This window comes from Castor canadensis, chromosome X, assembly GCF_047511655.1.
Source record: "Castor canadensis chromosome X, mCasCan1.hap1v2, whole genome shotgun sequence".
NCBI classification, from domain to species: Eukaryota; Metazoa; Chordata; class Mammalia; order Rodentia; family Castoridae; genus Castor; species Castor canadensis.
In genome coordinates, this window is record NC_133405.1 from 65319860 (window position 1) to 65391948 (window position 72089).

The window sequence follows — 72089 nt, forward strand, 5'->3', positions numbered from 1 at the left end:
CAAAGGTATTTGATTCAGATCTTAAACTTTATAATTTATTACCAGTTATTTGTTTCAGCCAAAAATATTATTGTGGGATAAGAGGATAAACTGTGAAATGTGGAAAGACAACATATAAATAACAACAAGTTAGATAATGAAAGAAATGATGCTAGTAAATGCTCAGTTTACATCCATGTCCCAATATCTAAAGGAACATTGGTACCTATTGGGATCCACTAAAATAGCTAGTCAGTTTCCGAGACTGTAGATTTCTATTAAGATGAATTTGTACTACTCTAATCTGTATCATAGTTAGGGATGGCCTAATTTTCTCCATTTTGATGTAAGAGGAAGTCATTCTATAAGGTTGATTCTGCTGACACATGCACTTTTCTCTTTTTTCTCTTTAGTTTTTGGAATATGACCATGATTCTTGGAGTAGTTTAACCATTTAGTGACCATAAAATGAGAAAACAGTTGCTAAGGATGGATAAATGGAAAGATAGAAGCAGCCAGCAACCATATTGACATTGTAGAGTTTACCATTTTATTTGGGGTGTACTTAAGTGCAGACTTCAAATTATCAAGATATCAAGACTAAAATATCATAATTTTTTTATTATTCATTTATTCACATGTACATACATTGTTTGGGCCATTTCTCCCCCTACCCCCTGCCTCCTCCATTTCCCCCCCAACCCCCTCACTTCCAGGCAGAAACTGTTCTGCCCTTATTGGTAATTTTGTTGAAGAGAAAACATAAGCATGTTCTCTCTCATATGTGGACATTAGATCCAGGGCAAACACAACAAGGGGATTGGACTTTGATCACATGATAAAGCGAGAGCACACAAGGGAGGTGTGAGGACAGGTAAGACACCTAAAAAACTAGATAGCATTTGTTGCCTTCAACACAGAGAAACTAAAGCAGATACTTTAAAGCAACTGAGGCCAATAGGAAAAGGGGACCAGAAACTAGAGAAAAGGTTAGTTCAAGAAGAATTAACTTAGAAGGTAACACACATGCACAGGAAATCAATGAGAATCAACTCCCTGTATAGCTATCCTTATCTCAGCTAGCAAAAACCCTTGGTCCTTCCTATTATTGCTTATACTCTTTCTCCAACAAAATTAGAGATAAGGGCAAAATAGTTTCTGCTGGGTAACGAGGGGGTGGGGGGGAGAGGGAGGGGGTGGATGGTAAGGGAGGGGGAGAGGGAAGGGGGAAGAAATGACCCAAATATTGTATGCATATATGAATAAAATAAAAATCTTTTTAAAAAAAGAGAAAGCATAGGCAATAATAAGAAAGACAAAGTGTTTTTGCTAGTTGAGATAAGGATAGCTATACAGAGAGATTCCTAGCATTGCTTCCCTACACAAATATGTTACATCCCAAGTTGATTCATCTCTAACTTTCCTTTTCACTAGTTCCTGATCCCCTTCTTATCTTGACCTCTGTCACTTTAAGTTTTCTCTATTAGTTCCTCTGCAATGGGGACAGAAAATACATTCATGTTTTGGGTTTCTTACCTATCCCCATAGCTCCCGTATGTGCTCTCCCCTTATCATGTGACCCAAGTCCAACCACATTGCTGCACTTGCCCTAGATCTAAAGTCCACATATGAGGGACAACATATGATTTTTGGTCTTCTGAGCTTGGCTAACCTCGCTCAGAATGATGTTCTCCAGTTCCATCCATTTACTTGCAAATGATGAGATTTCATTCTTCTTCATGGCTGAGTAAAATTCCACGGTGTATAAATACCAAGTTTTCTTAATCCATTGGTCAGTAGTAGAGCTTCTTAGCTGTTTCCATAACTTGGCTGTTGTGAATAAAGCTGCAATAAACATGGGTGTGCAAGTGCCTCTGGAGTAACCCGTGTCACATTGTTTTGGGTATATCCCCAGGAGTGGGATTGCTGGATCATATGGCAGATCTATGCTTAGATTTTTAAGAAGCCTACAAATTTTTTTCCAGAGTGGTTGCACTAGCTTGCATTCCCACCAGCAGTGTACAAGGGTTCCTTTTTCCCCACATCCTCGCCAACACCTGTGTTAGTGGTGTTTTTTATGATGGCTTTTATAACAGGGGTGAGGTGGAATCTTAGTGTGGTTTTGATTTGCATTTCCTTTATGGCTAGAGATAATATCATAATGTTTTTGAACAGACTCTAAAGTCAGGTGGCCTGGCTTTGAAAAATGTCTCTGCTTTTGACTTTTGTAAGACCTTGGACAAATTCCTGATATCCACTGTTCATCTTTCTTCTGGGAACAAAAATTGCTAAGTCCACTAGAACACAGAAAGTGCTTAATAACTCTTAGGTATTGTTCTCACTAAGTCTGAATTTTCACTGTATCTATTATTTGTAATTAATTGTAACTTTAAAATCATAAACTCACCATTAAGTGTTTTTCCATCAGACCCTAAGACTGGAAAAAAATCTTTCTTTGTGAAATCAATATTTTTTAAATTGTTGAATCCTTGATACCATTCCTTTAAGGCAGCATGATATATAATATATCCCAAAGTGTGTTGTGAAAAATAATGCACCTTTAATGAATTTGATAATGACAATAATAAGAACTATGACCTACACAATTCCCTAGGATTGTATATATACTGTTCTTTCAAACTAACTTATCTCTATTAAAAGCATGAAGGTTTAAAGAACAGAAACTGTGTTCATTGGTTTCATCTGCCGCTGTAAGTATATATCACCAACCAAATGCCTTAAATAAAAAAAATTGTTTTCTTACATTTCTAGTAGCTGAGATATCAAAGATTAAGGTTTTGGCGATTACAGTTTCTGGTGAAGTATCTCTTTCTGGCTTATAGATGTCTACCTTGTTACTATATGTCCTTATGTGACCCATTTTTAGTGCATGGTTATGGAGCAAGAAGGAAAGAGAGAGTTTAGCACAGAATATTCTGAAGTGTCTCTTAAAAGACCATCAGATTTTAATGACTCACCCTTATGACTTCTGTTTACCTTAAGTATTTCCATACAGGTTTAATCTATAAAAACAACACACTGAGATATATGGCTTCAATATATGAATTGAAGAGAAAACACATCTTCAGTGTATGGACTAACTCTCTTATCCAAGTTGACTCTAGTAGTCCAGTACTAGAACCAAAATCCACATGCCTATTTGTCTAATTTTTCAAGAGTATGTTTTTAATCAATAAATATTGTAGCCCTCCTTTGAAATTTTACAATGTCTATGAATATGTTAAAGACTCTGAAATGTCTTCTAAAAAGTCACTGAAACAATATCTAAAGAAATATTTTACAAATTTACATAATTGTGGGGGAAGGGTGTTCCATTCATTAAAAATGTGAGGAAATATTTTTGTCTTTGGGCATATTATATAGGGACAAAGATAAACATCTCTACTTTAGTGTGGCTTACTACATTATATTAGAGGGAGACAGAGCACAAACAAATCATAAATGTAAAAATAAGTTGAAGAAATTAACACAATTTTATAGTAAGAGATTAGGCAATGCTTCTCTGCAAAAATAAGATTTTAATTAAAACCACATTAAGATTCAACCTCACTTCTGTTAGAATGGTTATCATCAAGAACACAAACAATAGGAAATGTTGGCAAGAATGTGGGGAAAAGTGAACCCTTATACACTGTTGGGGAGAATGCAAATTAGTACAACCACTATGGAAAACAGTATGGAGGCTCCTCAAGGAACTTAAAATAGGACTACCATGTGAACAGGCAATACCACAGCTAGGCATATATCTGAAGGAATGTATAATAAGGACACTTGCACACCCATGTTTATTGCAGCACTATTCACAATATCAAACTTTGATAACAGACCATATGCCCTTTAACTGTTGAATGGATTAAGAAAATGTGGTATTTATATACAATGAGATTTTATTTGGCCATAAAGAGGAATAAAATTTTGTCATTTGCAAGAAAATGGATGGAACTGGAGAACATCACTTTTTTGCAAGAGGGGTTCCTGGAGTTTGAACTCAAGGCTCCGCACTAGCTAGGCAGGTGCTCTACCATTTAAACCACCACTCTGCCATTCCAAAGAACATCATTTTAAGGGAAGTTATCCAGGTTCAAAAAGCCAAAGACCACATGTTCTCTCTTATACTCAGATTATAGGCCTTGTATGTACGATACAAGTGGTATCGTACGTACATATAATTATACATATAGATATACATATATTTATGCCCAAAAGTGGGACTGGTAGTGGAGACTAAGGTCAGAAGGAAAGAAGGAAAGAAGATATTGAACAATAATGAAATACATCATATCTGTGTAAGAACAAGTCATAAAGAAACACACTGAAAACTGTTGAACAACACAGGATGGGGGAAAGGGGTGAGGAAGTACAGTGGAGTGGGATTATATCGACTCAAACACAGCACATTTACTGGTAAAATACCAAGGCAAATATTTCACTGAACAACAAATGGAAACCTAAACAATGAAGGACAAAAATGTAAAACAGGTCATGATAAGGAGAGGGCACTAATGGAAGGTGGAGGTTGAATGATGAAAGTAAAGACAGTGAATATGGTTGATGTATTTTCTATATAAGAATGAATATGTAATATTCAAGCCTGCTGAAATTACTGTAAGAACAGGACTAAGGTAAAAAACGAGAATAATGCAGGGGATGGTGCAATTCAGGGTATAGTACACCCACACGTATATGTAAATGTCACAATGAAACTATGTATAACCATCGCAAACAAACAAGGATAGGAAGGTAAAACAAGTCATGTATGGTACTAATGAGAGAGGTTAGAGTATAAGGAAACGATGAAGGCAGGTGAATATGGTGGAAGTACTATGTATTCATGTATGATAATGGTACAATGAGATCTGTTGAAACTGTTCTAAGATGGAATGGATAAATCTAACTAAAACATACTGTAAGCACTTTTGTAAATGTCACAATGTACCCCTGGTACATCTATAATATGCTAAGAATGAAGTAATAAAAAAAGAAGAAGATATCAGCCATTAGAAAATCTGAAAGAAGAATATTCCAAGCAGAAAGATGATTAAATATAAAAGATCTGAAGTTGTATTAAATCTGAATTTTTAGAGGAAAAGAAAGAAGATGACTATAGTTGCATGCCAGGCTCTGCTTAAATCACTGGATATGTGTCAGTGGCCAAGAGATAGACTGTGAGCACTTTTAAAACTTAGTAAAGCATGATTCTCAGATGTGGATCAAAGACACAGTTCCTGAGATGGACTGTCAGCTCCACAATTTTGAGCAGAATATCCACTCTGTAATTACACTATGAGAAATGTTACATTAATAGTTAAAAGTTAAACCACATAAAACAATTCATGGATTAAAGAGAAGCATCACAGTAGAAACTACAAAAAGAGTCAGAACTGACAAATGACAAGTACATTCCATATCATAACTCACATCAAAATTCATGTGAACTAAACTAGTATTTATAGGAAAAATTTACCTAAATCTGTTTAAAAATACCAATAACTACACTTATTTCACATGTTGTCTTGAGAATAAAATAAGATAGTAATTTTTTTTGTCACAAAAGCAGTTCTCATATCAAATATAGATTTCAGATTTCCTCATGTTACAATGCAGATAACCTTGTTGATTTATTTTCCTAAACTAAGCTGGTCTTTTATGATTCCATTATTGATATCCCAAGAGCAACACAAATCAAGGAGTCCTGCAACTTCTATAGTAATCTCATCCATATGACATATGACTTATTTTACCAAATATAATAATATTCTAGTTGAGAATGACATTGTCAATCTTGAATCTTCATACACTGCTTAGCGTTGTGTAGGTTAAAACAAAATGTGTGTGTGTGTGTGTGTGTGTGTGTGTGTTTCACTAGTGCCTTCAATAAGAATAGTGATCTTGTCTTAAATCTTAAAGGCAGGATATTTTGTTTCTCAAGTCTTAGATTCTAGGTAAGTTTTAAGATGATAGACATTCATTTCTTAAATCTTGCTGTTTCATTTTTTTATATCTATTTTTTTCTTCTTGGCTTTCAATAATTAAGAGCTGCTATGTGACACATCAGTGAAATGAAGTGAAGAGTTCTTAAAGTCTTATCCTCCATAAAAGCAAAGAAAAAGCTGGAAAAAATCTGCCAGAATCAAAAGTTTCAGATTTTGACAACTAACTGAGCTTGGAGCAACTCCAGAAGTTCTCTTTTATCAAAAATCACTGCATTTAAGTGTTTTATCTTATGCTAATCCCATTCCCCACTTTCATTCTCAGTGGTTAACTAGAAAATAATAGCCTGCTTTTCCAATACCAGTACCTGGAAGGAAGAGAAAACATTAAATTTACCAAGTTTGTTAGCTAGCTTTTCATTACTGTGACAAATACCTGAGAGAAACAATTTAAAAAGATAAAATATTTACTTTGGCTCACAGTTTCAGAAGTTTTAGTACATGTTTGACTGCTCCATTACTTCAAGGCCTGTGGCAAAGCAGAAACATGGTGGAGAAAAGCTGGTTACCCCCCATATGGTATCCAGGAAGCAGAGGGAAAGAGAGGAAGGATCCAGAACAGTGCCGTACTAATTCTAACCAGGTCTCATTTGCTAATAGCCCATTCAGTATGAGCTTATCAATAGATTATCCTGTTAATGAAGTGAGTGTCCTCATATAATACCACCAGTTGGGAACTGGTGAAAAAAAAAATGAAACTTTCAGCAAATGAGTCTTTTGGGGGAAAATTCACATACAAATAATAACACAAACACTTATTATGATTATTCAATCTGATGAGTCCCTAGAAGACCTTCTTAAAAAGCTTGTCTAACCTTGTCTAATTTGGAAATGACCAACCATAAAACTGTTAATTTGGGGATGTTTTTTGAAACCATTTATAGTACATTATAGTTTTGTGGCAAATGGTAGACTAACAAAATAGCTTAGGAGGGAGGATTGAATGCTATCTCATTGATGTCAAGAAAACAGACAAGGATGTCCACTCTCCACATTGTACTTAAGGTTCTAACCACTGCTGTTATATAATAAAAAGAAGAAAATAATATTAAGATTGGAAAAGAAGACCAACATTATTTGCACATAATATAACCCTACATAACGAAAATATTATGAAATTTACTAAAACAGTAATTGAATTAATATGAATTCAGAAAAGTTTCAAGTATAAAAATCAATTTTACTCTATGTAATAACAATGAATTTTTTTAAATTACATTTTAAAAAGCATGTGAAAAGAAAAAGGATTTAACAAGTATAAAATTTGCACATTGAAATCTACAAAACATGGTCAAGAGAATTTTTTAAAGACCCACGACAATACAAAGACATTATATATTCATGGGTTGGAACATTTAATAGTATGAAAATATTACTTAATACTTTCAAAACTGATCAAGATATTCAGTACAATCTTTTTCAAAATGTCAATTGTCTTCTTGCCAGAAATGCAAATATTCTTTCTAACACTCATGTGGAAATGCAAAGAGCCCTGAAAAACAAGAACAATTATGAAAAAGAACAACATTTAATGACTTACATGTGCCCATTTCAAAACTCATGAAGTTGCAGAAATCAAAGCTAGTGTTTTACTGGTATAAGCGTACACACCCACATGCACACACAAATTATAATTGAAGTTTTCATACTCTCCACAAATAAACTCCTACCTTTAAGGCCAATTTATTTCCTCCAAGGGTGTCAAGACCATTCATTGGTATGTATAATAGTGTTTCCAATGAAGTGTTCAAAAGACAACTGGGTACTCACATGCAAAGAATGGCTTTGGACCACTATCTCACACTATATTAAAAAGTTGACTCAGAATGAAAAGAATATCTATTTGTAAGACCTAAAATTATTATTGAAAACTCTTTTTTTATTTAATGTGGATTGAACACATGGCTTTGTGCATGAGAGGCCAGTGCACTATCACTTTAGCCATTCCCCCAGCTATAAAATGTATGGAGGAAAATTAAAATGCAAATATTGATTACTTTTGATTAGGCAACCAATTCTTAAATATTACAAGCAAGAAAATAGAAAAGTTGGACTTTGTCAAAACTAAAAATCTTTTTGTACATAAGAACACACTCTAGAAATTAGTACAACAAAAAATAACCCATAGAATTGGAAAAATATTTTCAAATCATATATCTGATATGTGTTTAATATCCATAATATATAAAGAGCTACTACAACTCAAGAACACAAAGACAGTGGGGGCACTGTTGGTTCATGTCTGTAATTCCATTTACACAGGATGCAGAGATCAAGAGGTTCATGTTTCAAACTAAACCTGGACAAATAGTTGTGAGAACCTGTCTCAAAAATACCCAACACAGAAAAAAGGCTGGTGGGTTGGCTCAGGTGGAAGAGTGCCTACTTGGCAAGAGTGAAGCCCTGAGTTCAAACCCCAGAACCAACAAAAAAGAACAAAAACCCAAACAAATCAGTTATAAAATGTGCAAACAATTTTAATGGTTATTATTCAAAGGAGACATACAAATGGACAATGAGCATAGGAAAAGATACTCGAAATACTTGTTCATTTGGGAAATGCAAATTGAAACCAAAATAAGATACCATTTTGTAGCCAAAAGTATTGCTATAATTTAAAAAAATTATAAAATAAGAGTTAGACAAGATATGGCGAAACTAGAACTGTAAAATACCAAATTGTAAACTGCTGCATCTAATATGGAAAATATTTTTTAGTTCTTCAAAAAGTCAAAGACAGATGTACCAAAATTACTTAGCAATTCCATTCCTAGACATAAACCCAAGAGAAATGAAAACATGTGTCTAAGAATAGACTTGTATATGAATGTTCATAGTAGCATTATTCACAAGTAGAAATTACTAAAATGTTCATAATGTGATGAATGAATAAAAATATGGTAGAACAATATCATTGAATATATTTCATCCATCAAAAGTAATGCAGAATTGATATTTGCTACAGAGTGGATGAACTTTGAATACTTATTATGCTAAGTGAAATAAGCCAGATAAAAAAGCCACGTGTTGTGAGATTCCATTTATATGAAATGTCCATAACAGACATATCCACAGAATCATCCTGTCTTCCAAAGGATGAGTATAGGGGGAATTGAGAATTGTAGGATTTCTTTTTAGAAGTAGACATATTCTAGGATTAGATAGTGTTGGGAGTTCCAAACATTGTAAATATACTAAAAACCACTGGGTTGAATACTTCAAACATAGTTAAAATTGTTAATTTTATGTTATGGGAATTGTATTTTGATATTGTAGAAATAGCTTCTATCTGTCTCAGTCTCTTCTGTGTAGGAGGAAATTATACCAAAATTAAACTGGAATTGTCTCTGATGTAATAAAAAATGCTTTTTGAAAATCTGTAACTTAATGATATAGATCTCATTTACTTCACAGAAACAAATAGTTGAGTTACATGACTACAAATATATAACATACTTTTGATTCTATATTCTGATCTTCTTGCAAACATAGTAAATAAAAATAAAGCAATGATGATATAGATGATATAAAATGTCATTTTGTTTTGTCTTCAGATTCTTAATATCTTTTATAAATAGAGTTCATATTTACTTCATGGTAAATTTCTAATTTTCCTAATAAACTAGTGGTAAGATAAATGAAATATATTCAAATGTATTACATTCAAGGGCAGCCCTGTTCCCTAATATAGTTAACATTTATTCTAAAAGTATGGTTTAATATGGTCATTTTGATGCATTCAAAATATGACTTCCTTTAATCTTAGTATAGATTTAATATCATTGCCAAATAAAAAGGACATTTTAAGGAAAAGAAATATAGTTTCTCTTATGAAAAGAAAAATCCACAGTCCCTCAACTATATTACTGCCTTAGTCATAAATCTAAAAAATATTTGCTATAGGTTGGACAAAATAAGGAACAATCAGGAAAAAAAAACTCATGTGAGGGTAAGAAGTTTTAAACTCTCTCTTTATACATTGAAAATTATATAAAGTTAAATAAGTTACACACAAGATTTCAAATACCATATGTTCTTACTACTATGTGGAATCTAAAGAAGTTGATTTCACAGAAGAAGAGATGATGTAGATTAGTGATTAGTAAAGGATAGGAAGGGTAAGGGAAGCAGAAATAGAAGGAGAGTAGATAACAAGTATCAAAATACAGTGAGAAAGAATATATATTTTGGTGTTCTATAGCAAAGGAAAATGACTTCAGTTTACAACATCCTATTTTATGGTGTATAAAGAACTAAAAGTAAGGAGTTCAAAGGCCAAAACAAAAAAAAGATAAGGAGATGGAAATAGTGATTTGGTTGCTTATTACACATTGTATGCATGTGTTGAATTACCATACTGTACCCTATAAGTGGGTACAATTATTACATGTCAGGATTGACCTGGACAGCAGTGATGACTAATAATCCCTCATGTGTTGAGCCTGGGAATTCTCTTTCTCCCAATTCTCAGTTTCTCCTTCTTTTTTCCCAAATAGATCAAGATGAGTGGCCTCCTTCTTTGTCCTAGACAGCAGTGGGCTTCCTTCTTCAGCCAAGTCTGGGAGAGATCCCTACATGCCCCATTCAAAACCTAATCCTTAGAACGTCCTCAGGAGCTCCTGTGTCCCTTCTGCAGCCCCCATTTCAGTTGAGTACACCAAAAAGAGCTACTCTCTAACTTGGGCTTAACTGTTTATGTTAGGCATCTAGTTGATCTTGTTAAGCAGGTTCCCATAGTCTACCCTCAGGGGAGAAAAGAGTGCTTTACCTTAGAGCTACCTAAGGAGACAGAGACCTCAACAGTCTTCTCCATTTTAGTCCCTCACCACAGCAAAAAAAAAAAATGCCTTCAGATGCTCCCTCTTTTTATCATAGAAAATATATGTGTCTCACAGGATATATAAGGGACAAAAAGTCTACCTCATCAAAAGTCCCCATCCATGTTTCCACAACGGTCCTCCTTCTGGCCATGCAAGCCCTCTTGGTTATGTTGGAGCTGCTCACTTATAGAGTTATTTTTAAATTGCAAGCCTTCAGCTTGTAGAGGAGAACCAGATACCTGGGTTGCAAGGTAAACAGGCAAAATAAGATGAACAGGCAAAAAATTGATCAGGGTCATTCCAGCCAGGGAACTGCAGCCAGATGTACCTAAAAGCCTTCCCAACAATGCAGTGGCAGGAGAGCACAGGAGAGAGGATTGCTATCTCCCACACAGAGGATCTCTTCTCCTGGGGATGCCTGGGTAAAAGGAGAAAACCCCTCTTAAGATGATCAATTTTGCCTTGCTTTCCTTTTTAGATGGGGAATCAAGCTTCCAGGATCCTGGAATGATCCCCCTTTGCCTGCTTACTAAAACATTGAAAAGACCTAGATCCATTGTTTTCAATGGAAGCAACTCAAGTTTTACTGCACCCAGGCCTGGCCACAATATCCTCTGGGAAATGGGGAAAAATGGCCATAAGGAGGGAGCATTCATAATAAAACTATTCTTCAATTAGATATGTTCTGCAAAAAGGAGGGAAACTGGACTGAAGTCCCATATAGTCAACTTTTTTTTCCTGAGAGACCATTCAGAATGGCTGAGCAAATGCAGGCTAAATAACCAGATCATGGCCACCCTTTACAAAAAGCCCCCAAACTCACTTGAGGAACCAGAACCTGAGAAACCATTTGATGCTCAAGGGCCCACAACAATGTCAAAGGGGGGCCTCCCCTGTGACAGAAATCAAATCTTACTTCTCTTGAGAAACAGCAAGTACTAGATCAGGCAACCTCAGCTATAGATGATTATCACTTAGAAAAATGTAACCCTACAGGCCTAACTCAGACCAGGCCCTTACTGGAGGAGAAGGGGGAGGGGGAAGAAAGACAGAGACACCTAAAAGGGAATACCAATTTTCAATTCTCACAGGAGATCAGGCAGAGCTTAGATATGATCCTAAGTGGAACCTGAAAAGGACAATGATGAATGGACCTCTAACCACTTCATCCACTGCATTCTTGAGGGCCTAAGGAGAACCAAGATAAAACCCCTTAATTACTCCCAAGTCATGGCTGTACAGCAAGGACCCTTAGAAACCCCAGAAGCTTTCCTACAGATACAGAGAGTTAAAGATGCTTTACAAAAGCACACCCACATTGTACTGGAGTCACAGGAGGAGATCATCCTAAAAGATATATTTCTAACAGAGCTGAAGGTATTCATAGAAAGCTCAGAAACTGGTGTCTGAAGGGAGCAGAGATCTAGACAAATTGGTCTGTGTGGCCACATCTGTATACTATAATAAGGACTTTAAAAAAGAACCTGGAGAGGGGGAAAAAAAAAAGGATAAACAGCAAGAGGCTCTCATTGCAGCATTCAGGGAGGTTTCCTCAGGGCAGAGTCCAAACCCAAGGACATGTTTCCAGTGTAGACAGGCAGGACTTTTTAAGACAGAGTGCCCCTGGAGGAAGCCACCTCTGGGATCCTGCCCCAACTACTGGGGAAATCATTGGAAGGCACACTGTCCTCGGTTCCCAGGGGAACCAAGGCCAGAGCCTCCTACCCAATGATGGGTCCCATAGCCCCCCGTCAGGGCTCCTGTGACCACCATAAAAACAGAGGAGCCCCAGGTGATACTTACTATTGAATAGCACAAGGTTAGTCTCCTTATGGATAATGGAGCCACCATTTCTGATATTCCTTTCTCTCCCAGACCCAGGTCTTCCAAGAAAATTACTGTTCGGGGCATATCAGGCCAGACCCTAGAGCATTATTTCACTCAGCTTCTAGCCTGCTCCAGGGGAGATTTCCACTTCTGTCACTCTTTTTTAAATATCTCAGAAAACCCTACTCCTCTGCTAGGGTGAGACCTTCTATCTAAACAGGAAGTATAGCTACTTTTACCACCAGGAGAGAACTTTTGCTTGCCCCTAATAAAGGAATAAGTAGACCCCATCGTGTGGATGAATGGAAATACCATGGGCATGCACCAACAGTGGTCCAGTCCTAATTCATTTCGAAGACCCCTCTTGGTTTCCCTATCAAAAACAATATCCTTTAAGACCAGAAGTTAAGAAGGGACTAATTTCCATAATCAAAGACTTAAAGAGACAGGGACTGCTAATAGAATGCTCCAGCCCATATAATACTCCTATTCTTGGTGTCAGGAAGGGACCTAACAAATGGAGGCTAATGCAAGATCTCCACCTGATGAATGAAACAGTAGTGTGTCTCCACCCTGTAGTTCAAAATCCCTATACTCTTTTAGCCCAAATACCCCAGGTACTGCTTACTACTCTGTCCTGGACTTAAAGGACAACTTCTTTTGAATTCCCTGTATCTTTGCTTTGAGGACCCCACAACAAAGGCTGGACAGGTCACCTGAACTGTCCTCCCACATGGATTTAGAGACAGTCCCTATCTCTTTGTGTTGGCTCTAACCCAGGACTTGGCAGAGTGGAACTATCCACAAACTACTCTGCTACAATGTGTAGATGACCCCCTCCTCTGTGGATGACTGAGGCTGTCATTTTGAGAGCCACTGAATCCTTACTAAACTTCTTACCAGACACATGTTATAAAATCTCTAAAGGAAAAGACTAATTGTTTCAATCTAAGGTAACATATTTAGATCTTGTCCTGGAGAAAGAAATGAGGCCTCTAGGAGAAGATAGAATCTGTATGATACTGATGTTTCTTCTACCTAAGACTCTAAAACAATTGGAGGCTTTTGGTAAGTGACAGGATACTGTAGAATTTGGATCCCAGGATATGCAGACCTAGCCAGGTCCTTATATCAATACTTAAGGAAGCACTAAAGGATCCCCAGGATTTATTAAATGGGATGACAAGTCAAAAATGCATACTATCAGTTAAAGAAAAGCCCTTATGATAGATCCAGCCCTGGGTCTCCCAGTACAGGACAAGTTTCAACTATATGTCTATGAAAATGGAGACTTAACCCTGGGAGTAGTGACTCAGCTCTGGGGCATCACTTCCTAGCCAGTGAGCTACTTACAAAAAGAATTAGATCAGATAGTCAGGAGATGGCCAGGATATCTTCGAGCAGTTGCTGCAGTTAGCCTTCAAGTGCCTGAAGCTCAAAAACTTGTCTTAGCCAGCCCCTGAACGTTTACACCCCACACAACCTAGGGGAAATTTTAAACTCAAAAGAGAGGTTACTCTAATAGTTTTAAGGACAATGGAAATGATTGCAGCCCTAGCTGGAATAAGATATAGGGTGGTTGCCAATTATGTAACTACAAAAAAAAATCTAACCAAAGTAGTAGAGGGCACCTTAAACCAGGTAGGCCTTGCCATTAAAGACATAAAAAGGTCTTTGTCATCCCTTGCCTGTATGGTCATGAACCACCACCTAGCCCTAGATTTTCTCTTGGTTAAACAAGGAAAGGTATGTGCCATTGCCAATGCTTCCTGTTGCTCATAAGTAAACACTTCAGACATTGTAAAGGAATACACATTATACATTCTCCAACAGTCTAAATAGTTCTGAGAACAGTCCCTTAAAACTCAGATATCCACAAAAGGTATAGGACCAAATAAAATCATGGCTCCCCTCCAGGACATGGTTTCTACACTTCCTGGGGTCTATAGATGCCGTTATTTTCTTACTTGTGTTTGGGCCCTGCATTTTAAACTTACTTGTCAAGTTTGTTTCCTCTTGCCTAGAATCCACCAAACTACAGATGCCCCTGATGGAGATGAAAATGAACTATTATCACAGTCCCCTCAAGAACCTCTTTTGTGGTCAGCTCTGATGTTGTGGGCTCCTTCATCACTCCTGTCAGCAGGAAGAAGTCACTGAAGAGACTTTGTCATCCCTATTCCTAACAGCATTTAGTGCGATCATTGAGAGGGAGGACTTGAAGGGTTGACTGCAGGAGGTCTATGTGTTCCCAAAAGGTGATAATTTGCCAGGGAGACACTTATCTTTCCCAGGAAATGTCTGTTTGCACCAGAGATACACTTCCACCCTCAGGCAATGAAAAAGTATAGAAAAACCAATTTCCAACCTAACCCATGGGACCACCAGATTCCAGGTCCTGCTGCATGCCCCCATACAGCTTTTCCCTTCACTTCTCTACAAATAAAATCTTTTTGACCTTTGCTGCTTGAGTTCAACTTTGCTTTCTATTTAAGAGTGGACCAAGGAGCCTCAACACCCGAAACTTCCTGTGTATCATCTACATATTACAGTGTGAAGTTGTGGGCAAAAAGCTCAGGATTTTGTGCCTCTGAGGGAAGAGCCAGCAGCACGTGTGCACAATAGGCCATGGACTTATAGTTAGCTTGCAAACTGAAACAGTGGAGTAACAAGTACATTTTCTAAAAAGATAATAATAACAACCAACAAGATTGATGTCTCAAGTGTTTGAATACAGAAACAGAGATATATGAGTTATCATAAACATAGGAAACCTTATGACTGAGAGCTGTGGCATGGATGTTGATAAGAAATCATATCCTAGACTGCTGACGTTAAGTAACAGAATGGCTTGGGAAACACAGCAGGGTTAATGCTGACCTGCATGCAGTCCCTGTAGCCCCAAAATAATGGACTCAATCATTGAGAGTTAATGACATACACTGCATACACTATCCAGTATTTTAGGATTAATCTTTTTTTAAGTAGACCCCAATAAAAGCTTAATGTCTCATCATCCCATCCAGAGGGTGTACTTTCTTTTTTGGCAATTGTAGGGCTTGAATTCAGGGCCTACGCCTTGAGCCATTCTATCAGCCTTTTTTGTGATGGATTTTTTTGAGATAGGGTCTCACAAGCTATTAGCCTGGGCTGGCTTTGAACCATGATCCTCCTGATCTCTGCGTCCTGAGTAGCTAGGAATAAGGCATGAGCCACCAGTGCCTGGCCAGATGGTGCACTTTTGTTTTGCTTTTGGTAAATTTTGTGCCCGCACCAAAGTACCTGACAGTTATCTTGATAAAACAATAACCCATTTTTAGACATACATTATACCTTTAATTTTGACCTCAAATTTTAGTCTCAGAAAAATTTTAGGCAAACTTTAAACTATAGTCAACTCAATCACACACATATAAACACATCAGGTTTAAGACCTTAATTTGTATCTTGAAACAACCTTCACAAAATCCCAAATTTAGGTGACATTGTTTTTAATAAAATACCCTTGGTAGCCTTATACCATAAAATAATAATTCCATCTCATTTTCCCTACTCCTTTCTCTCTCTCTAAAACACTTCTATGAAAAATGCAAGTGACAAAATAAGAATAAATAAACTCACATTAAGATATTTATGACTGGCCAAATAACTTATAGGCTTGTTATAGACTAAATGTTGTGCCCCACTACTCCCCCACTCTCCCAGTCCATATGCTGAAGTTTAATCCAAAATGTGGTAGTATATGAAGGTGGACGGGCCTGTAAGAAAAGATTAGGTCATGAAGATAGGGCTTTCATGAAAAGACCCCCTTCATTAAGAATAATTGTACTTTGAAAGAGACTCAAAAAACCTCGTACATCAATTCCACCATGTATGGGCACAGAAAAGAAGCTATGAACAGGGAACACCAAATCTACTGGTGCTTTGATCTGATATGTTTAAGCCTCCAGACTTGTGAGAAGTTAATTTCCATGGTTATTGAATCTCAGTATAAAGCATTCTGTTACAATAGCCCAAACAAAGTAATATACTATCAAACCATAATTTCATGTTAAACAAGAGATTCTTAGACCTATAAATTATTATCTAATCATGACAATTTAAAATGACACAGAGCTTCTAAAAGTAAGGTGATAGTTCTGATACACTCAAAATCAAATGATTTAAAGTGTTATTTCTCCCTCTTAACTATCTTATTCCACAGGTACAGAAATTATAAAAATATTTACTATAGGAAATGAACAAATACTTTCTTTTACCCATACATGATGTGGTTCTTTAGAATATTAAAAAATAGCAGAATATAAAGTTTTATTACCCAAACCTATAAACATTTATAATGTGAGCCATAACTATTTGATTTCATATTTTGTAGTAAATTATTATATTTTTAATTTGTAATTTAAAATGCTGAAATATGGAATGAAAATATTTCTAAAATAAACTAATGAAAAAACAAATTGCAGGTTATAAGCAAGATGGTGAAAGGTGACATCACCCAGTATCTCTCCTCATGGACACACTGTATTAACAGCTGTTCTCACACCAAACTCCCTGCAGAATATCAAAGGAAGTCAATGATTGAGGCACAGTACATTTGATTCCATTAACATCACACAGTTTGCCAGCACACACCTGTGAGTGTGGATGAGAGTATTCAGCACAGACCCATACTCTGAAGTCAGTAAGGAGAGAGCAGAGGCAGGGAGGCTGCATGCAGCAGGGATCTCTTTTTACATTCATGTGGGCCCTACAGTATGAATTCATAAGACTATACCAACCACATCACAGAAATCCCCATGAAACAAATGAGGAACAGCATAGCCCAGCCACTAGTCACATTTCCATCTAGAAAATCTTGTGACTGTGGACTTAATTGACATGACCAGGGAGCATGACAACAAACACAGGACACATCACAGTACAGTAGCATCAGACCTGGGAACTAAATGGTGCTTGATTAGAGAACAAAGGACTGAGTTGATGGAGGCCTAGGAGAAGAATGCCAAACATTAAATGGGGAAATTTGAGGGATTGGCAAGTTGAGAGAAAAGATGCCACAAGCTTTCAGAGGAGATTGCAATCAGAACTCTAAATCTACCTTCTTGTGTTGGGGAAACAGTCCAAAGCTTTGAGTAGCCACCCTGTTACTGAGCTAAGTCTCCAAACACAGATGTCCTCACTGGAATAACCGGCTCAGACTAAAGAAAAAGAAAAACAACTGTGTTGGAGAACAATGAAAAAATGCTATTTGTTTTGTTTGTCATTGTCTTTAAATATGTTTTTTGTGTATTTGTTTCAGATATTTTTGTTCTTTCTCATTTTCACTTTAGTTATGCTTTTCCTCCCTATGTTTTCTGTAGTTATTATATATGAGCTACAACATCCAACTTTCACCATCAACTTATCACTAAGCTATCTTGTTTGATGCATAGTGTTAGTTTTATGTCTATTGATTCCTGACAGATGGCAGTTTGAGTGGGCCACATCAGGCTGGGACAGTCAGGAATTTGTCCCCTGTTAATGCTGTGAATCCTACACTTGATGGTCTGATAACAGGGCAGTGGATGCTGCTGTTGCTCAGTGTTGGGTGCCCCTCTTTTTATATGGTCCAGGCAAAGTGGCTGCATCATTTCTTGATATGGTGTGTTTGATAAGCTCACAGTCTTGGTTTCTCTGATATGGTTTTGGTATTCCCACATATCCATTTGTTCCTAATTTAATTTAATAAGTTCATGTGTGCTAAATTTTGTTTGGGATAGATAAGTTACTTATCAGTGTATGTCTCATAGTTTGTGTTGGAAACATAGTGGTTGTTTTCTTACACAAGTAAAATGCAAAATAATTTTACCTCAACATTTCTACTCAAAATGGAAGAAACTTCTGCTTCGTAAATTGGAGTAACTGAGAGCAAAGTATAGATGGAAACTTAGAGCAGGACACAGCCTGATCATCTCTCCATATCTCTCTCACACACATCTCTCTCTTGCTCTCTCTTTCTTTCTTACACAAACACACACACACACACACACACACATCTTGAAAACCAATATCTTGTAATGAGCAGAAAGTGAATGGTGGAACAAAGAGAAATATATCATCATTGTGAAGATATTGGGAAAAGTCTAGAAAGGATTAATCAAGTTAGAGGTGATGAAGTGATGAGGGAATTGGAGAAAAAACAAAAGTCACCACAGCCAAAGAAAAAGTAAGTGACAGTCAATAGTATGTAAAGAAGTAGAATTAAGTCAATCCCTGGCAAAATGACATTTGGCTTTGCCTTTTAAAAAAAATAACCTGCCAAAATAAAAAAACATTCAATAAACTCTCAACTTGTCTCTCTTCAGTGGCTTCCAACAAAACTGCATTTTTAGCAATCATCTATCACTTTCAGATTCCTTCGCCAGTTAAATTCCCCTCCAACATGCACACCCAATTGCTCAAATTAGTATGCTTCCAGAATTATTTTTAATTTCTGCCAATGGGCTCTTATCCTTTATTTGTACTCTATACATTGCTGGAATGGTCTACTAAATCTGTTTGCCTAGGTACCATAAGAGAGCTTCTGCTACTGGTATATTTCCTATCTCAGGGAGTTTGCCTTGCTTTTCATATACTTGAGTGAATATTAACATTTCAATTATTTTTAATGATTATCTTTGGGATGGTGTGTTTTATCTGTATATGCTTTAGAAAGGAAAGGGAGTGGTACACATAGAAACTCATGTGTGAATAATATCATAACAAATGTCATATACATCAGAGCATGCAAACAGATTGGACTGAAAAATCACACACTGATGTTAACAACAATGAAGTGAATGGTGAAAACACATGCAACAAAACTATGTATGCATCAAATTGAGTACTTTATACACCCACTTTTAAAACTGTACATGGTATACCCTCTTTCATCTGACATTAGTAATGTAATGCTCTAGTAAATATATTTTCTGATTGGTGATTCTAATATGTGACAAGTACAGTGTGTAGCACAGATTAAGTACTCAATACATAGCTCCTGAATAAATTACCTATATAAATTCATCAATATTTATATAAATAAGATAAGAAGTAAATATCTGTACTATCAAAAGTATACTGAGTGAGCTTCCTTTGCTTTGTTTTCTTTCACCAATATCAATGTCCACCAGAATGATCATATTGTATAAACAAAGATTTTCAACATTTAATTAACATTCCTGAAAAAATACTGATCAGTATAATAGATTGTGGGAGCCAACAGGTGTATCGAATAAGCTGTGGGTTTGAGTTTGGCAGAGCCCCATACCACAGAAGGGAGCAAGCATAGTTATGCCCAATAAATTACACACTTGAGTTGGCACAGCCTCAGCTGCAGAAGTGGGCAAGATGCAGAACAGCTGTTTTTTCCTTTAATGTTTACATTCAGAGAGAAGCTGTCACAGGTTCCTCATGTTCCCAAGGATTACAATGTCATGCCCCCACACCCAAGAAATGGTTCTCCACCTCGTGTTGCTGCTATATATAATAAACTCACTGGAGGTGGAGGGGGCTGGTGTTTCTCCAGCTGACCACCCAGACTACCTGGCCCCAGCTTTATGCATGTTTGGTCTTCTGTCTGTTGTCTTTTTCTGCATCTCCCATTGCCTTCAGTTAGGTTTCTAGAACAAGCTCATGCAGGACACGAGGGGTAGTGCCTGAATGGGGACCTGAAAGTGAGGTGACACAGAAGAGGTGGCATGCTGAACAGAGACCTGAGAGTGATGTGAGGCCTGGACAGGAGCTAACTATGGGGGAACTTGAAGCCTGAGATGAGGAGACACTCTCTGAGAAGAGTGAGTATAAGAGATAATAAGAAACAAGGTGTGGGGGGAGAGTGAATTGAATACAGCCAGGTATTCATGGCACAGGGTGAGTCTAAGGACTGAGAACTCTAGGCTTTAAAAAAGCTATGTTAAGAATTATAAGATAGAAGAATTAAGCATTATACAATAGAATATTAAGCATTATATGGTAGAAGAATTATAAGGCAGGATTATACAGTAGAAAATGGCAGAAAAACTCTAAGGTTATAAGGTAGAGAATGGTAGAAGAATTAAGCGTCGTATGGTAGAATTAAAAGTAGAAATTGTATAATAGAATACAGTAGAAAATTTTTAAGGTATGAATTATATGATACATTATGGTAGAAGACTTATGGTAGAGTGGTAGAAGACTTAAGGTAGACAGGTAGAAGTAAGAAGTAAAGGATTTTCCTCATTGGTAGCCAAGCCAGGGTGTGGGACTCACCCCTTAAAGCAGTCATACAGGAATGTGAGAGGCAATAACAAGATGCCATGGGTGGTGGAAGGACTGAACCATCAGCCCCACCTTATAAGTAAAGCTCAGTCTGGAGATTCTGATTTAGTGTCAGATGAGAGTCAGGAGGATGTTCGGGCCCATCAAGAACTGGGAACTATACATTTGGGGATCCTTTCACAGGCCAAGAATTTTCCCATTCTTGCTAAGAGTCCCCTGCAGGCTGCCTTGCAGGCAGCTCATAGTCCCGGAGAGGATACAAATGGTTTTAAATTTTACCCTGTGCTTGACAGACCTGACCCTAATGACCCTAGCATGCAGCAGAGATTTCATGGCCAGGCCATTGACTGGTGACAATGGGCCCAATACTTGATATCCCGAGTACTGTTGGAGGGGAGGAATGGGATTTGCAGAGTGCGACCCCACTTCCAGGAACAAGGGCCTGAGAGGGATTGAGTCATGGTGGGCACCAGTGGAGCCATAGTGTCGGACCCACCTTGTAAATGAGGTCAGCCCCGGGCAGGCCTGGCCACATTCCTGCACCAGTGCCACATTCCTGCACCAGTGCTTCAGGTGCACTCTGGCAAATGCCGGTGCTAACCTGCCTCTATCTCTGTTTTGTGAACCATTTGCACTTACACCCTAATCCCCCCAGCCCACTTGCCGATGGTAATGCCTGGGCAGATAACCTAGTCTCACGACTTGCTTTGGGCTTACCCATGAAAACTGCCACACCCATAGAAGCTGCCCCACTATGTCATGCTGTGTACCATCAAAATGTTTCAGCCTTATGTAGGCAATTTATATCTATGCCTCTGCACACACTGGTGAGGCCACTAAGCTCATTGTTTGGCTGTGTGGGGGCTAGGGAATGTTTGTGTTTTTCCTGAAGATGCAGAACACTGAGTATGGCTACCATCACACTTTGTCAAGCCTCATGGATGCCCTGGTACCAAAGATGAGGAGGCTGAGACTGAAAGACTCACCCTGGGACAGGGAGCTGATGAGGCTGAGTCCTCCACTGACCAGAGGGTGGCCAAGGAAATGGCTGCTGGTGAGACAGATGCAGGACAGTGTACCACCCATCTGGGGTCAAATTAAGGAATTAATGGACATGGTGACGATGGCAACTGGTAGCCTGAGATTGGCTGGGAAACCCACAGTCACATTGCTGGAGGCATTGGTCATAATTACAGTACAAGTGGGTGTTGTCTAGGGTGATGCATACTGGACATTCATGCCCAACCCGCCAATGGTGCATCCTATCACCCTATATCTACCTTTACCAATGATACTGTGCATATGGGAGGTCATTCCTCAGGATTTTTGGTGCCTCAATATAGTGACTATAACTTTACAGGTAAAGCTCATCCTATGGGTACATGTGAATGAAGCAAATGATACAGTAGACTTATGGCAATTGAGACAACAAATACTGGTCATGCAAAAAGCTTATGATAATGTTGTTTCTCCAGCTACTATTACAAAAACTATCCTAGATGAATTCAAGTGTTTCAACCCATTTAAGTTGCTAAAGTAGTCTTTCTGGTATTGTTCATCTGTTATTTTTCTTTTTTTGTCAAATGCCACACAGTGCTAAGACCAACTTCTTGGATTAAAGGGATAGGTTTCATCATGAACATTTAAGAAATTAAAAAAGGGGGAGATGTTGGGAGCAGATAGGTGTATCAAATAAGCTGTGAGTTTGAGTTTGGCACAGCCCCAAACTGCTGAAGGGAGCAAGCATAGTTATGCCCAATAAATTGCCCACTTGAATTGGCACATCCTCAGCTGCAAATGTGGGCAAGATTCAGTACTGCTTTTTTTTCCCAAGATGTTTATGTTCAGAAAGAAGCTGTCACAAGTTTCTCCTGTTCATGAGGATTACAATGTCATGCCCCTTCCCTGAAGAATCGCCTTTCCACCTTGTGTTACCACTGTATATAATAAACTCACTGGAAGTTGAGGGGGCTGGTGTGTCTCCATCCGAGCACCCAGTCTACATGGCCCCAGTTTTATGCATGTTTGGTCTTCTGTCTGTTGTCTTTTCTTCATCTCCCATCGCCATCAGTTAGGTTTCTAGGACAAGCTCATGTGGGACACGAGAATATATCAAGTGCTTTTCTATTCTACTGTCATTTGTAGGGAGAGGGAAAGGAGTTAGGGACATGCCATAGTTCATCACGTTCACTAAAGATTACATAGTGTTTTATGAAAGCACAAATATCTTTTCTCCAGTTGTAAATAAGAACATGATCAACACCTTCAATGGAAGAGTTTGAAAACAGTTTAAACCTTGGCTATTAGATTCAGAAAGAAAAGGTTCACATGATTTCTCTCCTATGTGGAGGATAGATCCATTACAAACACAAGCATTATCATATCATCATACAAATATATACAGAACATGTTTACAAAAGTGAGACTGTCAGAGGAGACTAAGGTAGGAGAAATGAAGGCAAAATGATTGATTGGATAATAATGAAATACATCACACCTTTATAGGAATAAGACACAATGAAACAGACTGAAAAGTATTGAACAACACAGTATGGGGGAAGCGATTAAGGAAGTATTGTAGAGGGAGATTATACTGAGTTCAGCACAATATATTAAAAGGTAAAATATCAAGGCAAAATTCCCACTAAACAATGAACAGACACCTAAACAATGAAGGACAGGAATATAAAACTGGTCACATTTAGAAGAGGGCACTAATGAGACAAGGAGAGTAAAAAACAAGGTAAAGAAAGTGAATATGATTGATTACTTTCTATATGAGTATGAGTATGGAACACTGAAATCTTTTGAAGTGATTTTAAGATGAGTAATGGGAAGAAGAAATAATAATGGAGGGGATGAACCAATTTGGGATATAATAAATGTTTATATGGAAATGTCACAGTGAAACCTTCTGCATACCTACCATAAACTATCAAAACCAATTTTTTAAAAGGTGGGCAGGAAGATAAAACATGTACTGTCCTGGGGAGATACCAGTGGAAGGTGGGAGGACATGAGGAAACAGTCAAAGAGGATGAATATTATGGAAGTGTTAGGGTGAACAAAAGGGAAGCCATGTTAGAATTGGACTGCCTCCCACTTGAAGGTGACATACTATAAATTCTCAATCCAGCCCTAAAGAAAAATAAACACCAGGTTTAGCCATTTGCTAGATATTCCTTACCTGATGTAGAAGAAATGGTCCACCCTTAAGCCATTATCTCAGGATGGTCAGAGGCCCATTGAGAATTTTCCTGCTCAGTGATCTTTCTGGGACTTTTTCACCCTCTTTTATCTACCCCAGTCTGTAAGTGACTGGGGACTCCAGCTCTCTTGCTGTGTTTCCCCTCTTCAGGACCACTTCACCACAATAAACCCAGTGCTGGCATTGAGCTGTCTTCCCACCTATCCATTCTGCACCTCTTTTATTATAACAAATGGTGCTGAATCACAGAAAGGAATGTGTAGGTTTGACTCCCGGCTCTCCACTCTTGCAACCTGGAAAGCAATGGGCAGCAAGAGCTCTTTCCAGGTTCACTCTCAGATCCTGAGTGGAGGCTGGAGTCATTTTCTCCTGTCCCCTGCTGCCTCTCACCCTCTTTTCACTGCTTGGTTTCTCACACCATTTCCTTCCTTTCTTTTCTTTATTGGCTCCAAAAGGGACCATCTCCTCTTCTCTGGACTTCCATCCAACACCTGCTTTCAAAATTTGGTGAGTTTTCCCCTCCATTTGGGCTTCTCTCTATATCTTTATGTGGACCACAGCAAAGCCCCAACCAGCAAGAGACTTCCTCTGTCTACCAACTGGATGGACAGAAAACTTGCTGTTTTCTGGGGATGCTTAGAAATGCCCAGGTGCATGCACATATCTCAGGCTATGGATTGGCAATGGGGTGCTCCTTCCCTCTGATACTTCTGCCTTATGAGGTAGGACCATTGTGGGGATTACTTACTCCCTTTTGATTTCAAACCCTAGGTCTCATGGCAATTGTCATGATTTCAGACCCTGGATCTCATAGGAATGTCTCCATTTGCCCAAACAAGGCACTTTCTATTTCATATGCTGGATCTCACAGAAATCACCTACTGTGAATTTTTCTACTGTAGCACAATTTGGCAACAATATAAACTCAATAATGATAACCACAGACCCGAACAGGGCAGTTTTGATTTCCAAAGTCAGTGCAATCTCGAAAATTTTCTCCAACACTATTGCCGATGATCTGACATCTCTTACATATATGCTATTGCTCATCTCTGCCCAAAATCATTCAAAACTTTGTCTCCCTTACCCTCCAAAGCTGTGTCACCTCCCTTAACCAATTCTTCTCACAGTCTTTCGCAGATCTTGACCCAGTGGAGGAGGCTCTTTTTCACCCAGCCCCCAACCTGCTCCTCATACCCCAGCCAAGAGCCCTTATGCCCTTCCACTTCACCCCCAAGCCCTGCCATCTCTCCTGTCACCTTCCTCACACACGATCCCTTTTCCTGTATCTCTTTTACCCTCTTCCACTTCAGACCCAGCCACTGTCTTCTCCCTTTGTGAGTCAAAGGGAGTGGAGTGCCTCATCCAAATTCCTGTGTCTAGACTTTAAATATTGTGCAGACCCCTGAGACTCCAGTGCCCCTGCTGGGATGGGATTTATTACTTCAACTAAAGGCTCAAATTTTACTCCCCCTGGGGGAATATCCCTGTTGACCCTTCTTCAAGAATATGTAGATCCCACAATGTGGACTGATGGAATGGCTGTAGGGTGAATAAAGATGGCCCTCCTTATTCAAATAAGACTTAAAGATCCCTCACAGTTTCCACATCAAACACAGTATCCCCTAAAGCCTGAGGGATGACAAGGCCTCTTACCTATCATAAATTCCTTTAAAAAAACATGGGCTACTAATCAATGACTCCAGTCTCTACAATTCTCCTAAATGGAGACTTGTTCAAGATCCTGGTTCATTAAAGAAGCAGTCATTCCCCTCTACCCAATTGTTCCCAATCCTTATACTATACAGTCTCAAATACCCTCAAAAGCCCCATATTACTCTGTACTAGGATTTAAAGGATACTTTCTTTTGCACTCTTCTATATCCTGATAATCAGCCTCTGTTTGCCTTTTAAAGACCCCTTTTTGGTTGAGGATTGTTGACTGTGTCTCTCTCCAAGCCTCCCACAGGTATTGGCTACCCCATGAACTCAATTGAGGCCTCACCAGGTAATAAATTAGAGCCTCCCCTGGCAAGACCCAATATTACCAATATAAAACTAAACCATCCTACTACCCAATGCCTCCAAAGTTTACAGGGGTCAATTCCAGTGGGTAAAGTCTCCAGGAGCCTTTGTGTCAATATCACAGAGTCAACAAAAAACATTCAGTGCTTGTTTTCTCCTGGAGTTTATTTTATTTTGTGACACTGCTGCCTATACCTGTCTACCTCTCTGCTGAAAAGAATTTGCACTAAGACTCTTCTAAACCCCCAAATTGATGTCCCTGGTAACCAGTATCTTCCTATTCATCTAGCAGCCTACACTCGATCAAAGAGAGCCCTTTGAATCATTCCCCTGTTAATAGCCATGGGGATCACTGCTGGAATAGGTACTGGCATCTGGGGCATCTCTTCATCAGTCCATACTTATCAAAAGATTTCATGAGAATTTTCTAATAACATAGAACAGGTCACACAGTCCTTAGAGACTTTACAAGACCAAGTAGATTCACTCACATCAGTAGTGCTTCAAAATAATCATGCACTTGACATTTTCACTGCTGAAAAGGGTAGAACATTCTTTTTCCTAAACAAGGAATTTTGCTTTTATACTAAAAAATCTGGGATGGGGAGAGACACGGCCTGACAGTTAAGAGAACCCATTACAAAAAGGAAAAAAGAGCTAGCTAATTCTTGGTCCTTTTGGAACAACATATGGAGCTGGGTGCCTGGGGCATTACCTCTGATTGTCCCCCATTTTATGTTCCTTCTAATACTCCTATTTGGGCCTCATATAATAAATGTTCTCTCCAGGTTCATATCTCAACAGGTCCAACAGACCAAATTCCAGCTCTTAGTCAAGGAATACTCACCTCTGCATAAACATAAGCCCTCTATCCAGTTCTATCAGGGTCCTCTGGAGACTACATGGGTCAACCTCTGAGACAAGTACTACCACACCTACCCTCCATTTCCTCATTATCAGCAAGAATCAACTAGACGAGTCATCACCCTTCTCCCCAACAGCAGTTGAGTACTTATCTCAGAGGGGGGACTTGTTGGATCTGGAAACCTAAGAGATAGATATGTAAGCCAGTATCCCATTCCCCATGGAGAGCACTATGAGCCCTGCACTCTGAGGAGGAGATACATAGTGTCATAAATCTGCCACGGGGCTGATAGATAGGATGATCTCAAGGTTGTTTCTCCCCCTTAAGGGGCAAACAGACCAGTTCATTGAAGAGAGCCCTGACACGCGAATCCATGACCAATGGAAAGAAAACACCTAATCCTTACCCTAACCCAGAGTTAAAGTGCCCATAAAAAGCTCCAGCCTTCACCTTAGCACGGAGCCACCAGTTTCTGGGCTCCGCTGCATGGTTCTAGCTGCAGCTTTTTCTTTTTCTAATAAATCTACCTGTGTGTCCACTATCCATGTCTCAAGAGTTTATTCCTAAGCCCAATGCAGACAAGAACCCCTGCAGCAGACCCCATGGACCCCACAGCCCTAGATTTTTGCAGAGTTTGGTCCATGTGTTCCTAATTGTAATGAGGAGCACTTAGTGTTTCTGTTTTAATACTGTCAGTTATAATTATTTCCCTAAAATGTTGTCAGCAATGGAAATAACTAGATGTTCTGACAATTCCTAAAGTACTTTTCTGTATTTTAACCATGGCTATTATAAGTCTTGTAATTTGCAGTCTGATCCTTCTTTGTAGCATTTGCAATCAATACCCCTAAAATTACTCTAACGAGTACTTATTTCTCAATTGCATCAACCTTTTAGATGCAACCTTTTAGCCAACTTTTGTTGGCTTTTATATTCTCCTTGTAAATTTTTAAGTGCTTTCTATTGACATTCTGCAGCAGTTTTAAATATTTGGGATATCATCTGTAGTCCAGACAGAACTAAAAATGAAAGTCACATAAGCCCAGTTTTAAATCTCTGTTGTTGCTTATAATTTGGCAAAATGGTTCTTAATTGGCACTGATTCCCACCTGACCTGCCTGAGGCTTCCCCTCCAAGGTGGGATCTGAAAAAACTTCTTGGAAAAGCTATTCCAGGCAATGAGGGACTATCATTAACCAGAAGGTTAATTGACAAAATCTTGAAAGGAGAATGTTCAGAGAGTTTGGAAACAAGAGGGGAAAGCTGTCACAATACAGATGGAGTCACCTGTGGTAGATCCCACTAACATTGCTAAAGCCAAGCACTTTGACAGAGGTGATCTTATTCATGGCTACTAGTCATCCAAGCCCTGTGAGAGAAAGCAAACTCATATTTTTGGCAAGGCTTTCTATTTAAGTGAAGACAAACTATTTTTGCTGGCCCTGAACTTATCTTTTTAGTAATCCATGCTCAGGGAGTAATTTTCCACTACAGTCTTTTTAACTGGGAGTATTCTGATTTTTACTGTCCTGTATTCTACTTTAAAGGTGTTTCTAATTTCAGACTTAAATAACAACTGCTTTTGACATACTTAAACTACTTTTGCTGAAGTATGTGTTACAAGTCGAATGAGATATGACCACCCAAGAAAGACTTAAAAGGAGAGTCTTTATTAGCCAGCTGGAGACTGCCCTGACCAACAGGTTGTTGGATCTTAGAGCAGCCCCTCTCTAAGTTTTTGCATGGTTTATAAAGGCAAAAACTACATCCTGTCTGGCAATCTTTGCAAAGCAAGCTATCCTAGGTACAGAAGCGAGACAATAGCTATTAGCTAAGGTATAGAAGTGAGACAATGGCTGCTATCTATAAGCATCAGTGAACAAAATCAACACAATCCACACAATCATTTGACCATATCCTAGTTTGTTCTTCTAATTTTATGGAAACCAGACCCCCTCATGAACCTCCTTCAGCTTTGAAGCTAACATGCACCTGATTAATGGCTTCCCTCTGGACACCTGATTAATGGCTTCCCTCTGGCTAAGTCTTTTAACCATTTAATTCCCTACTGCTTTTAGTTACAGAGTCAAATCATAGACTCTTCTGACTGGATAGGATCATATTTAGTTTTCAAGACCATAAGTTTTACAGAAGAAATGTAGATTTAGCAGTATTGATATTATATTTTATCTGGTTGGAATTAAAGACACCTTGTATTTACATGTACACTAACAGCAGGTCACATATTAACAGTTGTAACTAAGCATTGTGACAAATTAATCATTTTTTTATCTTTGTCCTTTTAGTACAAGGTTAATACTGTTAATTTTATCAGTGACAATAGCACTTGGAAGCACCCTTAATCCATCTCTTTAGATATATCTATAGAAAGACACATGAGAAGCAAGATAAATATGAGAACTTTCCCAGGTAAGATAACTATAAATATCCCCAACACCCCAGTTCACACAAACCAGAGCAGAACAAATAATTACATAATATTACAATCTGAAGATCATGGAGAGTTTACTAAATTTAAACAATCCTGTCTATGACAACACTTAAAATACAATTTAACAAAGACATGAGGGGAATGTAGATGTTAGGGGTAAGGGGATATTACCTAAGAATGTAATTTAACACTTTAGCCTATTCTGAACAAAACAGTTTGAATTAAAAAAATGAAAAGATTGCACTGAGTAATTTTAAGGGCAAGGCCATTAAAAACAGATACTGGAGTAACAATTTGAAGAACAAAAAGGACAACTAAATAGGAACATGTTTAGGTCTTACCTTGAGGGTGTCTTGATCAGCCTCAGGTCTGGCAATTGTACAACACTGGTCAGAATTTTCCATGAAGGGTCTCTTGAGCTGAGTATGATGAATACATGGGTGTTTTCCAGCTACCTTGATGGCTGTGGGAGTGGTCAGGATCACAGTGTAGGAACCTTGTCAGAGGGGCTTGAGGATGTCAGGGTGGTGTCTTTTTACCTACATTAGGTCTCCTGACTTATAATGAGTCCCAAGGGGGCCATCAGGTTTCACTGTTTCTTGGGCTTGCTGGATAGCTGAGTGAATTTGTTTGAGAGTCTGTTGAAGAGTCTGGAGAGACTGTAGAAGATCATGATTAGAAATTTTCGTTAGGGCTTCCTCTCCCAATCTGGGGATTACAGGAGGTAGTCACCCTTAGAGCATCTCAAATGGAGAAAAACCCTGTCTATAAGGGGTACATCTAACTCTTAATAGGGCTGCAGGAAGGAGGTTCACCCAGCCATTGCCCATCTCCAAGGAGAGCTTAGTAAGCAGCTCTTTTAGAGTTCGGTTCATCCTCTCTACCTGTCCTAATCTCTGATGCCTATAAGCACAGTGTAACTTTCATTTGATCTGTAATGTTTTGGCTATTAATTTACATATTTTAGCTATGAAAGCTGGGCCATTGTCAGACCCCAGTATTAAGGGGAGGCCAAATCAGGGAATTATCTCCTGTAAGAGTTTTTGTATAGATCTGAGCTGTTTCAGGTTTTGTAGGGAAAGCCTCAGTCCATTCAGAGAAGGTATTGATCATTACCAGCAAACATTTATATCCATACAAGCCAGGCTTGATCTTGGTGAAATCGATCTCCCATTGTTCTTCAGGGAAGGAACCTCACATTTTCATTCCTGGCTCAGTCAAGGGTGATCCTTTTTGGTTAACCTGTTGTCATATACTGTACCTTGTAGTGAGATCTTGAGCCAGCTAAGTGAGTGGTGTCATGAAGGTCCTTTATAAGCGTGTGTCCCAGAGACTAGGGGAGAAATATCCTTCCATCTGGCAACGTTTTTTTCATCCAGGGGGGTTTGTCTTTAGTTAGAGGGTCCCTCTTAATTTTAGCAAAATTTTGAGAGGCCCCACTGCTTTTATGGCAATTGCCCTTGAGGCTTGGTCGGCTGTTTGGTTTCCCCTTGCTTTGGGTTAGTCCCCTTTTTGGTGACCCCAGCAGTGAATGATGGCCATCTTTTTTAGGAAGCCAGAGGGCCTCTAAGAGGGCTAAGATTTCCTGGGCATTTTTAATATTTTTACCCTTAGAGGTAAGGAAGCCTCTCTTCCTGTATAGGGCTCCATATATATGGGCCGTTGCAAATGCATACAGGCTGTCTGTATATATATTAATAACTTTATCTTTTCCATACCTTAGACCTTGGGTCAGAGTGATTAGTTCAGCCTTTTTGGCAGAGGTTCCATGTCCAAGTGCCTGGACCTAGATGGTCCAGTCCAGGGTGACTACTGTTGCCCCCACATACCTTATTCCTTTGGTCACAATGTTGGAGCCATTGGTGAACAGTACCTCATCTGGCTCATCCCAGGGAATATCAGTCAGGTCTGGTCAAAGACTACGGGTGTTCTGCACTGAATGCTATAAGATTCTGGCTGAGGGCTTCATCAAACAGGGTAGGGGAGTTCTTGAACCCATGTGACAGTCTTTTCCATGTTAATTGGCCAGAAAATCCCTCCTCTGGATCAGTCCATTAAAGGGCAAAAATGGGTTGACTCACCTCTGTGAGCAGGAAACTGAAGAAGGCATCCTTTAGGTCCAAGACAGTGTACACTTGGTGTCTAGGAGGTAAGAGGCTGAGGAGAGTACAGGGATTGGAAATCATAGGATGAGGTGTGTTCCATGGTGAGTGACATGGAACCAAGATTCAAACTTCTCTTAGCCTTTTGATGTGGATGGCAATGCCTCTTTTTGCCTCCACATTAATAGGGTGCTGTTTAACTGGAATAGGCATTGCCTATGACGTGAGTTGGACTACTATTGGGGCATGATGATTAGCTAGCCCCGGTGGGTTAGATTCTGCCCATGCATGGAGAATCCTTGTTCTGAGTTCAGACAGGTAGAGAGTCTCTGGAGGGTTTTGTTCTGTCACAGACAGAAGATACTCTTCACTTAAGGGACAAATCAACAACAATTTGATAAGAGGTTGGACTTGGGTGTCCAGATAAGTTTCCTCTTCCAGGAAGGAAATGGTAGCTTGAAACTTGTGTAAGAGGTCTTGGCCCAGCAAGGGGTAGGAGCAGTCAGGAATCACCAGAAAAGAATGAGTTATAGGCCCTCCTTCTAGGTTAGTAATTTGGCCTTCTGACCAGTCATAGTCTTGTTGAGTTCCTGTGACGCCTTGAATAGACAATTTTGCTTTAGATAAGGGGCCCTCTTGTTTTTTAATAACTGAATAGACCACGCGAGTATCACATAAGAATTTGACTGACTTGCCCCCCAGTAGAAGGGTAACCATGGGCTCTGGAGGGGGAAGTGGCAAGGAGCCCTTGACCCCATCACTCCAGTTGGAGGACCTTTTGGTTTCCCCTTTTTTTCTTAGGGAATTCGTTTTTCCAGTGTCCCTTTTTCTTACCATGAGCACATTGGTCTTTTTCCAGTGGGGCTCTGGGGTTTCTTGCAAGTTGCTGGTTGGCAGGAGGCCCAGAACTTCTCGAGGGCCTGGAGACAGGAGTTTGCAGTGCTGCCACCATCACCTTTGAAAGGATTTTGGCCTGTCTATCTTCTGGCGTGTCTCTATTATTACAGACATGTTGTGTTATTTCTACTAATTTTGATAATAATTTTCCTTCAAATCCCTCCTGCATTGGTAATTTCTTTCTAATGTCCAGGGCTAACTGGGAAGTAAAAAGCAATATTTATTACCCTTCTATTTTCTGCTGCCTATGGGTTTATAGGAGTGTATGTCCTGTATGCCTACAGGAGGTGCTCCAGGAATGCTGCAGGGGACTCATCTGGGCCTTGTATAACCTCACTCACCTTAGACAAATTTGTGAGTTTCCGGGCTGCAGCTTGGACTCCCATAAGAAGGAGCTGGCAATAGTTGGCGAGAGCCTCCTTACCTGCATGGGAGTTCGGATCCCAGTTAGGATGAACTAAGGGAAAAACAGACCCCAGAAGGTCCTGATTCCAAGTAGGAGTCCTGTCTGGGCCCAGGACATGTTTTCTGGCTTCCTGCTAAATGTGGTCTCACTCTTCAGCTGTGAAGAGAATCTGTAAGAGCTGTTGGCAATCATCCCAGGTAGGCTGATGAGTGAAAAACACAATCTCAAGAAGCAAGATTAGCCCCTGGGGCTTTTCAGAAAAATACAGATTTTGTTGTTTCCAGTTATAGAGATCAGTGGTTGAAAAGATCACATAATTCATACATTGACATCCTTTTTAATATCTAGAGACTAGATATTATAAAATTAGGACTCATTTGTCCAGTGTTACACAATATATACAGTACATCAGAGTTAAATGAAACACCTAACATATAGAGTAATGTGTACTCTGAAATTTTCTAACACATACTAACAAAATGCTTTTTGTGGTTTCTTCTTATTTACTCCCTTCAACCCAATAAAAAAGTCTAGAGAGTAAACTGTTTAGAGGTGATTTTACAACTCCATTTTTAAACACAGTATTTTCCAAGCTTTTTAAAAGCTATTTACATATATTATTACTTTTAAATACATCAAATAATTTTAAATTGCTAGGACTAGATATTTTTAGATGAACTTGTCTGTTATGCACACAGCACTGGTAAATAAAATTGCACACACAGCAATGATTACAATCTGAGGTATCTTTTAAATGTGACCATTTTGGCCTTGAATCATTTTTCCTCACTCTTTTTGCCTTTATACAAGTGGACAAGTACAGGCATAATATGTAGTGCTTAGAGATAGCTGAAAAATTTATATCTAAAAGTCGTTTATAGATGGCAAGCATTTTATCTTCCAGACGTGCAGATGATGATGGTTTGGGGTGCTTAGTGGACAGAAGAACCTTTGAGTAGTCTATGCCTTCTTTTATGCACTTTTGTAGCCAGGAAGGCTTTTCAGATAAGACTTCAATTAGGTTAGAATGTAAGGAACCTGGTTGGCTGTAGGCAAATCAAAGGTCCCCTCAGCAAGCCATCCCACATTGCATGAAGACCAATCTAATTCACAGTTTTCTCAGTGTAAAGGCATCACAAGAGGCCCCCAGGTATAAATCCTTCTGTTGGAAAGAAGAAAAGTTAGTCAGCATACATTGCAAAGGGCTGGAGGTAAATGAAGATTGTCCCATGTTGCAGTTTCAATTGTCCTCTGGTTGCCTGGGGTGGTCTAAAAATGTTAAACACAAAATGACAAAACAGACACACAAAACAAACACAATGACTTGTGGCCACACAGAACTAAACCAGACAGACCAGGGGTCAGGGCGATGTCTCACCACCACCCAGGATTAGGGAAGTAATGCTGCGTCCAGCCTTCTGTTGAATCCCCCTCACCTCCGGAAATTTTTCTGACAACCAGATGACTCTCGGCTGTGAAGATTGATGTCTCCTGACTCCATTCATTGCCCATGAGGATAATGAAGTATGCCCTGGGGTTGAGAAACCTCTCTCAGCAGCCACTCCCTGGGGCCATCAGGCTCCCTGGAGTCCCAAAAGATGAAGTCTCTACCAACATCTTTGGGGGTCATTAAAAGGATCTCACTGGGGCCTCCAAATATTACAAGTTGAATGAGATACGACCACCCAAGAAAGACTTTAAAGGAGAGTCTTTATTAGCCAGCTGGCAACTACCCTGACCAACAGGTCGTTGGATCTCAGAGCAGCCCCTCTCTAACTTTTTGCATGGTTTATAAAGGCAAAAACTAATCCTGTCTGGCAATCTTTGTGAAGCAAGCTAGCCTAGGTACAGAAGTGAGATAAAAGCTGTTAGCTAAGGTACAGAAGTATGACTATATATATATATATGTGTGTGTGTGTGTGTGTGTGTGTGTGTGTGTGAATGAGGCAATGATATTCTTCTTCTATCTACTTCCTACTGAACAGGGGTGTGGGGGTCTCCTATGAGAAGGTTATCGACAAGGTCTTCTTGCTTTAGGCAACTGTAGTGGGTCTGTTGGAATAACAGAACTGACTTGATCTGCCTATGCATAGTATCCTGAATCCCTGGATCCTCTGGGAAACAAAGGCAAGAAAGTTTTTGAATGTGGTGAGGTCACAATGAGGTAAAAACTAAGGGATTCCAGCAGTGTAGTTACCCATGGTATCCATATAGACAATGAATACCACTGTTCCCAGCTGTCTGCTATTTATTGTCAGACACTGACAATGCTCTTTGAAGTCTCGTAATGATGCTGGACTGGTTGACATAAAAACAGTAATCTTTTGACAAGGTTTTGAGTGGCAACCTATATAAAGGAATGTAGGCTTTAAGAGAGAAAGTGAAGCATGCAGTTAAATACATATGGGTCAGTGGTTATCAGGATGGGAAGAAAAACCAAGGGATCTTGGGGTACAGACATTGGCTATATGTAGACCAAAAAAAGTGGGGGCAGGGGACAAAGGTATATATTATAAATGGTTCTAGCCACAGGTGTGCCTGATTAGTTATTATCTCAGTTTTTCTTTTGAGAGAGGTTCTGGAATTATCTGGAGGATACAAAAGCAGTTTAAACAAAAGTGATTGTTATTTAAGAATAAAAATAGAAAGACCTTTACAAAGTAGAATACAAAAAAAGTAAAAGTCAAAATACTCCCAGTTTAAATAGACTGTGTATGTGAAAGTAACTCCATGAGCATGGAAGTGTGATTACCTGGCATCCATTTTTACTTTTACCTAGACTATCGATGATATCTAGAAAATTTTAAATTGCTGCAGAATGTCAACAGAAAACACCTAAAAGTTTTATAAGGAAAATACAAAAGCCAACAAAAGGGAATATCTAAAACATTTACTCAATTGAAAAATAAGTATTTGCAAGAGTTATTTTTTGGGTATTGATTGCAAACACCCCATAGAAGGACCCAGACTGCAAATGACAAGACTTAGAATAGCCATGGTTAAAATACTGAAAATTGCTTTAGGAATTGTTAGAACATCTAACTATTTCCATTATAGACAGCATTTTAGGGAAATAATTATGACTGATAGCATTAAAACAGCAAAACTAAGTGCTCCTTGTTACAATTAGGAATGCATGGAAAATCCCTGCAAAAGTTAATCATCATTAACAGTTTTAATTTGGAGAAAATTTATATAGTAAAAGTTTCTTCCTAAGTTTTATATTTGAGAAGGTTTATATATTTGGGGAACATAAGTACATTTTAATACAAGGGAGTAAGCAGCAATTATCATCAGAGCCTCACAACAATAGCTTTTTATATCTTGGAGTAAAATTTTGAGGTTTTGTCTAGTAAAATAATAGGTGCATAGCACTAACTAAAGTCAAACTTTAAATCTCTTACAAGTTAGGTAGACAAAGCTAGTTATCCCAAATAGCCTTTTTCCTAATAAACAAACACATTTTATATATACAATCACACTTATTTGACTAAGACAAATATTGGCCTGGATTTGAATAGCCAGATTGTCCAAATGGCAAGGTTTTTATGAATGTTACTGAGTACAAATGGCATAACTATGAAAAGTTTCATTAACCGATTTATATGCAAAGGTTTACATGTAATGCTTTTGGATAAAAGAGAGATTTAACTGTTCATTTTGTATATATTAAACCGACACACTTAACTCCACAAATTTTGTACAATACTTAGATAAAGTCTAGATACAGCTCTACATTTTGGTCACAAATCTGTAGTGCACTAACTGTGCTAGAATTACTTAAAATAATAATACATTTATAAGGTGGTCATTTAAGCGTGTTTTACATGAGCAAATATTTAAATAAACTCTGATTTAGTTAATATTTAGTTTTCTAAATATTTAAGTTGACAAGATCAACAGAAACTGAGTAATTATTTTGATAAAATCTTTCCTTATAACAGTTTCTTATGAATGTTACTCAGAGGAGAACAATATTAAGATAGCCCTGTTATGCTATGGACATAGAGATTCCAGTTCTAGTTTAACATGACCCTAGGAAATCTTTCAGGCAACTCTTATATTACAGTCAACTTAATCACACAATGAAGCTTTTATAACCTCCATCCAGCATACACTTTAAGACTTATTCATGACCTATATATAATTTTCTGAACCTTCTGATGGTTTGTCCTTATCCCTCTTTTCAATTTTTGGGACAATTCTTTAGGACAACATTTCTTTAAAAAATTCTTTTTCATTCAAAAGCACTTTCTTTGTCCATTAAACTTTTTGCCCAAAAAACATAGCCAATACATTTCTGTATCTTTTCTATTTGTTGACTTTTTCTTTGTAACTTGTATTTTAAAGTAACATTTGAAAGACTTTTAACTTTAAATAATTTTTCCAATAAAGTACTCTTATTAGCTTTATATTTGTAAAATATAGACCCATGAAGAAAGACAATCTTAACCTGTTTGTCCATACAATAAGCAACTTATAAAGACACATTTGTTAATAGATCTAATTATAAAGAATTGAATATAAATTACACTTATGACAAAATGAAACAGATTAAGATTACTGTCCATAAAATAATGCTGTATTTTGGTTAGACTTGGTTGACATAAAACCTTGAAAAACTTTTTCTTAAAGTAGCAGTAGAAGAGGTAAGGGAGAGAAGAGAACAGAAGTCTTTCATTTCTTTACCTTAATTCTATAATTAGAATTATCCTAAAGATCTTCAAGCACACCCGTATGCAAAAAAGTTTGAAATTAGGCATGACATAAATATCAATTTAAGTGTGCATAGATAAGAGTTCAAGAACATGTAAAACTTAACTACATGGCTACAAGTACATTGGTCAGGTTTTTTTAATTATTATTTTTAGGAGCAGATTGAGATGTATCTCATTCTGTTCTTTTAGGAATCATTTGGGGAGGTTTAATAGATGAAGCAAGAATCAATTCTAGGAATGTGTCTTGAATCAGTCTCAGTCTCAGATAAGACTGTTGCCAGAACTATTAAATTTTTTTTCTAATAAGTTAGTCATACAATAGACATATGCAAAATTCACACAATTATGCACAAAACAATTACATTAATTCTGAGTGCACTTTTAGATATTGAAGGATTTAGATTTACCTCTAGATGGTGTTTCTAATAATCTCCAGTAATAGTTTATGTTGGGTTGCAGTAACTTTGTTATTAGCCAAACCTTTAAAGTACGTTTAGGGAGCCTAAGCTTGGGTATAGGGTTGGCATCCCATATCCTTGCTCAGACAAAGGGCAAGTTCATACTCTTATTTTACACTAAAAAAAAGTTTTTAAATTAGAATTTTTATGACAGGCTGGGAAAAAGTCAGGCTGATGTGGTAAAAAGGATTATGTCTCCATTGAAACTGACGATATCTGGTTATCTTAGTAAGCTTGGAAAAGGTAGAATAAATTAATTTATCAAGACTTAATTTTAGGCAAGGGGCCTATAAAAAGAATCCAAATGCATTATGGAATCCATAGAAGAAATCAGGAAGGCTGCCTTTTTGCCTTCTAGCTAATGCCATAATCTGGAAAACTGAGATTTTAATTTTAAATAAATGGGGCATTTGTAGGAAATAAAGAAAAGCTGAGACAAAGAATTGAAATTCTGTTTTTAGTCCCTCCAACATGTGTACGTATGAGGCTGAGGTTGTGGGTCAATAATCCCAACCACATGATGCCTTGGCCAGGAGAGGGAATGGGCTGGCCCAGTGTTACTACCTGCAGCAACCTGAATATGGCCTTTTCTTTCTCCTGGTCTTGACATATCTGCAATGGGAAATGGCCCATCTATAAAGCAAGACTTAAAAGAGAAAACTGTTAGTAGACTATTTAAGTAGATTTAGAGTATTAGTTTTAGGTGAAAGACCAGGAGGTCAGGAGAGATGCTATTTAGATGTCTAATTGCTTTTATGTTTGTAGTCCTGGGACCAGGTGAGACATTCAGGAGGCTGAGAGAACTGACTGTCATGGGTACAAGATGTTATGGGGGAGTCCATGGATGTGCTAATGGGTTTTTGTTCTCATAACACTCTCAAGAATGAAAAGCTGGAGCACCAGAGTTACAAGCAGAAAAGAAACTTTATTGATAGAGAAATGCTGAGCGGAGAAATGCACAGCAATGTCAGAAACCAGGTGGTCCCTGAGCACTGCAGTGGGGAGATATATATGTAAGGCTTCCAACCTAAAATAAACAATAGTTCATAGTGGAATCCTGTAGGTCCATTCTTGTTGCATGTGGGCCTCCAGTACCTTCTGGTCATCTGGCCAAGATCACTCTTCTGCTTCTCCTAGGTCGTGGGGGCTTCTGCATTCCTAAGATGTCATGAGGCTGATTTATGTTATGGGACTGTTACATGATAGTGAGACTTCAGCAGGAATTCTCTGTCCCTTTCTTCCTTTCCATGTCTGTATCTTTTGTTCTCACTTAGATAACTGTTAGGTCTGATATTCTTGGGGTGGGCAGAAGGTCCCAATGCTAACACTGAAACCAGACCCCCTGATTTATGACCACTTGCCAAACTCCCCTAATGGTTTCCCTGCTTGTTTCTCTGCTTACAAAACTCAGGAATTTCCACTTATTCAACTACCTAGGAATGTCAACCTGTTCCATGTGGTGATCACAGATAATCAGAGACCAGAGACTCTCTCCCTCCCCCATGGCTTGGCCCCTCCTATAAAGCCCACTACACATTTCAACCAAGCTGCTGCACTCTGAACCCAAAAGAGTGACAGTCCTGCAGTCTGGTTCCAATAAATCTTTCTTTTCCACACATGGTGTGGTCTTTATTTGGCAGCATCTTACAATAACTAGTTCAGGAAAGGAGACAAGAGCAGATTATGAGTAGGAGGGATGAAAGATACTTCCATCATGGCTGAGACAGATTTAAAAAGAAGAGTTTCAAAGTTAAACACTTTTCATACCTTGTGAGATTGGAAGAGGACAGGATGCTATAGAGCTGGATCAAAGTCAGAGAAGGAGGATATTTTTTAATGGAAGACAGAGAAACCTGGGGGTGGGGGTCTTTGTTTAGGAAGAGAATATGATAAGCCAAACAAGATTGATAGAGAGAGGAAAAGTCTAGAATAGAGATAAATAGAGGACTAGATATAGTAGGACCTCAGGCCATGAGCCATAGAATCAGAAGATTTTGAGATTGTACTGAACTTGGAAATCAAAAGTGCCCTGTTCAGGCCAACAGCTACCATTATCTAATTTATACTGAGGCTAAATTGTGATACAGTAGAAAATTAGTCATAGACAATTTCTGTGAGACCCAGGGTCTGAAATCAGAAGTGCTGTGTTTGAGCCAGTGGAGATGATTTCAATGAGACTCTGAGTCTGAAATCAAGAGGATTTCTGTGAGACCCAGAGTCTGGAATCAAAATGATTCCTATGAGACCCAGGGTCTAAAATTGAGACAATTTATGTGAGCAAAGACTCAAAATGGTGGCCCCATTTCTTAGTCTTATACTTGAGAACTGGGAGAATACAAGTGGTCAAAGTTAGTGGGGTTGGGTAATGTAGATGACTGTTAAAATGGGGAGGGATGTTCCTAGCCCACCCAAAACCCAGAGACAATAGGTGTGCTTTAGAACTTCCTTTCCATTGCTCTCCACCCATCCAAGGTTTCTTGCATCTTGTTAACATCTCAAAGAGTAAAGCAGAAGCAGATAGCTGTTCTATGTCTCCCTGTTCCTGTAACTTAGCAACTCAAAAGAGATGGTAGCACACTAACCAGTCTGGCTCTCCAGTCTTTACTTCCTTGTTCTAATATCAGGGTCTAGCCTTTTAAATATTTATTAAAATTATATAATTTCTCTGTCTCCTCCTCATCTATCTCTCCTGCCTTATTTATATGTCTTTATATTGACTCAAATGTATTAAATCTATTCTACCTTACCTTTGATTGTACTACCTAATGCTGGAGAAAATTTGCTATGTTTAATATAATTATTAAGAGCTAGGCCTTAGCCTCTAAAGCTTAATAAAGACTTAATACATAATGATATAGTAATAATTTCCTAAGGAAAAAAAATCTGTGCTTAATTTCTTTCTTTTTGATAGTCCTTTAATATTCTGAGGCAAAATCACATTGACATTCAAAACTGAAAGCAATTTAATTATTTCCTATTATAATACTTTATATTTAACTCAAGGGGAAAATTAGAAAGGAAAGCAATAAAATGATGTGAACTCCAAATGACAAGTGAAGATGAGACATTAAAGATATAATTAAATCATGTTTTTTGGCATTCAGGTAGAATTTATGTGATTGTTTATGTGTAGAGGTATCATAACAATACAAAGAAGATTGGCTTCCTAACCATCTACTACAGTAGGAAATTCAGAAAAAGAAAAGCAGCCAGTTTATTTATCTTATAACCAAGACTCCAAGGACATCATAATAACCTGGCTAAAGTTATTTTGTATTCATGCATCTCTTTTAAGCACTTCAAAGGGATACACTTGTAAATTTCTTGTGATTCTCCCTTTTGTTTTGGTAAACACCTCCTCGAATCCCTTCCTGTGCTCTCTCCTATAGAAGATTTTTGCTCACCATGTAGTTGCCACTTATAGCTCTTTCATTCCTTCCTCTGAGAGGATAATAGTTTACCACAGCTAACTAGTCCTCTGATTGTTCTGCTCTTGTGCAAATTCAAGTGCAGTTGGCTGTGTATCCAAAAGAGCAATGAGATGGTGTTTAGATTAGTTAAAGCCAGGCTGTACCAAAACAAGTTAGCAGATAAAGACTATTTTTACCTACTTACTTCCATATAATAATTTTCTTATGCTATTTTGTGTTTCTCCTAATTAAACTGCATTAACTTAGTATGACATTGCCTAACTTACCATTCCCATAGAGACTAGTAAACATTTTAGCTACTTGATAACCCAGAGTCCCATTCTCAATAACAGAATATCCGGTTCCAACTTATTCATAATGCTATTTGCTTCAATGCTTTTTTTAAAGTTTTGTTTCTAATTATCTTTTGAAAACTGTCCTTCAAATTTATGCATCTGACGAAAATTGAGTACTAATATTGGGCCTTCTTGAAATGAATTTCCCAAAGCAGTGACCCTAATTTAAAGATTTTAGTTTCTATAGTAGTCTGATGGGAGATATCTGGAGTCAAGTTATGATTGAGAATATGTCACCAATTCATATTTCAGGCATTCATTCACAATCAATATATATAACTTATCTTTGGAATTAAGCATGAAGTATATTCATGTGAAGTTTTATAACATACTCATTAGGAAAGTTTAAATGCTAATACAGGAATTGTGAATTTTAATCTAAAATATTCATTAACAATAACATTAGATTATATTTCTGTTTTAAGTACTGTAGGTATTTGACTTTGATACCATTTTAGTCAATATTTTTGGATATATATATATATATATATACATATATATATATGGAGAAAGAGAGAGAGATGTATGTACCTGTATATAAATATATTTAAAGATATGGTCATTAATTATAGTATCTAATATTATTGATCTTTTACTATATACTTGACTTAATTATCTCATTTAATCTTAACAGCCCTATAGAGTAATTTTTGTTATTTTCTCCACTAAAAGCATAAGGCAACAGAGTCCTAACAGAAATTAGCACCCTTTCCCAATATCACATAGTATTAATGTGAATTAAACTCAAATCCATATGATAGTTCCCAAAGAGAACACATCTGATTAAGTTGAACTCATTCCCTATGGTTGAGGAATTTCTCATTTTGAGTCCATTCTCACAATTCATCATAAGAGATGAACATATCTGTTGAACATTCCTTTTCCCTTTGCAGCAAAGGTACAGTCATATCTCCCAGGCTTTGGTGATCAGAAGTATCTACTCCATACCCATGTTTCTTACTTCATGTAGTATAAGGAAATTAAAAGGAATTCCAGTAGTATTTGTATCATTAAAGAAAAAATGTTCCTGATTAACTTGTGCATTGCCCTTAGTGATAATATGCATTGTTTTAACTAAGTGTTGCAAGCCAAAAGCTGAACTTCAGGGATTAAACATGTTAGGTATAGTTGGCTGGCCCTGATATGCCAGGTGAAGAGATGAGTAGTGGTGAAAAACAGAGAAAGGAGATTTATTAAAATGGCATTGCACCTGGGGAAGGGGAAAAGTACTTTAGGAATCTTTAGAGTATAAAGTACTTTAGGAATCTTTAGGGTGTAAAGTACTTTAGGAATCTTTGGGGTATAGACATGAGCCTTAGATTTAGATAGAGGAAGAATTGGGACTGATGGTTAAGAGATATACATAATTATTGGACAGTCCCAGTCACAGGTGTAGTCCAGTTGGTCATTATCTCATGATGGTCAGGTAAGGCCTGGTCACAATAATAAAGGCATTGTTGTCTGATGAGCAGTTTCAACTCATATCACCAGATGTTACCAATAAGTCCTGCCCTTCCTGAATTCCCATATGGCTACAAGGTGACTGCAGGGAGAACTACTCAGAGCAAAGATGGATACAAAATGGAGGCAGGGAGGCCAAGCTTGAATCCTTCTTTTATTAACCTTTGAACATTTACAGCCCCAAGTGAGGAGTCAGTGGTTTTAGCAAAAGCAGTTTGTTTATTTTTTGTTGTGCTGGGTAGGGGTACATTGTAGCATTTACAAACGTTCTTACAATGTATCAAATATATCATACTTAAATTCACCCCATGCACTGCTGTCTTTAATCCCTGGCCCACCCCTGATTCCTGGAACAGTTTCAACAGGTATCATTTTGGCATTTACACATGTTATAAGAAAAAAGAACCCCAGAGACCACTGGGGTCATAATTGAACACACAGAAACAGAAAATTGTCCCAGCAAGGCAAACTTTACTTCTGCAAAGGGTGCACAGGTACACAGGTACAACATGCACACATGAGCAAGCAGTCTGTCCATCCTTTTATTCATGGCACAATTGACCCTGCTTCTTGACCTGAATTGGTCCAAGTCAATTGTCTCAATTGACTGAAATTCTATACTAACTCAGGGGAGATGTTAACATACAAGCATGGTGGCAATTTTCATGGGCAAAGGGTTTAACAAGAATCTTGAAGAAGAAACTGGAACCACAGACAATGCAAGTAATTAAAATGGCAGCACACACTTTGATAGAAAAGATTGCTTTCCCACAATTCCCCCCTCTTTAATTTATGTTCTTTTCTTCAAACTCATTTAACATTAATTGACTTTCTGTTCTTCAAACTCATTTAACATTAATTGACTTTCTGTTTCTGCTGTGGTTAACAATAGCTGGTGTGACACAGGAGTTTGTTTAGTTAGAGCAGTTTCTATGAGCCAGTCAGTCCTCATACACAGGGAATAATACATACCCAATTAAGGTCACAGCCCCAAATAAATCAGTGAGGGATGTTAGAATTGAGGTCATTACTCCTTTTTATTTTCCAAACCATAGTTCTAGCCAGTTAGTAAAGGAGTCATTTATCCCTGAGTTGTTAGCCAGTTGTTTGACTGGGCTGTCAGGTCTTAGAGAGCCTTGGTTATGGTCCCATCCATAGCTGTGTTGTTGTGGATGAATGTGCAATATTCTCCCCCAGTTAGAACACATACTTTCCCTTTTCTGCCAGAATCGTATCTAGAGCCATCTGATTTTCCCATGCCATCTTACTGGAGAGGCCTAGTTGTTCTGCAGTTCTCTTCACTGTATCCCTATTATAACTGACAAATCTCTATTGTTTATAATAGATATAGTTAATCTAATTCACATTCTTATTAATAGTGGACCACCAGAGCAGTGTTGATTCAAAGACTGTTGCTATTTGAATTATTGCTTTGAATTTATCAGGGACACACTTGGGACCCCAATGGCATCTATGTAGACATGGTTAGGGAAGATTTGGGTTTTTGGAATGCCAGAGTAAAAGGGATAGCCAGTTGGACTAAAGTGTATGTCCCACTCCATTTGACGAGAAAAGTCTCCAGTAAATGTCTACTGCAATACCACCAGACATTTGCTTGGGAACAGTCAGAGTGTACTGACTGCTAAACTCTCCAAAGAATTGGCCTTCACTGTACCTGGATACATTTCCTGAGAACTCTAATTCCTCCCCCTACACTGAGAGGCACGAGGTATATTTAGAGTTTTAGGATGGGGGTCTAATCCGCTGGGGTGGCATTTGCCCCCCAGAGTCTTTGAACATGGGAAACAGCAGTGACAAGTTCATCCTTTTTTAGACCTTAATGTTATTATATATTTCATTTTAGCAGAGTCTGAGGTTCATCCTGTAAGAAAAATGATCTTTTCTATGAAAGTATTTGTTACCCTCTTAGATTACTTAAAAATTCTCAAGTTGCCATTTTAGGTGACTTGCATGTTGAAAAGCTCCTTCTTCCAGATTTCTGTACAACTCCATTGCCCACCAAACAGTATGACCTAACCCATCCCCCAAGCGTTTTAGCCAATCAGGAGTGATTATGAACTTTGACCTGGACAAATCTCAGGTGAGAGGCAGGTACGACTGCATCAGGGATATAAGGAGGAGCTACAGTCAGTCATTTTGTGCTTGCATGTTTGCTTAGCTGGAATGAGTACATGCTTGCAAACTTTTGGTTAAAAGAAATTGCCTTGTCAAGATTTTCTGTCTCCTGTGTGTCTGTTTTTGGCACTGGAGGGTTATTAATTCCAACAATCCTAAAGTGAAAAGAACAACATGAGACTCCTGTTGGTTGTACATGCCTAACTTTGCTTTTGTTTAAGGTGTGGACAGACTATTTAATCCATTTCAATCGGGCATTAGTTTCCACATAACCAGTTTTAATAGTGATGGCCTGCTTTTAAATCCTTAACCTCTACTACAGTTACCTTGGCTTGGTCACTATTAAGTTTGAGGGGTGGTATCAGAGATAGGGGCCTATCATCAGGAGACAATATAATTATATTAATTTTAATTAACTCAAAAGGAATGTACCAGTGGGATCTTTTCCAGAGACATTGGCTCCCAATCCATACTGCCTCAAGATGGAAGGCTCTATGGTCATGGTATATGGGTCATTTATGACCAACAAAAGGAGGTTTTATTGGTACGTTTGGCAATTGAGGAGAGAGAGATCTACTGACTTGGATCTTACTTTGTAACTGTTTTCACTTTCCCTTCCAATAGGCTGATGAGGGATAATGTTTATACTGTGTAATCTAAACCCCATGTCTGACCAGCCTCCATATGGCCCATCTAATCTTTTATCAAAATCATCATGATATTCCTCTCTGGGGCCAGTATATGAGCACATATGTATAGTCTTTGCCCCGAGATGATCACCACAAGCATGCATCAAACTTAACAGTCAGAGGAGAAGTTTGGGTGACATCAATGGAAAATACACAGTTTCCCAAAGGAAAACGGTCCCACTATAGTCTTTTGAAAGTTACTTTGGTGTTTCCAGGCTCTGAAGACACAGTCCATTGTTCCTCCTTGGGAGCTTGTTTTATTCAGGTATAGTGGGTCCATCCCTTCTCAGTGGTACATACTGCAGTTTTGGTAGTAACACCTGATAAGGTCCCTCTCAAGATGGCTCAAGTTTTTCTCCACTATAAGTCTGAATCAGGATGTAATTTCCCAGTGTGGATTCACTGGAAATTTGAGCGGTGGAGTCTGTGCTATCAGTCCCTGTTGCCTAAGGGATGATAGAGCTGAAGAGAGATGAAGCTCATAATTTCAGAGGAACTGATCCATAAGCAAAGTTTATACTGCAGAAAGTTACAGTATTAAACTCAAGATCAAATAGAATGAAACTTTTACCTTTATAGTAAGCAAATGATGTCTCTTGAACTATGGCTCTTTTAAAAATATTTTCATACAACAGGGATAAACTTATAGGCTTTTGGGGGAAGAGGAATACCTCCACAGCCTTGAATGCCTTTTACCCTAAAATAAGTTACATTTGTTTCCCCATAGGAAGCAATAGGCTGCATTGGATTTCCTTACTAGGGCTGTTGATTTAAATTTTGTTGTTGTTGCTGTTGTTCATTTATTCACATGTGCATACATTGTTTGGTTCACTTCTCCAACCTGCCCCCGCACTCCCCTGGTCAGCTCCAGGCAGGTCCTGTTCTGCCCTTATCACTGATTTTGTTGAAGAAAAGACATAAGTATAATAAGGAAGACAAAGCATTTTTGCTAGTTAAGGATCTAACCTTTTCTCTAGTTCCTGGTCCCCTTTTCCTATTGGTCTCAGTTGCTTTTAAGGTATCTGCTTTAGTTTCTCTGCATTAAGGGCAACAAATGCTAGCTAATTTTTTAGGTGTCTTACCTATCCTCAGCCCAACCTTGTGTGCTCTCGCTCTTATCATGTGCTCAAAGTCCAATCCCCTTGTTGTGTTTGCCCTTGATCTAATGTCCACATATGAGGGAGAAAATACAATTTTTGGTCTTTTGGGCCAGGCTAACCTCACTCAGAATGATGTTCTCCAATTCCATCCATTTACCAGCGAATGATAACATTTCGTTCTTCTTCATGGCTGCATACAATTCCATTGTGTATAGATACCACAAAAGGAACCCTCTTACACTGTTGGTGGGTATGTAAACTAGTAAAACTACTCTGGAAAAAAATTTGGAGGCTACTTAAAAAGCTAAACATTGGTTTACCATTTGATCCAGCAATACCACTCTTGGGGATATACCCAAAAGACTCTGACACAGGTTACTCCAGAGGCACCTGCACACCCATGTTTATTGTGGCACTATTCACAATAGCCAAATTATGGAAAGATCCAAGATGCCCCACCACTGATGAATGGATTAAGAAACCTTTCTTTACAAAATTATTTCTCACCTAAAAGCACTCTTTCTGTCTTTAACTTTTTTCCTGAACACATAACTCAAAACCTTTTTATAGCCTTTCCACATGTTGACTTGCTGACTTTTTAACTTGTATTTTAAAAGAAATTCTATAAGAATTTGAAATTTAAATAAAATTGTCTTTTCACTTAGCCTTTTTTTACTGTATAGACCCATGAAAAAAGACACTTTTGAACTGTTTGTCAATACAAGTAACTTAAAGACGCATCTAATTATGAAAGAGTTGAATGTAAGACAGGATGAAAGAGATCAAGGTTATTACTCATAAAATAAGGCCTGTATTTTAGTTAGACCTGGTTGAAATAAATTCTTAAAAACCTGGTTTTTCTAAAAAGTAGTAGCAGAAGAGGTAAGGGAGGAAAAGAAAAGAATTAGCAATTTCTTTATATTAACTCTATAAGAATCATTTTAAAGTTGTTTAAACACACACATATGCAAAAAAAAGTTTTAGATTAGGCATGCCATAAATGTCAATTTAAGCACATATAGATGACCTAGAATTCCAGAACCATCATAAATGCAAGGTAAACAGAAGTACACCCAGACACATAAAAACAACTAGAGTGTACTCATAGAAAAATTTTTTAAACCACGTGTAAATCAAAATTTTCCTTAGGGTAGCAACAAGATAAACTAAAAGACTTTAATTTTTATGCAAATCATAGCAGATCTCTTTAAACCTCCTGTTTTAATATGTACTATCCCATCCCTTCTAAAGACCAAAGTAGAATCCAAATTTCCCTGTTAGACAAACTGCAGAAGCTCCAAATCAGTTTAAAAGTAACACAAATGGCTCAAAATACCAAAGGTGCAATTGGAGTCTTTTAAGGGCCACTTCTGAGGCATCTTAATGTTCGGTTTGGCTATATATTATTATTATCTTTTAATCATTCCTTTTTAAAATTTTACCTATTTATTAGTACCTTTAGTGTAGTAAGCAATGGTCATAAAATCCTAATGGATAACTTCCAGGACTGTGTTTTCTCCTATGCTGTCTCAATCTGTCCCTAGAGAAGGAAGAAAAGACAGAAATGGATTCGATCATATCTGCATCTGTTTCCCTTATTCGGAAAATTTAATGTATACCCTTATGGATTGATGTCTCCTTACACCTTAATGAGCATGATTAATTAAACCTGCAATGATTTTTACAAAGTTATCCCTTTCTAATCATTGCATGCCCCCAGTCCTTATTACTGGGTCCCTGGATTTCCCCATCCTCTAGAGAATCCCCTTACTAGGCATATTGAGACACAAGACTAGGATTGAAGAGCAGTATCTTAACTTCAAATGGCCTCTGCTAAGATTTCAGATTTATCTCTAGAGGGTGTTTTTTAAAATAACCTATAACAATAATCTACCTTGTGCTATGGCAACTTTGCTATTAATCAACCCTTTTAGAAAGGAAATTTAGAGAGTCTACATTTTTGGGGGAAAGCAGGCATCCTATATCCTCCTCCAGAAAAAGGATATAGAATGCATGAGTCCAGCCTCTTAATTTACACCAAAAATTAGTTTTGTTTTGTTTTTTAAACCAGAATCTTCACGTCAGGCAAGGAAGAAGGGATTATATCTCCAATGAAACCAGTGATATCTGGCTATCTTATTAAGCATGGAAAAAGTAGAATGAATTAGGCCAACAATTGTTAATTTCAGGGAAGGATCCCCTTATAATCATAAAAAAAGATAGAACCCAAAAAAGGAGCTGTCTTATTGCCTTTTAGCTAATGTATCAACCTGGAATACTAAGGTCCCAATTTTAAATACATGGGCATTTGTGGGAGATAAAGAAAAGCTTAGACAGGAAATTAAAACTCCCGCCCTGGTCCCTCTAGCCTGTGCACACATGGGGCCAAGGACATGGTTGCATAACCCTGACCATGTGGTGTCTTGGCCAGGAGAGCAAACCAGACATCCCGTGGTTGCCGCTTGCAGCCATGACCTGTTCCCTTTCCTGATCTTGACATGTCTGTGATGGGAAAAGTGTCCCATCTTAAAAGCAAGACTTAAGGGGATTAACTGTTAGTAGAGAGTTTAGAGAAATTTAGAGGTTTAGGATTAGGTGGAAAACAATTCAGGAGAGAATCAGCTCCAAACCTCAGCCACATGCCATTTATATTAGTTTCACCTTCCTTGGAGCTCTTTTTACTTGCGATGTTTCCCTATCTGGTTGGTGAGAATGTCTGGTAGATGCTCAACCTCCCTAATTTCCAGTCCAAGGGTGCTTGTCACCCAACATCTCAAGGCCACTGCAATGAGGCATAGGGACACATCTCCCTTAGGGGAAGGGGCTTTCGAGCGCCTCTTGTGGATGGAATTATCCCAGATGAGCACACAAATTGTTAGACATAAGATCTCCAAAGACCACTGGGGTCACAATTGAAGACACAGAAACAGAGAATTATCTTGGTAAGGTAAAATTTACTTCCGTGCAGTCACATGGGCACAGCACACACACAGGGACAGGCAGTCTGCCCCCCTTATATTCCTGAAGTGATTGACCTTGCCTCTTGAACTGGATTGGTCCAGATGGAAAGTTCACAGTCTTCTCAATTGGCTGAAATTCTGTTCTAACTCAGGGGACGGGTTAAAATACACAGTATTTAGCAAGACTCCAGAAGAAGAACCTGGAACTACAGACAATGCAGATAATTAAAATGACAACACATTTTGATCGAAAAGACTGCTTTCTCACAACCTGCATATATTATTTGCACTGTATTAATCCTACCACTTTCCCTGCCACCTTCTCACCCCTTCCATAGGTATCAACTATTCCCCCAACATCCTGGGTAGAGCCAGTACCACTCTCCTGTTCTCCAATTTTGTAGAAGAAAAAACATACAAAAGAAAAAGGGAAACATGGCGCTTATGCTAGTTCAAGATAAAGATAGCTACACAGGGAGTTTCCTTGTGTTCTTTCAATGCATATATATATTAGAACCCAAATTGGTTCACTGCTACTAGTCCTCTTCACTCCTCCCTAGTCCACTTCCCATGGCAGTCCCAGTCAGTTTAAGATTTCTATATTCATTCCTATAACATGAGCACATCAACCACTTCCAAGTTTTTGAGTCCCTTCCCTTTTCCTATCCCTCCTGTGCATGGCCTCTCCTTAGTGTGACCCATGTCCCACAATATTGCTACATTTGTTTTAGGTCTATAATCCACACATGAAAGAGAACTTGTTGCTTTTGGTCTTCTGAGACTAACTTCACATAAGATGATATTCTTCACTTTCATCCATTTACCTAAGAATGACAAAATTTCATTCTTCTTTGTGGCTGAGTAAAATTGCATTGTGTATATGTACCACGTTTTCTTAATCCATTTGTCAGTAGCAAGGCATCTTGGGTGTTTCCATAGCTTAGCTGTAGTGAATAGTGCTACAATAAACATGGGTGTGCAGGTGCCTTTGTGGTAACCTGACTCACATTCCTTTGGTTAAATCCCAAGAAGTGGTATTGCTGGATCATATGACAGATCTTCTTTAAATTTTTTAAGGAGCCTCCATATTTTTTTCTATAATGGTTGTACTAGCATACATTCTCATCAGCAGTGCATGAGGGTTCCTTTTCCCCCCACATTTTCACCAACATTTGTTGTTGGTGGTGTTCTTTGTGGTAGCTATTCCAATAAGAGAAAGGTGGAATCTTACTGTGGTTTTGATTTGCATTTCCTTTATGGCAGAGATGGTGATCATTGTTTTCATGTGTTTTTGAGTCATTTGGATTTCATCCCTTGAATAAGTTCTATTCAGTTCAGTTGCCCATTTCTTTATTGGGTCAGCAAAAGCAGTTTCTAAGTACCTGTTATATTGTGATTCTCTACATATGAGAATGTGAAAAGTATGTGTCTCAGAATTAAAATAATTACGCTCAGAAACAAAGTTAATATATCAAATCTGGCAAGCTGGAAGCAGTGAAAGTGCTTACATCATTTTCAGTGGCAATCTTTTCATTTTCATGTCCAATATCTATCATCAGTGATGTTAACTGTGGAACTTAACAAATGATATTTGCAAGAGGATATTTCTGCTACATGATTTTGGGCATTATAATTTGCTGGATAATGTTTAACAAATGATCTCCATAAGCCTGGACCAATCCAATTTTATTTTTATGATTGAATATATGTAATATGAAATCTACCATTTCCATCAATTACTTCAGTGACTTTTAGTATATCCACAGTGTTGTGAAATCATCTTTACCATCTTTTTACAATTTTACAAGGCTTTCTTCACTCTAAACAGAAATTATGTATGCATTAGGCAATAATCTTACCATATTTGCTCTTCTTAGCCACTAGTAATCTGTATTCTAAATTCTTTATATATGAATTTGGCTATCTGCAATATTCATATAGGTGGAAGCTATGTTGTTTGTCCCTTCAATATATGACTTGTTTCTTTTAATGTAATGCTGTCAAGCATGTTGGTGCATGTATCAAACTGTCATTCCTTTACTTGGTTCAATTGTATTTCATTGCATAGATGTATTACATTTTGTTTATCCATTCAGATGGTGACAGACATGAGTTATTTCCTGCTTTTGTCTTCTGTAAACAATGCTGACAGGAACGTTTTGTACATTTATTGGAGTTTTCTTTTCAATTTTGTGGTATATACATAGAAAAGGTATTAATGGGTTGTATGGTGATTCTCTGTTTTTTTTTTTTCTATTTTCATTTTCTTTCTATTAACATATATCAATTGAAGAAAATAATTGGTTTCATTGTGACATTTACATGCATGCATATAACATATTTTGATCATATTCATCCCCCCATTATGCTCTCTCATGAAGATTCCCCCTCCCCAGATACCCTTTCTCTTCTTTAATAGTCATGTATTGTTTTCAGTTTTCTAGACTGCAAACACAAAAGAAAATGATATGGTCATTTTGAATCATATTTATTTCACTTAACATCAGGATCTCCAGTTCTATTCATTCTCTTGCAAGTGACATGATTTCATTATTTTTATGGCTGAATAACACTCCATTGTGTACAAATAACACATCTCACCTACTGAAAAATGCATGAAAGTTCCCCTTTTCCCACATTCCTTACAACACTAGCTATTCTTGATGTACTTGATTAGAACCACCACATAATGTGTGAAATGGTATCTTGTTAGGATGCCAGTACTTATGAATTTCTATTTCCTTAAAGACTAATAATATTGGGCATCATTCCATCTTATTACTTTTCATTTGGAAATCTTTGGAGAAATGTTTATTCAAGTTCTTTGACAATTTTAAAATTAGATTGACTTTTTTTCTCAAGTTGTAGTTTTTTAATAATCTGTCTACTAAGCCTTTATCAGATATATAATTGTAAATACTTACCCCATTCTGTAGGTTAACTTCTCACACTTTTAATAGCATTTCAAAATTTCATATACTTTTATTTTTGTTTTTTTAAACTTTCTATAACTGATACATGAAAATTTTACATTTTTATTGTGTACAATGTGACTTTTCAATACATGTGTACATTGCATAATATTTAATTCAATGTAAATATGTCTACTTAACTATTTGTCATTTCTTTATGGACAACTTTTGAAAAATCCTTTCTTCCAACTTTTTGAAATACATAGTGCATTATCCTTATCTATATTACCCTTATGTTGCAACAACATAGCAGAACTTCTTGCTCCTATCAAACAGAAACTTCGTTACCATGGATCAACCTTTACTCATTCTTCCCCACTTCCTACTTTCTAAACTCCTTGGTAACCACCTTTCTACTCTAAAGTTATGAAAGATTAGCTCGTTTGGATCCCATATGAGTGAGTTCATATGATATTTGTCTTTCTATGACTAGCTTATTTCATTTAAAATAAGGACTTCCAGTCTAACTCATGTTTTTACAAATGAGGGGATTTCATTCTTTTTATAGCTGGATAGTATTCTTTTGTTTATATGTACCACATTCTCTTTTTCCATTCATCATTCAAAGTACACATAGTTTTTTTGCATTTCATAGTTATTGTGAAAAGTAATAAATGATACATTTTAATGAAGTTTGGTGTAACTATTTTTGTTGCCTCTAATTTTGTTCACATATTTAATAAACATTTGTCAATTCAAAAGTCATTAATATTGGACCTTAGGAGTTTATCATAAGGCTGGCACAGTGGCTTAGAGCTGTAATCCCAGTTGACTGATAAGCAGAGATCAGATGGATCACATTTTGCAGCCAGCCCTGACAAAAAAGTCAGCAAAACCATCTTGAATAATAAACTGAGCATGGTGCTTCATGTCCATCATCCCAGCTATCTGGGAGGTATAAATAAGAGGATCATGGTCCACACAGGCCCAGGTTAAAACAAGACATTATTTGAAAAATAAATGAAGCCAAAGGGGTGGTGGCTCAAGCTGTACGGTGTCTGCTTAGCAAGTGTGAAGCCCTAAGTTCAAACTTCAGTAATGCTGAAAAAAGAATTTATGATTTTAGCTCTTAAATATGGATTTTTTTATTTATTCTGAGTTAATGTTTGTATATGATGTAGGTGCTCGGATTCATTCTTCTATATGTATGATTTCCCATCAATTCTTAGTGAAGTAATTCTTTCCCCAACTGAATCAGCTTGATACCCTTGGCCCCAAATAAATTGATCATAATTGTGATTTACTTCTTGATTCTAAATTCTATTCCATTAATCTATATGATGATTGTTACTCCATTTCCAAATTATTTTGATTATTGCAATCTCAATGTAGTTTCAATTTGAATTTCCCTCATGACTAAGAATATTAAATGTTTTTTATGTACTTATTCATCATTTGTACTTCTTCAATGGAAAAATAATTTTTTGGTTAAATTGCCAATTTTTGATTAGATTATATATTCTTTTGTTTAATTTTTTGTGTTCTTTATATATTCTCGATATCAATCCCCTGAACATTTGGTAAAGACTTTTTCACATTCTGTAAGCTGTCTCTTCATTGTATTTACTTTATTTACTTATTTTTTTTTTGGTGGCACTGGGGTTTGTACTCAGGGTCACTCACTTGCTAGACTGTGCTCTACCACATAAGTCACTCCACCAGCCCCATTCACTTTATTTATGTATTTATTTTCCTGTGCAGAAACTTAATTTAGCACAATCCCATTTGTTAATTTTTGCTCTTATTTCCTAGGTTATAGAAATCTTACTCATAAAGCTGTTGCCTATGTCTATATCTTAAATTGTTTCTTCCTAGATTTCCTCTAGTATTTTCAGCTTCAGGTCTTTTATGAAGGTCTTTGACCTATTTTGAGTTGAATTTTTGTTTGGGGAGGGTGAAAGACAGCCATCTAGATTCAGTCTTCTTCATGTAGATATCCAGTTTTCATAGCACCACTTATCGAAGGAGACTGTTTTCTCTCCAATATGTATTTTTGATACCTTGTCACAAATCAGATTGATGTAGCTTGTGGACTTATTTTTGAATGTTTAATTCTTTTACATTAGCCTACATGTCTGTTTTTGTGCCAGTACAAATACCAATTTGAAATTGGGTATTGTGATACCTATAGCATTTCCCTTTTTCTTCAAAATTGTATTGTTTATTATGGATCTTCTGTGTTTCTATACAAATTTTATGATTGTTTCTATTTCTGTGAAGATTGTCACTGGAATTTTGATAGTGATTTCATTGAATCTATATATCACATTTTGTAATATGGCCATTTTGACAATATTAATAGGTCTTTTTCCAGTGTGCTCTATAATTATTTTCATTAGAACTTTATAGTTTTCATTGTACAAGTCTTTAGCAGTAGTGGTTAAGTTTAAATTATACATGAATTGAAGAGGACTTACAAGCCAAAAATAAAATATTTCTGATTTTTCTCTTTCTGTGTATTTAACTATACCTGTGTTTTCCAGTTCATCACGTAGACATACATTATCCCTTAGTGTGATTTTTCTTCAGCATGAAGCACTGCTTTTAAAATTTTTTTGCAGAGAAAGACTAACAGTTATGTACTCTTGTAACTTTCTTTATCTGTGGATGACTTAGTGTTTTCTTAATTCTTGAAAAATAGTTTTCTTGAATACAGAATTCTCAGAGAACACAAATTATTTATGCCTTTGAGCACTTTAAATACATCATCAACTCCTTTTTGTCTTGTCCAGTTTCTCATAAGAAATCAACTATGTTTTTGAGGTGTCATGGTACTTTATGATTTACTTCTCTCTTGCTACATTCAAGTTTTTCTATGTCTTTTAAAATTATGACTATAATGTGTCTCAGTGTAGATTTCTTCATGTTTATCCTGCTTTCAGGTGGTTGAGTTTCCTGAGTTTATAGTTTGTGAGACCCTATCTCAAAAATATCCAACACTAAAAAGCACTTGTTAGTGACTCAAGTGGTAGAGAACCTGTTTATTAGAACAATGATACCTCTCTAACTAGCAGGCACAAAGCCCTGAGTTCAAACCCCAGTACTGCAAAAAAAATGCAAAATTTTCAGTCATTAATTCTTTGAATATTTTTAAAAGAAAATATCTAATATAAATTGGATGAAATTTTTTACAATTTTCCATTCTTTCTGTGCTTTTCTTATCATATTCAATAAAATATTAAGTCAAATAAATGTCCTTCAGGTATTATGTGTTTTAATCTGAAAGTTCAGCTTTTCATGGCAAATGTGAGTGGGGTATTGCTGAGAAGCTGTCAGTACAAACTCTAAAGAGTTAGAATTACAAACAAACCTCTCTCCCCAGTAGCAGTCACCAACCCACAGGCAGGTATCCAATTTAGTCTGCTATCTAGTGGACTGAAATGCTCAGACACAAAGGGAGGAGGGAAGGCAACAATAATAGAAAAATTATGATTTTTCCATAAAATTTATATCCATTTCTTCTGCAACTGTGACACAGATCTCTTACTCTTTTACTTGTAGCTATATTTTCTGTACATTCCAACAGTGGTTTTGCCTTCTTGATCACCAATTCTCTTTTTGAACTCCCTCCCTTCTTCCTCTCTCACTGCAGTCATTTACAAGACACCCATAAACAATCTTTAAGTTTTCAACCCTAAATCATCTCTTCATGTCCCCTTCCTACCATCCTCCCCAATTTATACTTTCTAATTTTCAACCACCAGAACAACTTCCTAGCTGTCACTCTCCTTCCTCTTTATCTACCCTCCATCAATACCAATAATCCCAAAAAAGGGATTCCCAGATTTTTTTCTCTTTTTTTTTGTTATGTGGAGGTTGAGTTTGTTTGTCTGGTTCAATTTTTTCCATTATTCTCTCCCCCCTATTTCTCCCCTATTCTATTACGTTCCTGACATTCTACCCATTGTAGTCTGCCTCTTAATCAATGTCTTATATTAGCTAAGCCACTACCCTATCTTGCTACACAAACTTTTCACCTCATATTACCCACTACATGTTTCCTTTTTCTTCCTCCCATCACAACTCTTATGACCTTTAGACTTCCAGGACCATGAAGATTTACCTTTGTTCTAATTGAAAACTGAACATATTGGAACAGTAACAGTAATTGATCTTCATTAAGGATTGCTGTAACTTTAAGGCTGCAGTTCAATATAGTGACAGCTTCAGTAGCTAAGCCTTCTTGCCCTATGTGGATCAAGGGGTAGAATTTAACATCTTGAGAATAAGAAGCTGAAGGGATTCACATTGAGTTACTACCCCCCATCTTGAGACAAGGAAACATATCAGAGTTAAACCACCCACCAGTCCTGTACAATCTTGCATAAAACCCCAACTAAAGGGGCACATGGGACTGGAAACATGAACCAAAACCAACCCCAGAAACATGAAGAAGCAGGGCAATAGCTCTCCCTCAAAAGCCAACTCCATCACTAAGGGCCTAAACAACAGCAAAGAGGAGGAAATATCAAATAATGAATTCCAAAAAAATAATAGTAAGAATGATTAATTAGCTCAAAGAAGAGACACATAAGCTAGTGTCTGAACTCAAAGAGGACATGAATAAACAACTAAAAAAGCTCAAAGAACATTCAAACAAACAGGTGAATTAAATTAAGAAGGACATGAAGGATACAAAAGACTAAAGCAATAAAAATATACAAATCCTAAAAAATAACCAGTTTGAAATGAACAGCTCAATGTACCAAATATAAATCTCAATTGAAAATTGGTGAACAGAATAGGGAAAGTTGAAAATAGAGTGCCAGGATCAGAAGACAAACTAGAGGAAAGAGATCAAATAGTCACAGACCATGAAAAAAATGAGAAAATATGAATGGAACATGCAAGCAGCCTGGGGCACCATCAACAGACCAAATATACTAATCATGGGCATAGATGAATGAGAAGGGATTCAAACAACCAGCATAGACAAGTTATTCAATAACATAATAGCTGAAAACTTCCCCTTCAGAAAAACATGAACATCAAGGTTCTGGAGGCATATGAAACACTAAATTGTCAGGACCAGAAAAATAAAACCACCCTCAGACATATAATAATCAAAACACTGAATATACAGAACAAACAAAGAATTCTGAAAGCTGCAAAAGAGAAAAGACTTGTCACATATAAAGACAATTTCATCAGAATAGCAGCAGTTTTCTCAACACAAACTCTAAACTCAAGAAAGTCATGGAAAGACATATTTTATGCCCTGAAAGAAAGCAACGATCAACCTAGAGTAGTCTATCCTGCAAAACTATCCTTCCTAATAGAAGGAGAGATGAAAACCTTCCACAACAAGAAAAACTAATGGAATTCATGACCACCATATCAGCACTGCACAGAATACTTAATGGACTCTTATACACAGAAAAAGAAATTAGAGTTAGACAGGAAGATGTAAAAAGGAATAACCCATTTTGACAAAGCAGACTAGTAAACAAGCACTAGAGGAAAAGTAAACATCAGGGAAATAAAAGTGCCTGGAAACACTGCACTCCTCTCAGAACTAACACTGAATGTTAATGGGAGAAAAATCTTTTAATTTTTATCTTTTAATCTTATTATTTTATTATTTTTGTACTGGTGGTACATTGTGGCATTTATCAAAGTTCTTACAATATATTATAGTCGAATGCATCTCCTATTATTATCATTCTTCTTTGTCCCTTCTCCCCCCATTCCTGGAACAGTTTCTACAAGTCTAATTTTTCCATTATCATACATGGGTAAAATATATCTTCACCATATTCACCCTCCTACACTCTTTCCCTATATCTTCACCCTTCTCACTGGAGCTAACTCCCAGACAGGAGCTGTTTTACCTTTGTGCTCTTCGTTTTTGAAAAAAGACATTTTTCTTTGTTTAAGATAGCAATACAGGGAGTTTCATTGTGACATTTCCATGTATATATTATAATCTCAGTTGGTTCATGCCCTCTATGTGTCTACTTTCTACCTTAGTCCCCTTATTATGCTGACTCCAACAGGTTTAAAAATTCTCTATATATTCTTGTATAGAAAGTACGTCACTCATATTCACTTTCTTAAGTTCCTTCTTTTACTTTTCTACTCCCATTAGTGACTTCCCCTTAGTGTGTCCTGTTTTTCATTACATTGCTAGTATTTGTGTTTGACCTATGTTTCACATATGAGAGAAAACATATGGCCTTTGTCTTTCTGAGCCTGGTTTACTTCATTTAACACGATGTCCTCTGATTGCATCCATTTACCTTCAAATCACATGGTGTCTAGGGACTGGGCGAGTGGCTGTAGTGCTAGAGTGCCTACCTAGCAAGCATGGGGTCCTAAGTTCAAACCCCCGTACCACCAAAACAAACCACATGATATCCAACAATTAGTGCCATGAAAGAGCATGCATCCATATTGATGGGTCTTCTTGGTTCAAGAGACTCCAGAAAATAAGATATTTATTTAAAAATCTCTTAGTTATTTAAGGTCTCATTTTTTCAAAACATTTTATTAACTAAACAAACATAGCCACAGGCAAAAATATAGCCCTAATGCTATGATTTTCCATTTAAACTATCCTTGCTTACTTTTTTGCTCTTACTGCTGATGACTCCCTTGAATGCTGTGCAAACACTCTTAGCCTTCAAGACTCAGCTTGTTTAATCTCTTTGAAGATTTTAATGATCCTATCTGCACTCTGTCCTCAACATCATAATTTTCTTTCTTATATATTTGTACCTATAAATATTTTGAGATTATGTCTCCATATTAACTTAAAGTTTTGGGAAGCAAACATGTGACATAATATGTCTTTGTGAAAACAGTGCCTAGTACAGTGCTTAGTATAAAATGGGCCCATAATGAATGGATAAATGGATGATTTTTAATGGGAATCATAACTATAAGTGAATTCAGTAAGAGTCCTGGGTAACTAAGAAGTTAAGGTGAATTTAGGCTACTTTGGAAGATACCATCTCTTGGATGAGGGTTTGATGTTATAATAAATGTGTCTGAAGCAAAGGGCAGAATTTGTTCTGGGAAAAATCTCTGGTAAGGTTTAATGTCAGCACAATCATTTCTGTTATGTGTTAAAATACTTGATCTTTCTATTATCAATTTTGTTAGGAGAAAAATGAAAATTATAATAATAAAATCTGTTAATATTTGCTATGTGGCAGATATCTTCACATGGATATCAGAGATTGAATGTAGTATACGGATTGGCACTGAAAAGGAATCTGATAATATATAATTTCATCACCTAACCTTTTGAAAGATCACATTTCCACTCTCTTTGCAATACAATAAAATAGATGCAACTTTAAGCCATATGCAACTGTTTCTTCAATATGTTTGAATAAAATTGACTACCAGCATACCTGGTTTAATGAAAGATGCAGCTGAAATTTGAATGCACCCCAAAACTAACATCTTGAGCCAAACACGTGAAAATACAAAGAGCAGAAAGTTGGTGCTTCAATATAATCATGAACCAAGTATCACATTCTTGGAAGTAGGCACTGGCCTGGGGTCAACCAAATTTTCTATGTGTGAGGAGAAAAGAATGTTGATTCTATTCATTTTATTATCTGTCAACTTTTCATTATACTTAAAGTATCATTGATCATTTTTTGTCAATTTGCCAAGGGGGTTCTAACACTTGTAATGAGACTTGGTGTTGAATACAGCTTCTGAGTTCCTGAAAGCACATAGTTTAACACTTCAGCAAAATAATCCTTGACATATATTAGATTTCATTCTCTTATCATTGCCTCCTAAGGATCATGAAAACTAGTTCCATCAGGAGAAATTTCCTGCTTCCCCTTAATAAGAAGCAATTAAGGTAGACTAAAGCCACCTAATCTTTCTTCAAAAATGAGGATTTGAGTGTGATGGGGGAGAGTCCATTTCATCAAATGCTAAGAAGGTAAGTAAAAATTAAATAACAGCAAAATTCAACTATGTGTTCAAGAATATATATTTCTTTTAGATAAGTGAAAAATTCTGTCATTTACATATTCAGTTAAAATAGATAACATGTTTTTTATGGCCCTCTGAAAATAACAATAAATGTATCTTGTGTTTCATAATACAAGAGTCTCATTATAATAACAAATTAACACACATATGCATACATATTTGAAGAATGCTTCATTTTGAGAGATGTAAAATCTGTCTTTGATGTATCTGTATGTTTCTGTTCATCACCAGCACTTAACTAGTGGAAGATATAAGCCACGTGACTTTATCAATTTTGAGGATACTATCTACATAGCTAATATGAGGGTTGCAGTTAGAGTGAGGAAGAGTAAGGAAAGAAAATAGCCTTAAAAGTTTCTGTGAAAACATAGTAAGTGCAGGCATGGTTCTAAAAAATGATGGTTTTATGATTAACAGGAAGAAGCAGAGATAAATCTCCATGTGTTCATGTATGCATGTATTCTTTAGCTTAAGAAAATACTTTATTCAGATTTTCTTAGTTTTGCCTTGATGTACTTTTCTTGATCAAAGCATCCTGCCATGGCCTGAGTAACTATGTCCCTCTAACTGAATGTGTCAAAACCTAATTACGAATGTGATATTAGCCTTTTGGGAAGCTATTAGGTCATGAGAGCAGAGTCTATATGAATGGGAATAGTACCAGTATAAAATAGACCTATGGGAACTTGTAAGCTCCTTCCATCATGTGAGACTGAAGAAAGAAAGCACCATCTGTGAGCCAAGAACACAGATCTCAAAAGGCATGAAATCTTCTGTCCCTTTGGTCTTTGCCTTTCCAGCCTCCATAACTATGAGAAGTCAATTTCTGTCATTTATCAGCCATCTAGTCTATAATATTTTGATATAGCATCCCAAATGTACTAACAGACATCCCATTAAGTATACTGTTACATGTAGTTATCACATTTTGGGCTTATATTGTATGTGGTAGCTTTTCAGACCTGTCTTTTCATTCGAAAAATGACATTTTTAGGAATATTGGCTAAATATTTTGTAGACCAGCCAACAACTGGGATTTGATGTTTTCTCAGGTTTAGAGTGCATGGGATTTGGGAAGGTGAGTGTCATCCTTTTTTTTCTCTGTAAATCTATGTTTCTTTTCCACTATAATCTTTTTGGAAGAAAGCTATACATTGTGAACACATAAGCAAAAAGAACTAATATTCTTCTTCTGCATAGAGTATCTGTATATATTATTTGGAGTTCTTGACTGAATTGCTTCTCTCCCATATATTTATGTGCATAAGTACTTATATATGTGAATATTACTATGTGAAAAATATCAGTACTTATGTATGTGTGCATATATATATATATATATATATATATATACATAAATACTCAGGTAGAATTTCAAATCAGTACAGACAAGGACCCATTGATACTTGTTCCATGCTTTGGGTTGTACTCTAATACTGCTGTATTTATTATGTTTCTCAAACTCATGCTTTCCAGAGATTTGTCTTTATTTTATATTGCACAATGGCATTAGAATTCGATATGAGCTTGTTGCTTCTGGGTGCTGTTGATTTTGGACCCTCTCACCAGAGAGAGCAAAGAAATACATATGTGTGTGTGTGACTGTGTTAGAAAACATGAATATACACATTTCAATAAATATTTATGTATCTCCTATGTCCACAGCATATTTACATATAAATATATTAGAATATGTATGTATATTATACATGTATATTTGATAGATAGATAGATAAACAGATAGATACTGGTTTCAGAATTGCTATTCCATATGCCAACAGGAAATAATTTTTAGACTCCTTTTATTTTCAAAGTTTCTTAAGTTAGCAACTTTCAATCCCTACTAAGTTCAGTAAATTTGTTTCATACATTTTTGTTTTTGCAGTACTGGGGTTTGAACTCAGGGCCTATAGCATGAGCCACTCCACCAGCTCTTTTTTGTGATTTATTTTTCAAGATAAGGTATCATGAACTATTTGCCTGGGGCTGGCTTTGAACCATGATCCTCTTTATCTCTACCTCCTGAGTATCTAGGATTACAGAAATGAGCCACCCTGCCCAGCTTGTTTCATACATTTTAAATACAGATTCTCTTTTGTCATTTTCCACCTCATCCTGGATTCCATGACCTCATAAATAACTTTTAAATTTGTTTGTATTGGGGCTGAGTGTGTAGTTCTGTGGTAGAGAACTTGCCTAGCACTTGTCCTGGCTTCCTTCTCCAGCACACAGAAAAAAATCTAAAGTTTTCTTGCATTAAGCTTCATTCTTTAGGCTATAAATTTGGATTGCTGTTGGCAGATTTGTTAAGTATAAAGAAGAGTTTGACTATCCTATAAAATAAAATACCAAGTGCTTCACCTATTCAACCTCTTCCTTCTCCCAAACAATTGATTTTTTCAATGTTTCTGTACTTCTTCTGTTTCCAAAATGCAACATAAATGGAATCTTGAATTTGTACACTTTTGGGACTGATGTCATGTATGATAAATAAAAAATAAATAAAATTATTAAATTCACATTTTCACTATAAAAAAACTTAGTAAGATGTAATTAAGATCATTTGAAGCAAAATAAACCACACTAAGAAGGACAAATACCTTATGTGTTCTGTCATATGTGGTGTCTAGATCTAAGAAAAGAACATTAACATAAAAGGAGTATATCTGGGTGAAAACCAGAAGGAAATGGGAAAGGAAAAAGAAAAGGAGAGGGGGGAAATGTGATCCAAGTACAGCATGCACATATGAAAAGGACGTAATGAAATCTATTTAATAATTTGTGTAAGAATGATTATGAAAAGGGGGACAAATGGAGGAGGGGATAAGAAAGAGTAACAGAGGGTATGAATATGATCAAAATACACTATAAGTATATATGGAGGTTTCACAATTAAACCCCTCAATTTACACAATATACACTAATAAAAATAATTAGATGAAAGATTCATTTATGTTTTTGTGCGGCTCCATAGATCATCTCTTTTAGTTTTAGTATTTTTGCAATTCAGTTCATATGTGTATTTACCCATTGAAAGACGTTTTTGTTTCTTCAGATTATTGACAATTATGGACAAACCTACTATAAACATTTGTGTCCAAGGTTTTGCATGGATACAAATATAAAAATCAATTGCATGAACTCTGAATATTCTTATGTGGTAAGACTACGTTTAGCATTGTAGGAAGCTGCCAAATTTTCCTCCAAGGTGTGTATGTCTATCTATCTATCTATCATCTATCTATCTATCTATCTATCTATCATCTATCAATCTATATGTCATTTTTCTAGTTTGTCTTCCTGTCATCAATGAATGAACATTCCTCTTTTTCTCATTGGAATTATACTTCTTTGTATTTTAGCCATTATAATAGACATGTAGTGGTAATATTTTAAAATTTGCATTTCTCTAAAAAGTATTTTTTTCATATAGTTATTTTTTTTGCCATCCATGCACCTTCTTTGGTGAAATGTCTGTTAGGATCTTTTGTCCATTTTTAAACTGGATTGAATGTTTCTTATTGGTCAATTGTAAGAACTGTTTTTACTGCTTTGAATGCAAGTCATTTATTAAATATGTGATTAAAGACATTTTCATCAGTATGTGGATTATGTTTTTATTCTCTTAAAATTCTATTTCAAGGAAATATGCAATAAATATTTAATTTAGTATTTAATTTAATAAAGTCTAACATAATTTTTATTCATGGATTATACTTTTTGCATTGCTAAAGTTTCACTTTAATCAATTCTTTTATTATTATTATTATTATTATTATTATTATTGTGCTGGAAGTACATTGTGACAATTACAAAAGTTGTTACAATGTATCATAGTTGAATTCACCCCCTCAATCATTCTCCTGTAAAGTCTTTCCTTTTGAGAACTGTATTTTTTTTGTGGGGGTGGTGAGAAGACTAAGAGTATCTCACAATGCCCCACCCCCTCAGCCAAGGCTATGAAAGTATCTCAGTTCCTAACATAGATAAACTGGTGGGATTTCTGTAAGAAATACTCAGGAAATTTTGAAGCCTCCAACCTTTCAACCCTTATACTAAATCCTAGAAGAGTTTTTCACTCACACTTTGCCTGCAGCCATTTATCAAAATTACCACTGCAGTTCTGCTAACATCTTATGGCTACAGTGGCTTCTGTTCCAACCAATAGTTATCATAAGTGATTCACTGGGTTCACTTGTCTTTCCAGATTTCAGGCAGGTAGTTGGTGATCTCAGTTCTCTGATAAGTCCAAGAAAAGTAGATATTTTTCAGTTGACCCAGCTACTTGTTAAAAAAGAATGAGTGACAACTGCTGAACTCTTTATACATCAGAGCCGAAGTGTTGTTTTCCTTTATGGATGCACACACACACACACACACACACACACACACACACAGAGTTGGTAAGAACACAAAAAGCTCATTCCACAAAGGTAAGGTTTTAATTGTATAGTATTTATAGGAAGAGGTGGAGCTTTCTTAGAGTTCAAAATTTCCAAGACTCCATGCTGACTTTGAAGAGTTAAAATTCCAACAGATTTAATATGCTTGTAAAATCAAATTTCCTGGAAATAACTATTCTTCTGTTATTTCCTTCTAATTTGTTTGAGGCCTCTGGAAACATGGGCACAACTCTTGAAGCTCTAAGTAACAGATGCAAATTTCTTTCCCTTAATGATAATATAAATTAATAATTAGCTCCCCTTAAGATAACTGAATTCTTTAATCTTATCAGTACGTAAAGTGTTACTATCTCATTACAGTTCTAAATATTTGCCATGAGGTTATTTGAAAAGATGGGAAAATATCCAAATACACCAGAACTAATAAGAGTAGGCTCTCAAGGTATACAATAGGGCTGTGTATATAAAACTTGGTTAATGTTTTATATTGGGCCCAAATTTCCAATGATTCAAATTAGCATATATTTTTACCTATGTAGCTATACAAGTATATATGTAGAGGTCAGGCTAATGTATAACTAAATTAAATTTGAAACCCAAATTTTTTTAGTTTAAAAGTCTTAGTAGTAGCCAAGCATGAAAAATGATCATGTGTGTGTATGTGCATTTCTGTGTGTGTGTGTGTGTGTGTGTGTGTGTTGTGTTTACTTGCTCCCTTTGAATTTCTGGTTTGTGCAATATGGTGTCAGAAATTTGTGGTTTTAGTAAGGTTTACCTAGGTAATTCTTCAATTCACGTAAGTTTTCAAAATCCTGAGCTAAGTAATTTCCATAAAAAGAAATCCAATAGGCAGCAGAAGTGTAATGCCTAAAATAATTTAATGAGAGAAAGAGAAATAAAATTTGTTTAGTTATCTCTCACTATCTTGCATGTCCAAGAATCTGCCTTTTGATGCATGAGACATTAGGATCTGTCGAGATAAAGGAAACTTTCTGTTTTTCTTCAGTATAAACTTTTAGAGTGTGTGTTGATCCTAGATAGAAGACATACAGATATGGTCCTAACCTGTGTGAGGGGAATAAAACAGGAGTAAGAACACAGAACAAAATCAAAGCACCTAGAGAGATTTTAAAAAATATAGCTCCTATCTCCCTAAACCCCCAAATTTAGATGAATTAAGTAATTTGTGGTACAAATCTTTGTATTAATTTATTAAAACAAAAAACTCAAACTAACACTACACAATGGTTTAATTTGTTCCAGCTTCCATTCATCTGTGGCTGAATTTCCTCCAGCTATATCATCCGAGATTATCTCCCTTGTGTTAAAATCTTGTTGGTTAAGACTTATGTGTGAGAAATGGCAGCTGTAATTGAAAGAGAAACTTAAATATCTGCTTTCTTCAGTCTGTTAGAGACTGAAGGTGGAGGTAAGCATGACAAAGGAAGGCACAAAGTCAGCCAGATGCCAGACCTTTCTGAAACATAAAAAAAATGTGTCTAATAGGTGAAATAAGCTTAAAGAGGTTTTACCTGATTTGCAATTCTGGTATATGGTGACCTGTTGCTATATGAACTCATTCAGAGATACTGTTGGCTGCTAAGTGAGACAGGCACTTTTAAGGTGCTTCTACACTTATAGGGGAGAAAACTGATGAACCTTTAAATGACTTTTAACACACCTTCAAAGTGTTCTTTCTTTTTTTCAGCTAAAGCTCTCTGGAGAATCTTACAAGAAACAAGCCAAGCTCACCAAGTCAATCTAACTCTTCCTTTAGGCAACCTAGAGTAAACTTTGCTTCAGTATACTACTAAGTCTTGTGCCCAGTATGCATTTAATATCTTTTCTTTTTAAACATGTGCTCTATGACCTGGAACTGTGCGTGTTCATAAATGTTTACATTTTTCTTTTGTGAACATGTGATCTATGAACTTAAACTGAGAATGCACACAAATGCACACCTTAAACTGAGCATGTTTGGTAATGTGCTCGCCCACCATGGGATTTTCAACATGAGTAGATATAAGTTACCAAATAAAATAACCATACTTTATTTGTGTAGGTAGAACATTGCTCTGCAAATAACCCCAGTGGTCTCTTTGCTTGCTGCAAGAAAAAAAAGTTTCCTGCTCTTTTTTCTCCTGGCTATACTTTTTGAATATTCACTTGGCAAGATGCCAAACTACTACACTCAATTGCAAATCATACAGGATTTAAAAATTTTGACTTCTTGTTGAACCAACAGTTTAAAAGAAAGCACATTGAAGTTTTTCCAATTTTATAAAGGTACATTAAATTTATAATAAATGAAATGAAAGTAAGAAAATGCCAGTTAATTTCAAACCAAAGGGCAAATGCAAAAGAATTGAAGAGACCAATGCATCAAGTTCTTCACAAAGGACATGGCCAAACAGTCAAGATGAACTCAAGGTTCACTTTGCATAGTACAGTATTTATGGAAAATTCTTCATAGTCAGTAGTTTATTTTTCTTGTTTTTTTTTCTCCTTTATAATTGCTGTGCTGGTTGGAGGTACATTGCAGCATTTACAAATGTTCTTATAATATATCAAGTATCAAACTTGAATTCACCCCCTCTATCATTCTACTTTATCCTTCCCTCCCACCATTCTTGAAATAGTTTCAACGGGTCTCATTTTTCTATTTACATTCACGTGTACACAGTATTTGTACTATATTCACACTCCTATGCTCTTTCCTCACTCATATGTTTTTAGCACTTTTGTCATAAATTAGGTGGGCATAGCTATGTGGATTCATATCCGGGTCCTTTATTCTGTTCCACTGGTCTTCATGTCTATTTTTGTGCCAGTACCATGCTGTTTTTATTGCTATTGCTTTGTAATATAGTTTGAAATTGGGTATTGTGATACCTCCAGCATTGCTCTTTTTGCTGAGTATTGCTTTGGCTATTTGCAGTCTCTTGTGCTTCCAAATGAACTTTAGTGTAGATTTTTCAATCTCTTTGATGAATATCATTAGGATTTTGATGGGAATTGCATTAAACATGTAGATTGCTTTTAGTAGTACAGCCATTTTTACATGTTGTCTACCAACCCATGAGCATGGGAGATCTTTCCATCTTCTGTAGTCTTCTTTGATTTCCTTCTTCAGTGGTTTACAGGTTTCCTTGTAGAGTCTTTCACATCCTTTGTTAAATTTATTTCTACATATTTGATTTTTTGAGGCTATTTTAAATACAATTATTTCCTTATATTCTTTCTCAGTCGGTTCATTGTTAGTGTATAGAAAAACTACTGATTTTTGTTAATTGATTTTGTATCCTGCTACTTTGCTGAAGCTGTTTATAGTGTCTAAAAGTTTTTTGGTGGATTTTTTTGGTCTTATTGGTAAGAGCATATCATCTGTAAATCAAGGCAGCTTGACTACTTTGTTTAAATTCGTATTCCTTTTGTCTCTTCTTTCTTTCTTATTGCTCTCACTAGGATGAATAAGAGTAGAGAGACTGGACACTTCTGTCTCATTCCTGACTTTAAAGGAATTGATTTCAATTTTTCCCCCATGTAATATGGTGTTGACTATAAGCCTATTGAATATTCTGTATGGTTAATACAACATTTCGGAATGATGCTAAAGTACAAAATGTGTAATCATCTTCAAATGCATAAAGTAGACCAACCAGAAATAACAGGAAGAAAAGCTTAAATAACAGCTAATGAAACCAAAAATCGTCTAAATATACTTAAAATCATAAATCAGAATATGGATAGTAGATAAGACTATAGTATGTTTGAATTTGATCAGATTTAATTCAAGCAGTTTTCAGAAAAATTACTCATTTGTGCTGGTTTTTCAAATCACTGACATTTGAAATCTCCCCATTTAATCAATAACAAAGTATTCACATGATTCAATTTCTTCCTCCACCCTTCTTTTCTTCCTCTCTTATCTTCCTTCTCAATTTCTTTTTCTTGTTTTTGCTTTCATTTGCAAATATTGAGTGAATAAAGAATGTAAGTTGAACACAGTGATGTCAGTCAAAATAATGACTTAATAAATAGATGATTAATATGACATAGAATTAGCTTCCATTCAAAGGGCAAAAATGAAAAAATAATCTTGCAGTGTAACAAAAATATAAACAAGATGTTAATATATAATAATAGCATTAAGTCAATGAAAAGAGAATTTTAAATGATAAAAATGAAGTCTTCTGTATGTAGATGTTGTTACTTCCAGCTTGTAAGTTTGGAAAGTCTTCAAGAATGAGGTACTATTGAGAGTACATCTTAGAGAGAAGATAGGCATAAGTTCTTGCAACAATAAGAACTTCAAGCATGGATTCAATATCTCAGACAAATTTTCACACTTATTTGATCACTTATTGGATAAGGGTGTGAGTAAGATACACAATAGCATTTCTTCTGGCAGATCAAGCCACTCACTTCCGAAGGAGCTTTATGAAAGTCTGAAACTCAAGGCACATCCCTCACAACAACAGAAGTATTTGTATCCTCTGAATTTGATTCCACTCCCTTCTAAGCATTTCCCCCACCATCAGTGGCAGCACTGTGCCATTTCCCTACTTCTCAAAGCTCTCAATTGCACATTATTAAATGTGAATATGAAAATTCCCTGGATATGAATATGAAAATCAAACTTGGCTCTAAAATTTTCCTTTTCCTTTATAGTACAATCTAGATAACCAATTATCAAGCAACTATCCCAGGAAAATATACTCAACTCAGTAATAAGACAACCCCAAAATTTTAGAATATTTAGTATGTTTTATAATAATAAACAATTATTTCCAAAGGCTAGCTTCAAACTCTGTTTCCTATTTTCTAACTCTGAGACCTAGGCTGACAAAGCAGCTATTTTCTTGATTTTTAAACGTTGATGGTTGCCATACCGTAAGGAAAGATAGGCTCTCAACTTTCTATCAAATACTCTGGTCTGGAAGGGATGTATCTGTAAAATTATAAAGATCTTTTTAAAGTCAAAGGTAAAGAAAACTTGTCTAGTAAATTGCTTAACATAATATCTGATAGAGATGTATTTTTGCCAACTGTTTTTTACCTTTTCCTTAGGTAGCAGCTTTTTCCTACTCTCAACCTCAAATTCAGTCTTTTGAGTTAATTGAATGGGCTCCTGGCTACCTCCTGTAGAACTCCTCTCATTTAGTGCAAGAAAATTTCCCACCTCTAGGATTCAAGAAAATGCACATATTTAGTTTGGTAAGAACTTGAAGAGTTTATTGCAACACTATTCACAATAGCCAAGTTATGGAAACAGCCAGGATGCCCCACTACTGACGAATGGATTAAGAAAATGTGGTATCTATACACAATGGAATTTTATGCAGCCATGAAGAAGAATGAAATGTTATTATTCACTGGTAAATGGATGGAATTGGAGAGCATCATGCTGAATGAGGTTAGCCTGGCCCAAAAGACCAAAATTCATATGTTCTCCCTCATATGCAGACATTAGATCAAGGGCAAACACAAAAAGGGGATTGGGCTTTGATCACATGATAAAAGCTAGAGCACACAAGGGAAGTATGAGGATAGGTAAGACACCTAAAAAACTAGATAGCATTTGTTGCCCTTAACGCAAAAAAACTAAAGCAGATACTTTAAAGCAACTGAAGCCAATAGGAGAAGGGGACCAGGAATTAGAGAAAAGGTTAGTTCAAGAAGAATTAACTTAGAAGGTAACACACATGAATAGGAAATCAATGTCAGTCAACTCCCTGTATAGCTATCCTTATCTCAACTAGCACAAACCCTTGGTCCTTCCAATTATTGCTTATACTCTCTGTACAACAAAATTAGAGATAAGGGCAAAATAGTTTCTGGGAGGTATCGAAGGGGTGGGGGGAGAGGGAGGGGGTGGGGAGGTAAGGGAGGGGGTGGGGGGAGTGGGGAGAAATGACCCAAACATTGTATGCACATATGAATTAAAAAAAAAAAGAACTTGAAGAGAAGCCCTTCAAGAGTGTTTCATTATCACTTGTCAGTACAAAGGGATTACAAGAGCTTCCACACAGAGGATCTCTGCCTTTGTTGCTTGGCAGTATCTCCTACCACAAAGGGAAGCTTGGGAATTGAACTAGGTCATTCTATTGATGGTAACATATGCTTCAAAATCAACTTTGAATCACATTGCATTTCTAGTTTGATAGTTTTATCAAATTTAATGAATCAAAATGACCATAGATTATTGATTACTCTTGATTTATTATGACAGCTTCCTACCACTTAGAAGAATATTATAATTGAATAATCTCATGCTTCTTAAGCTGAAAGCATCTTTAAATATCATATATTAAAATCATGTCATTTAATAAATAAGAAAATTGAGATTCAGTTTCAAAAAGTAACAAAAACTGTTCACTATAGAAACCCAAATATTTACATATTTAATTTCTTGGCTGTCTGGAGAAATGTAATTTTTACTTCATGAGGATGTTCACATTTTGGAAGATAAAATATTTATGTAAAATATGTACATTGGCACAATGGGTGTCAATAATCATGTGTATGGGTCTTTTGAATTCTAACAGTTGTAAATTACATTGATGTAAACTAGTGTTAGTTAAGGATAGTTTGG